This window comes from Gastrolobium bilobum, unplaced genomic scaffold, assembly GCF_033153095.1.
Source record: "Gastrolobium bilobum isolate Gb01-03AN ecotype WA unplaced genomic scaffold, APGP_CSIRO_Gbil_v1 utg309183, whole genome shotgun sequence".
NCBI lineage: Eukaryota > Viridiplantae > Streptophyta > Magnoliopsida > Fabales > Fabaceae > Gastrolobium > Gastrolobium bilobum.
Genome location: NW_026898616.1, coordinates 1 through 55,868, shown reverse-complemented (window position 1 = coordinate 55,868; position 55,868 = coordinate 1). Strand labels below are relative to the sequence as shown.

General features: G+C 35.1%; 2 protein-coding genes across 4 annotated transcripts; both read right to left on the bottom strand.

Moving 5' to 3' along the window:
• Window positions 1-34,893: 34,893 nt before the first annotated feature.
• On the bottom strand, window positions 34,894-49,075 carry LOC133317682 (uncharacterized). 3 transcript variants are annotated; one of them, XR_009752354.1, is made up of 11 exons: window positions 48,991-49,075; window positions 47,932-48,458; window positions 47,500-47,709; window positions 45,642-45,727; window positions 42,634-42,712; window positions 42,483-42,542; window positions 42,253-42,374; window positions 42,080-42,151; window positions 41,433-41,566; window positions 39,205-39,275; window positions 34,894-35,079 (listed from the first exon to the last, which is right to left on the bottom strand). XR_009752354.1 is itself a non-coding variant. In XM_061519549.1 (10 exons), exons 2-9 carry the CDS (start codon window positions 48,373-48,375, stop codon window positions 41,464-41,466), a joined length of 1,176 nt encoding a protein of 391 aa, XP_061375533.1. In that variant the 5' UTR covers window positions 48,376-48,458; window positions 48,991-49,075; the 3' UTR covers window positions 39,261-39,272; window positions 41,433-41,463. The 3 variants fall into 3 exon arrangements, 2 of the variants coding, with proteins under 2 accessions (XP_061375533.1, XP_061375532.1); XM_061519549.1 differs by lacking the exon at window positions 34,894-35,079 and having other exon boundaries at window positions 39,261-39,272; XM_061519548.1 differs by lacking the exons at window positions 34,894-35,079; window positions 39,205-39,275 and having other exon boundaries at window positions 41,239-41,566.
• Window positions 36,745-37,945, bottom strand: LOC133317681 (protein ALP1-like). Its single transcript, XM_061519547.1, has 3 exons — window positions 37,619-37,945; window positions 37,295-37,520; window positions 36,745-37,190 (listed from the first exon to the last, which is right to left on the bottom strand). The coding sequence occupies exons 1-3, from the start codon at window positions 37,943-37,945 to the stop codon at window positions 36,745-36,747; spliced, it is 999 nt and encodes a 332-aa protein (XP_061375531.1).
• Window positions 49,076-55,868: the final 6,793 nt, after the last annotated feature.

The following is a 55,868-nucleotide window of genomic DNA, read 5'->3' as shown; positions in this document are numbered from 1 at the left end:
GGAGTCACATTCTGTAGTTTTAGATGCCGGGGTAACCTCCACTAGCCAAGATCAAACGCCAATGTAACCCCTGCTGACAGGGCTTCGTCCTTCCTAGTAGTGACCTTCAAAAATAATTTCCCTGGGTAACTGAAGAATTTTTTAGCTTCAGGTCAAGCCTGAAAACTGAAGATGTCTTTGGGCTTCCTATTGGCAACCTAGTTTGATTTAATGCCTTTCCACCGACAGAATATGAGCCTGTTTACTCAGAACGAAATCCTGAAGAACCGTCTTCTTTTTTCTTCTACCGAGTTCTGATTACCAAGATTGGCATCAGATTTCCTTTTTCAGAGTTTCAAATACAAATCATGAGTCTCCTCGTCTTGCTCCTTCTCAGATTCATCCAAATGGATAGGCTTATATAGTTGCCTTCGAGAAGCTATGCTCATCCTTGTGACTATCTTGCATTGTTCCTCTTTTTCTTTAATTTTTTAACATATACACTCCCCGATCTGGTTTCGAAGCTCCCAAATTCAAAGGGTGGACCTGTATCCATGGTCGTGCCAGCAACCTTTCTCGGAAGCTATTTTCTGTTTGTGGTGACTTCTTCAAGGGCTCTTATTTTAAATTAGTAGGAGAGCATCCCTGGTCTGTTGGTGAGGACGGGGAAGGAAGATTCCACTTTATTGGTCCCAAGAGCATCATCTTCTTAGGTCAACTGACTTTAAATTGAGGCTATCTAAGGAAGATAAATTCACTGCCAAAGCTTTGTTAGACCATGTAAATTCCCAAGGCAATCTTAGCGCGACTTCTTTTGTAGTCAGGGCACAGACCGGCTCAAAGAAAACTAGTATGTGTAGTTGTTTTTTCTTAATATTGTGTGTTTTATCCAATATTTTCTCAATTTACTCTATATATTTTTTCCATCGCAGATCCAGAAATGGAGGAGGAGCCAGAGTATATGCTAGCTTTGCAAGGAAAATCATCCTTTCATCCCAACCATGCTGCCAAACGACAGAAAACTTTTGGAGCCTTTGCTGCCACCACATTTGTTGTCCCAGCTGTTAATCCTACTGTATCAGTGATGGATCTTATAGATGAACCCGACAACTTGTTGGAATCCAATTTTATAACACCTCGCAGTTTTAAAACACTTAATTATAGTTAAAATAAGGATTAAAGGGTATGATTAGTGAAAATCCTGAGTTCTGAAGGTCTCAAATGGGAAAAATAACCCTGGAAATGGATTCAGAACTAAAAATTGAGTGGTGAGGCAAGTTTCTGGAAATTTGATGAATAGTATTTTTACTGGGTAAAAAGACAACGGTACAATTGCATCGAAAAACGTGTCCAGTAAAATTTGAGTTTTAGGTTTGAAAATAATTTGGAAAAGGTATATAGGACTAAGAATTATGATTATTGGTGAAATTTGATTAGAATTAGGGGTTTTGGAGAAACGTGCCAACAGTGCACATATCAGCTTAAAACTGTGATTTCACGAAATGACTGAAAAACTCCGGATTCATCTGCTCAAGGGCAATTAAAGGAATTTGGTGAATGTTAAATTTTGGATTTTATAAATAATTTAGGAATTATTTGGAGATTGGTGGGTTAAGTGGGAGATTTGAAATAATTTGAATTGAGTGAGGTGTCAAGTGAGACCCATCCACTTAAGTGACTTAGGACATATAAGCCATCAACCACTATTCACTCTTTTTTCTCCCCTTTCTCTCTCTCAATCCCGAGTTCATCACCGTTGGAGGAGCAAATTTTGTTCCTTTGATTTCATAACCAAATCTTAACCAAAATCAACAAAGTTTGTCATGAAAGTTTAAGTAGACAACCATCCAAACACAACCCAACCATTAGTAGCTCTTGAAACCCCCTAAATTTGGAGAAAAACCTTACCCTTGTCAACGGTTTTTGGAGAAAAATTGGTGTTCTTGGAGTTGTTTACTTGAGCTATTGCTTTGGTATTGTGTGGAGAAGTCTTAGGCCTTGATTATTGGTAAGTTTCACCACTTATTGTTGGATGAATTTTGAGATTGAATTTTGAAAACCTAAAGCATGTGTTCTTAGATTGATGTAATTGGGGACCTCAAATTGAAATTGTGTATTAGATAAATGTGTCTTAGAGTGATGGTTTATGATGATTAAGCTCATAAAATTTATTGAGGAAAAGTTGGTAACTAAGAATTTTTGGTTGATGATCTTGAGATTTTGTGAAATTAGATTTTTGTGTGATTGTAAAATTGAGTTGTGGATTAGTTGTAGTACTTGATTGTATGAGGTATGGTGTGTTTGAGGTATGAAAATGAATTGAAAATCTCTTGGTGTCCTAGAATGTGCATTTCGGCCTTGTGAAGGAAAATGGGAAAGGATGATGCAAATTTTGAATAATTGGACTTGTGATGAATTGAATCAAGTTTAAATAGGTTGTATGTGTGTGTGATGCATTGAGTTTGTGAGAAAAATTTCTAGCCCTTGGATTGTGTAGGATCCAGCAATGATAAGGATTGTAGGAAAAATGTCTTTGAATTACACTTAAATGCAATTGTGGGCTTGAATTGGTGTTGCGATGGGGTAAGGAAACCGTTGGGATGATATGATAAAATTAACAACATGGTTGGGTACTTATGGCCTTAATGGCCGAAACCTATGTGTGGGTGAGATGAAGTATTTGCCTTGTGTTTTGACTTGGTTTACGAATGGATTGATGATCCTATGTGTGATCACTGTAGGTTGCCTCCCATGGATGTGATTTGGTAAGTTGTTAAGTCACAATTGCATGATTACTTGAATGACCAATTGAGTGGTCTTTATAGTACTAATAAATATGGAAATGACCTTTTGTGTAGGCATTTCTTGGTTGGAGCAAGTTACGAGGTAACATGTGTTTGAAGCTACCTAGCTTGGGATCCTCAAGAAGGTAATCTCTTGGTACTAGGGTTAATCCTCGTGTGTGCTCCACTATGCCCATTGGGGTAGTGGTTGGAAGTTGTTTATGCAATAGTGTAATTATAATATGTTCTTGCATTTGTGAATGTTGGGTACATAGAGTTGTATCGTATCATTGGCCAGTAGATAGTTGTCGTATGGCAATGGGGACTTCCACTGGAGAGGCCTCCGTAGGGAGTTCCGGTTGGCTTGGGGTTGTAGAGATGTTATCCGTTGAGGAGCACTCTACGAATGTCTCGGGAGTTATGGTTGGGGGCACCTTGAATGATGTTCCGGGAACACATTCTTGGATGAGAGCTCGTATGCTATATGCAGAGGTCAGTAGGCCGGATGGGTGCATGGTTTTGGCGCAGACCATTCCTTCTCCATCATATGTCTTTCTCTTCTATCTCCCTGTCTCTCTAAATCCGTATACCCTCTCTCTCTTTTTATCTCTTTAAATCCCTTGCTATATCTCTATCGCTCTCTCTTTCTCTGTTGTTATAGTTCATTATTATATTTTACATCTGAGTGAGCCATTGGGTGGAGTGATCCTCTAGAACCTTTGGATTACTGAGATATATTCGTATAACTCACCCAGCGTTATGGGGGTTATGTTTCAGGTGGTTGTAGCATTGCTGGAGCACTTGGCAAGAGGTCCACGGGTCGAGCATGTGGAGTGCATGGAGTTAGATTGCTATTTTGCATTTTGGGCTATATTAGGCATAGGCTAGACTTAGAGCATGAATATTGTTTATTGCATGAGTGACATGTACCATGCCTTTATTTGTTCATGCTATATTTTGGCTAAGTCTAGTGTTGTATAATTATTGTTGTATCTTAAGGCATTTTAATTGTAGTTATATTTGACAGTTGGAGAAATGTAATTTAATGATTTATGGACTTTGTGTAATTAATGAACCATGTATGTGATGGAAGGACAATAGGCCTATTTTAGGTTATGATTTTATATATCAAATTTTAAGAATGCATGAAATAGAATTATGTTATTATAATGATTTTTAAGTTTTAATGAAGTTAAGAAATATATTGTAAAGTAATGATAATGATGTAAATGGTTATGGATTGTAAGAGCACCAAGGTACTGTTGGTCCTTGTGTGCCACCCTTGTCAATTAGGTACCATTTGAGGTTTAAAACACACTTTGGTTAAAGTGGGATATATTAAATAAACAAAGGAGATGCCGTCAAAATTCATAATAAATAAGAAATTTTTAGGCCAACTTTGGGAGAGCATATCTCCCTCCATAGAGGTCCAATTGGGACATACCATACACCATTTTAAAGGATGGGATATCAGCTATGTTGTGTCAAAATTTTGGTGTCATTTAGAGTTTTATATCTCCCTATAGAATGAAAAGAACGGACTTCCCAAAGAGGTCCAGTGCAGGGGTTGTTCGGGTCTATGACTTCCATGAATTGTTTCTCCTTCAATTCTTACTAGAATTAGGCTCATTATACATCAAATTTAAGCTCAAGGTGTCTAGTATTCTGCATAAAAATTTGTGAGTAATTGGTTCAATAAATTATCCAGAATCGCAGAAATTGTGAGAGAGGTTTGATGCTCTATTTTGAGCTAGCTGGCATTTTGCTTGTCCAACTTCAAACGGTTATAACCGGAGTTAGACAACTCCAATTAAGACATATGATACCTTTTTGGAAATTTAATTGAGTCTAGTTTAATATACTAAAAGTTGAGAAATTAATGATGAGTAGGTTACGCACAGTGACCAGAACACAGAAGCATGCTCAATGATAGGAAAATCGTAAAAGTGAGATTTATGTTAAGTGGGTTTATGGAAACCCCTTAGTAACTTCACATAAATAATGTATGATAGTTAATCTTATCTTTTATTTATTCCGCATTTAGAATTCAGTTATGATCACAACTTATGTCATTACTTTTTATTATTATTTTTGAACGCTTACGTAATGAAAAGGAAAAAGTTTACTTGCATTTTCAAAAGAACTGCAGTGATTGTAACTGCACTTAATATCATAATCAATGTTAACAATACGAGTGCATAACAGGCTGTTACAGATTCCAACCCTAATGCTCAGGCTAAGGGCTTGGAGGCATTACGCGAGTCGTGGTGTTTGTAGTCAGAGGTACTATAATTCCTCCTCTTCCAGCCGGGCTAAGGAGAAGAGCATTACGGGAGACTAGAGTTGCCATTAAACTTCGAGGTGTGACTCATCCTAGTCATGCATTTTTTAGTACCAGATGATTTCTCATGCCGAGATGGACGAGCTCTGGAAAACTGAGTTGTATGCTTTCAAGGCGGCTTCTTTGTTGAAACTATATTCTCTTCTATTAGAAAAGCATACAGAGCTCTTAGCTGAACTTGATGTTCTTCGTTCTGATCGCGACAAGGTGAATAAGAAGAATCAAAGCCTAACCAGCACTACTGCCAATTTAAAATTGAGTTTAGAATAGTCCAAGGATGAACTGAAGTTTGTAGCTGACACCTTCAACCTTGAATCCAACAAGGATATTATCGTTAATCATTTTAAAGAGAGATCCGCTTTGATGGCAGAAAAGGAGTCGGCCGCAAATACATTGGTCTTGGAGAATGAAAAATTGAAGTCAGATCTTCAGAATTTACAGGCGGATTATGATCTCAGCTAGTCCGCCTTAGAGAAAGCGGTTGATAGTGCTTTTACCAATGCCATCAATCAGATGAAATATTTCAACCCTGATGTGACGTTGAAGACTGACCAGCTTGATTATTTTTTGCTACATCCGAGGTGGAGTCTACGTTCCTCCAAGAATTATTCGGATCTAGATACAACCGAGGATGTAGAAATTATCCTGGATGGTGAGGCTGTTGGTCAAACTTTTGTTGTTGAAATGACCGAGATGTTGCGGAATGATCAGCAAAAATCATTTTTCGTAGAAGAACCGGAATGCAGATTTTGTCTTGTATCTTCCATTTTTTTTCTTTTTTCTTTGGGGCTTAGAAAACCTTTCTGGTATTGTAATGAATAATGCCAAGTTTTAATCTTGGCCTTTTAAATCTTTAATTGCAAGTTGATTTGGACTTTTTTCGTAGCCCGAACATTAACCTGACCGAGGTCTTTTTGCAGATTCTGCTATGTTAACAACCTGGTTTCATTTTACCCGGTTTATTTATTTTAGGGTGGCATGTTGACCTAATCAGGGTCATTTCAATTCACCCATTTTTTTAATTTCTCAAGCCTGGTTTCTTTATAAAAGCTTGCATTGTGTTGTATTTTTAGCAACAATTGGATTCTTAAGGGCATCCCCTCGTTTTCCAATGCCTCAGCTAGAAGCCACTGCCTTGCATTTTGGTAATTTACCATATTGCCAGCAGGTTCCAATACCTCGGTTTCTTTTTAATTCATATGAAAATGATAATAACTCTTCTTTTATTGAGAATTGAAGATTTCTTGACATAGCTTTTCAAAACAAGCTTTGAAATTACAACAGAGAAAATCTAGCTTTAAACTGTAGTACTCCTTCAATTTGTCTGTACTCCAGGTTCTTTTTATGTTCTTCCCATCTGGAGTTTTAGGCTCTTTTTTCAAGTTTTTCTTTCGCCTGATATGGTCCTTCCCACCTCGGGGCTAACTTTCCTTCTACTGCATTGCGTCCTCCAATATCTACTTGTCGAAGAACCAAATCACCTACTTCAGACGACCAGGGTTTCACCTTCCTATTGAATCAATTTTTTATTAACTGCTTTGCCGCAATATTCTTGCAATAGGCTACAATTCAGACATCATCAATCAAGTCTAGTTCAACCGCCATTTTTTATTATTTTCTTCTTCTGTTTGTGATGAAGCCTTAACTCTCCTCCAAGAAGTTCACCTAGCTCCACTGGAATCATAGTTTTGCATCCATAAGCTAATTTAAAAGGTGTTTCTCCTGTCGAGGTCTGTGTTGTGGTTCTTTGTCCCCAGAGAACATAATATAACTATTCAACCCACTTTCCTTTTGTAGCTTGTTCTAACCTTTTTTTTGTAACCCATCAACAATCACTTTGTTTTACGTCTAATCCTGACCATTGGTCTGCGGGTGTTCAACCAAGGCAAAGCAATATCGGATATGAAGATTTTCCATCAATTCTTGAAAGCACCGATTTGCAAACTGGGTTCCATTGTCAGTGACAATCTCAGTCGGGCTACCAAACCTGCAAATCAAATTTCTTTCAAAGAAACGTTGTACTCTAGCCAAGGTGATAGTAGCCACTGGCTCAATTTCTATACACTTTGAGAAGTAATTGATGGCTACAATTAGCCATTGCAGCTGGCCTTCAGATGCTGCGAACGGACCAAAAAGATCCATTCCCTATTTGAAGAATGGCCAAGGAGCAGTAAGAAGACTAAGCTCTTCTGGAAGAGCCAAGAGATGTTTTCCATGCCTCTGGCACTGGTCACATTTCTTGACATGTTCTTTGGCATCATCATTCATGGTTGGCCAAAAATACCCAGCTCTAAGTGCCTTCCGAGCTAGTGCCTTGCTTCCAATATACGATCCATTGATTCCCTCATGGATCTCAAATTACACGTATTGTGCCCTATCCGAGTTTAAACACTTCAACAGAGGCGAATGCACACCTTTTTTGTAGAGTTGCCCTTCTGTCACTGTATATAGAGCTGCTTCTCATATTAACTTTCTAGCCTCCTCTTTTCTAGGTGGTAAAATTCCTTTTTCCATATATGTCACTATGGGGGATCGCCAGTCTTCCATTGCTGTGATTGTCATAATACAAGTCGGCTCTGGGATATTTTGCTCTATCACAGTCCTGTGATTTCCACTACCCTTTGTACTTGCTACTTTGGACAATATATCATCTCTGTTGTTCTCATTCTTGGGTATGTGACTTATATCCACAATTTCAAACTCAGCCATCAATCACTTGGCTGCTTCTAGGTATTTGGTCATCAATGGTCCTCTAGCTTGATAGCTACCTTCAATTTAGGAAGCAACCAATTAAGAGTCACAAAACACCTGAAGTTTCTGTGCTCCAAGCTCCTTTGCTTGTTGTAACCCGGCTATGAAAGCTTCATATTCTGCCTGATTATTTGATGTTTTAAAATTTAGCTGGAGTGAGTATTCCACTGATATACCATCAGGGTTTACAATGATTATCCCGGCTCCACTTCTTTTTACATTGGAGGAGCCATCAATACATACTTTCCAAACAACTTGATTTAGTGAATCTTCATCTTGGATAGAAGTTAGCTATGTGACGAAGTCGGCTAAAGCCTAAGAGTTGATAGCCTTTCGAATTTCAAAGATGATATCAAACTCTGATAGCTCAATTGCCCAATTCATCATTCATCCTGCTAGATCTGGTTTACGAAGGATCTTCCTAATCGGTAAATCTGTCTTAACCACCACCTTATTCCTCTGGAAATATGCTCTGAGTCTTCTAGCAGAGATCAACAAAGAAAATGCTACTTTTTTCAACTTATGATATCTAAGCTCCTCTCCCTGTAGAAAACGACTTGTGAAGTAGATCGGTTGTTGGCCTTTCTCATCTTCTTGTACTAACACAGCACTAACTGTTATCTCTCCAACTGAGAGATATATTATCAAAGTTTCTCCCGGCCTTGGTCTTGACAGAACTGGTGGGGAAGCCAATCATTTTTTTATTTCCCGGAACGCTGTTTTGCATTTCGAGCTCACCCATATTGTACCTCCTTCCTCAACAACCTGAATAAAGGCAATGTCATTTCTGCTGATCATGGAAAGAATCTGCAAAGGGAAGCCAACCTTCTAGTAAGCTATTGTATTTCCTTCTTGCTTTTTGGTGCTTGCATATCTAGTACACCTCTACATTTACATGGGTTTGCTTCAATACCTCTGTAGGTTAACATGAAACCCAGAAAATTTCTAGCAGGGACTCCGAAGGCACATTTTGCCGGGTTTAACCGGATATTATGCTTTCTCAACTTTTTAAAATATTGCTCCAAGTCTTTGATATGCACAGTAGGCTCTAATAATTTTACTATCATATCATCAATATATACCTCCACATTCTTTCTTAGCTGGTCTTAAAAAACGTGGTTCATCATCCTTTGGTAAGTGGCCCCCGAGTTCTTTAATCCAAATTGCATGACATTGTAGCTGTAGTTTGCCCCGCGATATATTGGGCCATATCAGATCATTGGTAGAGTAGGACCAGTTGCCTACCGGCTTGCCTTGCCTCCAAACTTGGCCAACATCCACGACGTGTTTCACGTGTCTCAGCTTCGGAAGTACATAGCAGATCTGTCGCACGTGGTGCAACTTGTTGATGAGGAGGTTCGGGAGAACCTAAAGACTCCCGTCGGGCCACTCAAGATTCTCGATCGTGGCGAGAAGCAGCTGCGGAGCAAACTCATTCTGATGGTCAAAGTGCAATGGACCGGAAGAACTCCTGAGGAGTGTACTTGGGAGCGTGAGGACGAGCTTCTCCGGAAGTACCCCGAGTTTCGAGACAGGTATGTTTTCTGATTTTGAGGACAAAATCCTAAAAAGGTGGAGTGAATGTAAGAACCTGCACCGTTAATTAAGGAAATTAAGTAATTAATTATGTTAAATTAGGAAATGATCTCATAATTGACCCTAATAATTATTAAGAGGCTTTAATAATTATGATAAGTGATTAAGAATGCTGAAAGTCGCTTTTCAGAAGAAAAGTGCAGATACTGGTTCTGTTTGTCGGTATAAATGCGTACCGAAAAAGTATCCCGGAAAATTATAATAAGTGCATGATAATTACTAGAATAATATGTAGGACTTGTAAACTAGTTTCAAGTCAAAATTATGAGAACTGGTGCCAGCAACTGATACTGGCTATGAAAAGCGCGTACCGGAAAAGTACTCTGAAAAATATAATAAAAATATAACAATTCTTGTAAAATTGTGTAGTTTAAGAATCCTGAGTTTGAGATTAAAATGCTAAGCGTAGCAATTAAAGTTAATATTGTGTGTTTAATGCTTAAGTGCCTATATATACTCTAATCATTGGGAACAAAACCCTAGAACCACTACTCCTACGTGACTTGAGCGGCTAAGTGCACCTTGGCACTGTTTCATTGTTGTTTTCTTCTTCCTTGAGTGTCTTGGAGTCATTTCTCCCTTGTTCTTCATGGTTTCTTCTTCATAAACACCTTGAGTGAGTGTGCTTGGGTTTCGTAAGGGTGAGGAGTAGCTCTTGAAGGGTGTCCAGCCACTGTTCTTGGCTGTTTGGGAGCTGACTTGGGAGTTCTGGGTTAAGAGGAGCTTTGTCTTGGCTTTTGGAGGTCCAAGTGGTGACCTTTTGTGTTAAAGGACCAACCTTTGTGTTGCTATTTTTGTGCACCTTGAGGGACAGTACCTTAGCATCTGATTTGTGAGCTCCAAGAGCTATTCTTCCTCTGTTTTGGGCTTTGGTAAGTGTCACCAACCTTTGTTCATGAGTTTAAGGAGTTAAAGTTGATGTCTTTGCATGTAAATGAGTTAAACATGTAACCAACCGATAGTTGAACCTAAATGGACCTTATGATGCATGTTGAAGCTTCTGGAAGTGTTAAAAATGGTACCTTTGAAGGATATCTTCGCAAAATGCAGAAACTGCATTCTGTCGCGAAATATCCGGATATTTGACCGTGAAACATCCGGATATTGATATCCGGATATGGGGATCTGGATATCCAGATATTGGATATGCGGATATTGACAGTGAGATATCCGGATATTGGATATCTGGATATGTCCCCGAGGAATATCCGGATATTCTGGAATTTTGTAGAACAGTAGCTGTGCTGTGTGTACAGTAGGCTATTGGGGGTTTGTGGACCCTGGATTGATGAAGTTGAACTTATGTAATTAATGAACTAAGTCAGAATCATGTGACTAAGGGCTTATGGCTTGTGTGAAGCCTTAAGACGTAAAACGTAATGAGAAGGCATGGTCTTAATATTATATGCTTGTGGTGCATGTTTATTGATTTATTATTGGTCCATATCAGATTGTGATCTGCTGTGTGTTGGACTTGAGTCGTGTGGACTCTTGGCATTGGATAGTGAGCTTGCAAGGTAAGCTTTCGTGTCCTCGGTTTAGCCATGTTGTGGTTCCACCATGTCCCATGGGGATATGGTTATATGCATGCTGTGTTACATGCTTTTGATGTTTTGGAAATGCTATTGTGATGTTATATGTTAGTGCCTTTATGATATGCATGTGGTGTTTCACCTATACGGTAAGCCTGAGTATGTAGTACATACAATATGGTGAGGCTGTGGGTGAGGTGCAAGCGGTGTTCCTTGTACTACATGTAGGTATAGACGTATTTCTGCATTTCTCTGGCCAGTAGAATAGTTTAAACACACATGGCATGAATATTTGTTGCACTGCATAGTTTTGGAACTGATATTGATATTACTGCTTTTAGAACTTATATTGCACATGTAAGCGAGCTTGGGGTGGAAGATCCTTGAGGACCCCTTGTCTTACTGAGATTTCTAGTTTAGAGATCTCACCCCACGTTCGGGGGAATGCTTATTTCAGGATCAGGTAATGTGGGGGTTGAGGCCCCAGGCGGCAGGAGGCCGGTGTTGAGTTAGATATTGAGGATATTATATGCTGACATGTTGGATGCTGGATATGCTTGTTGATTTTATGATTTTAGCTTCATGTTAGGATTTTGGATTATCTTGTTGAGACTCTGTCGTTTATGCTGTTGATTTGGTGAGTATGGGGATTGTCCATGCCACGTAGACTTGTTATGTCTTGTTTTATTTAGAGTTGTATTAATGTATCAGGATATTATCCAGATTACGTGATGTAATGTCGTGACTTAGATACTCATTTTATATTTTATATTGAGGTATTTCAGTTAGTTGTCTTGCAATTTACATACAGGCATTATTTTTATGAAATTGATTAAGTAATCAACTTGGCTAAGTATAATGACGTCATAATTGGAAAAGAAAATATATTCCGCAATTTTTTTATTAAGCTCAGCTTAATACGATAGTATGATAACATTACCGGGTATACACGGGGTGTTACACACAGTAGGCTCTAATGATTTTACTATCATATCATCAATATATACCTCCACATTCTTTCTTAGCTAGTCTTCAAAAACGTGGTTCATCATCATTTGGTAAGTGGCCCCCGAGTTCTTTAATCCAAATGGCATGACATTGTAGCTGTAGTTTGCCCAATCTGAGATAAAGATTGTTTTCTCTTGATCATCATGATACAATGAGATTTGGTTATATCCCGAATACGCATCAATAAAGGATAACAATCTGAATCCAGAAGAACTATCCACCAATTGATCAATGTTTGGCATAGAGCATGAGTCTTTCGGACATACCTTATTCAAGTCAGTATAATTAGTACATACCCTTCATTTTCCATTAGGCTTTTTCACCATTACTACATTGGATAACCAAGTAGTGTATTGTATTTCTCTGATGAACTTAGCTTCTAAAAGCTCCTTCATGTTATCCTCTAAAACCTGCCGACGTTCAGAGCCGAGTTTTCTTTACTTCTGGGCCACAGGCTTAGCCCCCGGGTATACTGATAACTTATGACAACAAAATGTGCGACTTAGTCCAGGAATTTCTGATGACTTCCATGCGAAGACGTTTTTATTATTCATAAGGCACTTGATTATTTCAACTTTCACTTCATCTTCCAGGCATTTTCCAATCTTGGTTGTCTGCTCCTTCTCTCCTATTGTTTTTTCCACAAGTTCACCGTCAGGTTCAGTTCTAGGCAATTGAGCGTCATCTCTCATGTCTAACTCCACCATATTAATAGCATTTTTCTGTCTTTGTTGTTCTATTAAAGATTGACCAGCTTGATCTCCCTCCCTTATCCGAGTTGGAGATAAAGGTCCATCCTCAATGGCCCTTAATGACTTAAAATAACATTCTCGAGACTCATTCTGATCTCCTCCAATGGTAACCACCGTGTTATGTTTACTGTAACACCCCGTGTTAACCCGGTTTGTTAACATGTCATCGTATTAAGCCACGCTTAATTAAAATTGCAGAATATTCTTTTTCTTTTCATTTATGACGTCATTATTCTTAGCCAAGTTTATTACTTAATCAATTTTATAAAATATCGCCTGTATGTAAATTGCAATAAGACATCTAACTGAAATACCTCAAAATATAGATGTAAATGAGTATCTAAGTCACAGCATTACAACACGTAATTCGGACAATATCCTGGTACATTATTACAACTCCAAATAAAACAAGACATAATCAAGTCTAAGTGGCATGGACAATCTCCATGCTCACCAAATCAACAACATAACCAACAAAGTCTCAACATATAAATCCATAAACTGAAGCTAAAAGCATAAGACAGTAAACAGGATCCACATCCAATCATAATAGCATAACAGCATAAACATGCAACATCTATCAGCTAAGCTCTGGCCTCCTGCCACTAGAGGTCTCAACCCCCGCATTACCTGAACCTGAAATAAGCATTCCCCAAACGTGGGGTGAGATCTCTAAACCATAAATCTCAGTAAGACAAGGGATCCTCAAGGATCTTCCACCCCAAGCTCACTTACATGTGCAATATAAGTTCTAAAAGCAGTAATATCAATATCAGTTCCAAAACTATGTAGTGCAACAGATATTCATGCCATGTGTGTCAATATTATTCTACTGGCCAGAGAAATGTAGGAATACGTCTATCACCTACATGTAGTACAAGGAACACCGCTTGCACCTCACCCACAGCCTCACCATATTGTATGAACCACATACTCAGGCTTACCGTATAGGTGGAACACCACATGCATATCATAAAGACACTAGCATATAACAGCTCAATAGCATTTTCAAAACATCAAAAGCATGTAACACAGCATGCATATAACCATACCCCCATGGGACATGGTGGAACCACAACATGGCTAACCCGAGGACACGAAAGCTTACCTTGCAAGCTCACTATCCAATGCTAAGAATCCACACAGCTCAAGTCCCACACACAGCAGATCACAATCTGATTAGGACCAGCAAACATATCAACAACAAAGCTCAAAAGCATGAACATAAAGACTACGTTTTTCCTCTTACGATTTACGTCTTAAGGCTCACACAAAGCCACAAGCCCTTAATCACTTGATTCTGACTTAGTTCAATTAAAACAGAAGTTCAACTTCATCACTCTAGGGTCCACGAACCCCCAATAACCTACTGTATGAACAGTGCAGCTACTGTTCTTCGAAATCCAAGAATATCTGGATATTCCTCGGGGACATATCCGGATATGCAATATCTGGATATCTCTCTGGAAATATCCGGATATCAGTATCCGGATATCCAGATCCCCATATCTGAATATCAATATCCGGATATCCATATCCGGATAACAATATCTGGATATTTCACGGGCAAATATCCGGATATTTCGTGACAAAATGCAGTTTCTGCATTTCGCGAAGATATCCCTTCAAGGTTCCATTTTAACACTCAAACACGTTAAAGCATGCATTTTTAGGCACATTAAGGTTCATACAACTGTTGGTTACTTGCTTAACTCATTAAACATGCCAAGATATCAACTTTAACCCATTAAACTCAAGATAAAGGTTAGGTAACTCACCCAAGCTCAAAACAGAGCAAGTAGTGCTCTTGGAGCTCACCCAACTGTCTCCACAGTTCAGACTCCACAAGGTATACGAAAAATGGGAAGCAAGCAAAGCTCTTTCTCACCAAAGGTGGCTCCTTGGACCTCCAAATATGAAGCACAAGGTTCACTCCCTCTCCTAACCCAAAGTCAGCACCCAACACTCCCTCAAACTGACCTTCTTACTCAGAAACAAAACCACAAACTCCTTCCAAAGGTGACTCTCTATCCCAAGAAGTGTTTAAGAGAAGCTTTCCAAGAAGAAAAAGCCTCAAAGCTCAAGAAATGGTGAAGAAAAGGGATGGAACAGTGGCACAGCTGACCAGCCACCAAAACTCACGTAGGAGAAGAAGTTATCTAGGGTTTTGTGCCAATCACAAGTGTATATATAGGCCACTTAAGCATTAAACATGCAGTATTAAGTTTAATTGCTACGCTTACCATTTTAATCCCAAACTCAGGATTCTTAACCAACTCAATTTTACAAGAATTATCATTTTTTTATAATATTTTTCGGAGCATCTTTCCGGTACGCGCTTTTCATAACCAGTATCAGTTTCTGGCACCAGTTCTCATTATTTTAACTTGAAACTCGTTTTACAAGTCAAATATATTATTCTAGGAATTATCATGCACTTATTATAATTTTTTGGGATACTTTTTCAGTACGCATTTATACCGACTAGCAGAACCGGTATCTGCACTTTTCTTCCGAAAAACGACTTTCAGCATTCTTAATCACTTATCATAATTATTAAAGCCTCTTAATAATTATTAGGATCAATTATGGAATCATTTCCTAATTTAACATAATTAATTAATTAATTTCCTTAATTAACGGTGCAGGTTCTTACATTTACCTACCATATTTAACTTCTAGTGCTTAGTGGATACCAACATATCCCAATTCTGGATGGTTGGCCTTCCTAAAATGACATTATAAGGCGAAAGGAAGTCGGCAACGATGAACCTTACCCTTTCAGATTTGAATGCCTTCTTCGATCCCATGGTTAGTCTGAGGTCAATGTACCCTTTAGGATATGTGTTTTGACCGTTGAATGCAATTGTGGTGGTTTTACAAGGCTTCAAGTCTTCTTCATCCAGATTAATCTTCTTGAATGCATCCTATAGAATTATATAGGCATAGCTACCGTTATCCACAAAAATATTCTTGACCCGGCAGTTAACCAATGTTCCAGTGATCACCAAACCATCAACATGTCCCTACATCACGTCCTCTAACTCATCTCTTGTCAAATACAGGAGTAGTGGTTCTGGCTTGCTAAAGTCTTCCTTAAATTTAGGTCGCTCTCTGACTGAAAACACCTCCTTTAAATATTTTTTTCGAGCACTTACTGTATCTCCCTTTCCTCCAAGAGCTCCGCTTATCACATTGCATTCAAATTCTGGTTCTATGAATTCATCATCATCTTAATCGGCTTTTTACCCTGACTTTCCTCATTCAGCTTCTTTTCTCTAGCCGGACTCCAAGTTTGACCCTTTATTTTTCTATTGTTCCTCCATCCTTGGGTTTTTATTAGATATTGGCGCAGTTTTCCATCTCTAATATACTTTTCGATTGCATCCCTTGAATCCCAGCATTCATCGGTGGTATGGCCTGGTCCATTATAGAAAACACAATATCTTGTCTGGTCTAGATTGCCCTAATTCATCAAAGGTCGAGGTCTTTCCACCTTTTTCATTTCAGTTGAAGCCACCTCCCTCCATATATGGGATCTCGGTAGGTTGAGTGGTGCGTATTTCTCATACCTTCCTCTTGGTGGAAGTCTTTCCTCAAGTTTTTTACCTCGAAAATCATTTTGCCTCTTGTTTCTGGCTTTCTCAATTTTACACAGACTCCTTCTCTGGTCAGCATTCTCTATTTCCATTTGCTCCAGCTCCAAGTACTTCTTTGACCGAGCTGTTAATTCCACCAAAGTTCTAACCGGGTCTTTATAAATAGATTTTTCCAGTCTTGAGGATACATGTAACCCTGCTACAATTAGGTGTACATGAACATTTCCTAACAATCCTGGTACTTGTAATGTCGTTTCTTTAAAACGATCCAGGTATTTTTGTAGGAATTCGTTGGGTTGTTGCCTTATTTTTTCCAAAGCAAATTCTGACTTTGGCTGCTTTTTACTGGTGGCGAAGTTAACAAAAATCTCCTACCAAACTCCTCAAAAGGCTTGATAGATCCCACTGGCAACGAAGCTGCTCTCGTCAGAGTTGTTGCAAAAAGTCATGGAATCAATGGTTCCTCTACACCTTTTATATACATGGTTGTATCAAAAACATCCAAATGGACTTAAGGGTTCCATCATACTTTGGTAATTTAGATCCTTTGGGAAAGGTGCATCAATAATTCCATCCATAAAAGGGCTATCGTTGTACTACCCCCTATGATATCTCCTTCTATATACTCCTGACACATATTCGGGTTCCTTGATTGTCTTACTTGACCATAAGACCAAGTATTTTTAGTTCCTCTCTGCACTTCAATGTTGTTACCTCTATCTCTACCCTGCAAATGACCGTTATTGTTTCTCTTTTCATGTAAAACAGGTTGTTCATTCTGGGCAACTCCATTCATTATACCATCAGGTCTTCTATCCCGGCTAAGAACCAGGTTATCAACTCCTCTTCGATTTCATTCAGCAACGTGCCTCATTTGACCGAGGTCATTTCTTTGATCAGCGTCATCCCGACGAGGGCTTGATATCCTCAAATCATTCATGACCTGAGTCATAACCTGTCTTAGATCCGGGTTCCTAGCTTGCCATAACCTAGCTTCCAAATCTCGGATCTGTCGTGCATCTTCTTCTCTTTGGAGTTGATTTCTTCTCTACATCTCTTCCATCCTTCTTAGGACTGCGCTCACAGCTAGATCTGTAGCCCGCTGGTCATGTTTAACTTCAACTGGGATCTGCCCTACGTTTAGGGTCTGTGCCCTAATTGGTTGCAGTCCCTCCATATACGGAGCATTCTAATTCACAGCAGGAGTTGATACTGAATTAGAATGCACATCACTAATGTGCACAACGTTATGATCTGTAACACCCCGTGTATACCCGGTTTGTTATCATTTCATCGTATTAAGCCACGCTTAATTAAAAATGTGAAAAATCTTTTTCTTTTCATTTATGACGTCATTAATATTACCAAGTTGATTACTTAGTCCTTTTTCATAAAACATTGTCTGTATGTAAATTGCAATTCAACATCTAACTGAAATACCTCAATAAATAAATAACTGAATGTGTCTCTAGTCACGGAACTACAACACGTAGACCGGACATATCCTGATAGTTTATACAACTCAATTAACTTAAACATCGTCAAATCAATGTGGCATGGACAATCCCCATACTCACCAAATAAACAGCATACTCATCAAGTCTCAATACAAACAGCATGGTAATGGATAAGGCATAATCACTAAACAGGGTCAACAAGCATATCAATCAACTAAGCTCCGACCTCCTGCCGCTAAAGATCTCAACCCCTGGGTTACCTAAACCAGAAATAAGCGCCCCAAACGTGGGGTGAGATCTCTAAACAGAAATCTCAGTAAGGCAAGGGGTCCTCAAGGATTTCTCCACCCCAAGCTCACTTACATGTGCAATATAAGTTCTAAAAGCAGTTTAGTAATATAAGTTCCAAAATCAGTGCAATGCAACAGATAACCATGTCATGTGTGTCAAGATATTCTACTGGCCAGAGAAATGCATGATTTATATACGTCTATTACCCACATTTAGTGCAAGACGCAACTTGCACCCACCCACAGAATCACCATATTGTATGACGACACATACTCAGGCTTACCGTCTAGATGAAACAACACATGCATACTATAAGGCCCTTTCACTTAACAACTCATAATCATTTCAATCATCAAAATATGAAAACACATCATGCATAAAACCATTCCCCCATGGGGTATGGTGGAACCAACAATGGCTAAATCGAGGACACGAAAGCTTACCTCTTAAGCAATCAATCCAAGCCAAGTCCACATGAGCTCAAAGTCCACACACAGCACAATCACAATCTGTTTGGACCATTAATCATATCAATATTCATACTCTACAAGCATATGACACAAGGACAACGCCTTCCTTTTACGTTTCATGTATTTAGGCTTCTCACAAAGCCATAAGCCCTTAATTACTTAGATTCTAGCTTAGATTAGTTCTTACATAAGTCCACATTAACCAATTATGGGTCCACAAACCCAAAATAGCATTCTGTGTGAATAGTACCGTTACTGTCTCGAACTTCCCAGAATATCCGGATATATGTCAGGGCCATATACAAATATACATATCCGGATATCATATCTGGATATCCATATTCGGATATCTACAGACCCCATATCCGGATATCATATCCGGATATTTCGCGACAGAATGTTGTTCTGCATATCGCGAGATATCCTTCCCAAAGGTTGCTCTTTTAACGATTACAGAAGCTAAAACATGCATTTCTAGGTGTGTTTAACCTTACCCAACCTTAAGTTATGAACTTTGGCTTATTACATGCATCAAGGCTTCATTTTTAACTAAGAAAACTCATGATCAAGGTTGGTGAAGCTTACCCAAGCTTAAAACAGAACAAAGAGGTGCTCTTGGAGCTCTCACAACAGCCACAAGACTCAAACTCCACAGAGACACGAAAATGCCAAGCAAGCAAGGTCCTTTCTTCACAAAGATTGCTTCTTGGAGTACCAACCACCAAGAAAATGGCTTCAACAACCCAAGCCAAGGAACTCAGCTCCCAAACTCCAACAAGCAGTGGCTGAACACTAAGAAAAATGGTGCCTCTCAACCTCACAAGAATTGTTCACAACATCTAAGGTGATTCAAAGAGGAGATTAGGAAGAGAATGGCCACTTGGCTCACCAAATGAAGGGAAGAAGACAATGGAACAGTGTAGGGAGTTGGTCAGCTACCAAGGGTCACATAAAAACTGATTATGGGTTAGGGTTTTGGGTCAAAATGAGTATATATAGCCGGTTTAAGTGTTAACACACTGTATTAGCACTAATAGCTACGCTTAGCATTTTGATCCCAAACTTAGGATTCTGAACTTACTCATTTTTCTAAGATTTGTCATATTTTATTTTATTTTTCGCAGCACCTTTCCGGAAGGCGCTTTTACTTAGCCAATATCAGCTCTGGCACCAGTTCTCATTATTTTGACTTGAAACTTGTTTTACCAGTCTTAAATATTATTCTAGGAATATTTCCATACTTATTATAATTTTTCGGGATACTTCATCGGTACGCATTTATACCGTGAGGCAGAGCCGATATCTGCACTTTTCGTTAGAAAAGTGACTTTCAACATTCTTAACCACTTACCATAATTATTTAAGCCTTATAATAATTATTAGGGTCAATTATGGAATTATCTCATTAATATTATAATTAATTAATTAAATTTTTAAATTGACGGTGCGGGTTCTTACATGATCCATGGCCTGTTGATTCTCAGGAATGCGCTGACCCGTTGGATCTTCATGTATTATAGGGATTTGTCTTGGCTCAGCATTTGATACCAATGGCTGTCGATATCCACTCTTGGAAGTACATGCCATGTTTTTTGTGAGATTTCAAATGCTCGTTCCCCACAAACGGCATTAATGTTTTGTCTATGTGACAGATATGCCTAGCCAAGGGCTAGTTGATCAATATAGGATCTTGTGCTCTCTCTAGATACCTATAAATTAGGTATCTTGGGGTAGCAAATCAATGTACATGATTATGAGGCCTTAGCCAAAAAAAGAGTGGTGTATGTGCACAGTGATTGCATAATAAAAATAGTAGAGAGAGATTAGTCCATACCTATGGTCTTTAACTCCTATTTATAGTGTTTACCTGAGGGTTTGAATCATTTGGACCTCCTTCCTCTGGGCCCAGTCTACTGTCTGTACATTATTCAACAGTTCATTCTCTGTTGGGCCTCTCAAGTGTATGGGCCTTATGCGAGTCCATAACAATTATAGTTTCATGGAGCTCATTAGGCTACTTAATGTTATGTAATTAGTTCTCATATATTTAACGTGTTATTTTTATTTTATTTTTGTATACATATATAGTATTGGCCCAACTAAAGATTAATATATGTATTTGCATGTGGAAAATATAAACCATATGATAGTACATTTAATTTGTTATCGTCAATTTGACCCACGTTAAATTATGATTGTCTTTTTTTTTTTTTTGATAACATATGATTGTCTTTTATCAAATGAAAATTTGTGATGGTTTATTATGTTGATTCACGTTCACGCAGGGCATAAATAAAAGTATTTATTACTTTCATGGATGATTACACTAGATTATGTTATGTTAATTTGTTTAATAACAAAGATGAAGCTATTAATGGATTTAAACAATTAAGACTCAATTAACTAGAAAAATAAAAACAGTAAGTGCCTGTTTGGATCCTCTATTTTTTAAGTTAGAAGCTACTTATAAGCATAAGTTAGGCTAAACAGGTTTTGGAAAAAGCTCTTATAATGAAAAGATCTTTTTTTTATAATGAAAAAAAAAAAGCTCAAAACTAAAAGCTTCTAGGAGGAGCTTTTTTTTAAGCTCTTATCTGTTTTTCTAGAATTGTGTGTTTTTTTTTAAAAATGAAGAGTGATAAAGATAAAGAGAGATAATCTTCTTGAAATATGTGCTTTTAAGTAAATTTTAAGCTAAATTTTTTATGTAATTTTCAAATAGTTTTTAACTTTTTTTTTAATTTTTTTTTTAAACTTTAACTTATAAGTAGTTTCTAACTTAAAAATAAGAGGATTCAATCAGCTCAAAGTATTCGTAATGTATGATAGTTCCTTTACTAAACAACAACAACAACTTATGCACCGCAATTCGATGGCATTGAAGAAAAGAAAAATTCGACAACAAAGGAAATGATTAATGCTATATTCATTACTTTCGATTTACCATAAATTATGAGCGGCAGCCATTTTGATGACTAATTATATCACAAATAAAGTACTCACAAGAAAACACAAAACATCTCTTATGGAAATGGAAAGGAAGAAAAGTCTACCTTGAATAGTGTGAGAGTGTTTGCTATGTTGCAATTCCTAATTATAAAAGGGTTGAAATCAGACCAATAAATGTCATGCTCTTTGAAAATATATGTCTGAATAACATGATAAGTCAAGCAATAATAATAAATCTGAAAATAAAATATTTCGAGATATTACGTACGCCCAACAGTAATCATGTACTGGAGGAATCTAAATATTATTAAAGACAAAGGACCTCAATGTCATTTGGAACTAATTTTCTAACATATTTATTAGAAGTTGAATCTTATATATTTAAAGGGCCTGCAACATATATTGAAGCACCATCTGTCAATATCTTGAAGGTTCCTTGTTTTGAAAATCATATATAATGTGATGTTAGATTACATTCATATTAAAATGGAAAAAATGTGTATCATTTTGAAGAACATAAAATTATGTCATTTTAAATGAGAGAAAGAAATAAATCATAAGAGAGAGAATGAGTAAAAAAAATGTCAAATATGTGAATCTCACCTCTTTATAAGAATGAAAAAAATGTAAAATGTGTCATTTAAAATGACACACCTTTTTCCTTATTAAAATATCATGTTTCCTTTCATCAAATATGTCAGATCAACACTTCATATATGATATAATATTAGAAGGTTTGTGTCAGTCTGTTTTATATATTTTCGTTATTAAATAACAAAATGTAAGAAGTATAAAATTAGCACCAACTTGTCAATTAGTAAAAGTTATGGTTACTTTAATGCAAAATGAAGAAATATTTACATAGCCGGACGCCATAAGGAAGACCCAATCTTCATATTGCTTTCCTCTGCTCCTGTAATATTCAAAGTTACGTGAATATGCTTTTGTCCTCTTTTTCTATATAATGCTTTTGCCCTTTGAATCCAACAAAATTGGGTGATCTGCAGAATTTCTCCCAAAAAAAAAAAATTGTCATAATTTAAAGTTTCCAAGGTACGTATATTATCCGATGTTTAAAAATCCGGCCCGACCGTCGACTTGATCGAAGTTACGGATCACGAATTCAACTGGGGAGTCACAGGATCACTTCGTTGACCGAATTTATACAATAAAAAATATAAATATATATCCTATATAAAAAATTCAAAAAATCAAATCACCAATCATTAAAGATTCAAAATATATTTAACATAATTCAACCAATTACATTTACAAGTTAATATTCACAAGCTAATCAAAGAATCAAACTATCAAAGTATAAAACACATATTCCAATAGAATTAAGGAAAAGTTATATCATCAAATTCAGGCCATTCTCATGCACCTACAACAGTATATGAAATGAGATCCCTTACGCAATAGAGAATAGCAGAGGAGAGGTGGCAGCACAACAAATTAACGGTGGAGAGAGAAGAACCAGCACTATGGAGGAGATCATTGGATCAAAGAGACCGGGTCTGGGTCTGGGAGAGAAGATCAGAAGAGAAGAAGAATGATTCATATTTCAGATCTAGTTCTAAATCTAGGCAGCAGAGAGTTTTTGTTTTCTTTAGTTTTTTGTTTTTTTTACACATCAAACAAAGTCATTTTGTGTATACTTTTTTTTTAAAAAAAATGCAATGACCCCTTTGACTAGGGATGTTTATCAACCGATTCAAACCGCGGTGACCGAACCGAAAAATCGATAACCGAATAAACGGAAAACTGAAAAATCTAAAACAAAGAAAATCGTAAATTTTAATTAGATTGGGTCGGTTTTTGATTTGGTGGATGAAAATTGATCCAATATATTAATTCATTTCTACCTACTTGGGTCTTTCCTCAATCATAGCCTAAAATTTCTAAACTCAAGACCTATTAACCCATCAACTAAACCCAAGAAAAAATCTAATTACATCCCATCAGCAAAGTTTTATCTGTTTAGAACTTATATCTCATCATTGCCCAAAAAAAACTATATTATCATTTACTGATGTTTCTGTATTTCAAAAAAAATTGTTTTTACAAAGCCAATATATACAAAAGATATGTTATTTGCACAATAATCATGAAACAAATTTTAGACTTTTTAAAAAATCGAAAACTGATCCGATCCAAACCAAAAAAATTGGATTGTACGGATCGGATTTGAAAAAAAAATTCAAACCGAATGGATGATTACATGATCAAACCGAAGGGATTTAATCGGATGATTGTTGCTTTCATAACCAATCTAATGCAGACCGCGAACACCCCTACTTTCGATCCCTCTATCCCGAGAGTCAAGGGGTCAACTAAGAGGTTTCGGGAGTTAGATGGATCAACTTGCAAATAGGATCTAAGTGTTAACCTGAATGTTCATATAGTGTACTAATATCATCTAGTCAATGTTTGTTCAAATATTCTACTAACTTGATATTCAAATAATACATACTATTAATATCTTATTAATGCTATCGTCTTATTCACTAAAGAAATAAAGGAAGAATAGGCTCAGTTTCAGAGTAGAATTCATCTTTTATTATAGACAGCAGTAAACCAACGGAGCCTTCTCGCTCCTCTGAACGCTGAAATCCAATATGGCGGTCATATAAAAAACCAAGCGGACATAACATCAAGTCACCTTCATTTTTTATTTTTTATTTTTTGGTAAAATCCTTCATCTTTTATTATAGTACACGCTATATACGTGGTCATTAAATTAAATTTAACTTCTTCTCACACGACCCACAATATATATATATATATATATATATATATATATATATATATATATATTAAGACTTATCATTTCTTAAGTTATTTGAGATAATTTTATCTCCAGCTACTAAATCATAACCGTACAAAGATGAATCAATAGTGATAAAGGAAGAGAGAGAAAAAGAGAATCCTAACCATTCAAAGGTGAATCAATTAATATAAGAAAATAAATAAACAAAACGACGTAGTCGTGGGATGGCCGGAGATAAACTTATCTCAAGTTGTTGGAGAAATGTTTTTCTCATATATATATATATATATATATATATATATATATATATAAATATATATTTCTACAGTTACAGCTGATAAGTTATCTGTATTTACTCTCAAAATGACGTCATTTTGGGATTGAAATATTGAAAAAAAAATAATTATAAAGACTATAATAACCCTGAAATAAATTATAATTACAAAAACACAATGATTTCCGCCCAAAAACGACGTCGTATTAGGCTTATAGTAGATAACTTATCTGCAGTAACTGCAGAAAAAAAGAACTTATATATATATATATATATATATATATATATATATATATATAGAGAGAGAGAGAGAGAGAGAGAGAGAGAGAGAGAGAGAGAGAGGTAGGATCCTTTGACACCAATGTGAAATTTGAAGTTTGACACCTCATCTGAGAGTCGTCATATTAAAAAAGATCAATGGTGTCACATGCTTACAAATCAAAGTTGTTGATCTTTTTTGATCTAATGGCTCTCAGATGAGGGCTCTAATTTTTTAGTAATGTGAGCCATTAGATACAAGTGTATCAAGATTGAGTGTAAGACTTCTAATTCTTACACTGGTGTAAGAATATCCTACTCTTATATATATATATATATATATATATATATATATATATATATATATATATGTATAGGGTAAATCAAAAGTTATGGTATATGATGTAACATAATTTTTCTACACACACAATTGAGAAAGAGAGGAGAGATAAGAAAGGAGAGAAAAATCAAGGGATGAGACCAACATAAAATTGTATAAGTAAGAAAGTTACATTACATCATGTAACATAACAAACATAAAACCCATATATATGAAAAATGTTACTCTCTTTTTACATAAGATAACTTCTCTCATGCTCTCTCAATTCGATTTTCGCACCCCACATTTTTCTTTTTCCTTGTAATGGTGGGACTCACCCATTTTCTCTCTACAACATAAGATAACTATCTTATGTGAAAGGAGACTAATAAAGTCACACACACACATATATAATATATATATAAAGAATATATTTTACATTCAACTTGTATCGTTTGATTATATTTATATTTATTGTGGATAATTATTAAAAAAAATTGATTGGAAAATCACTCTCAGTATATGAATCCGATAATTGAATAAAAAAAAATAGGTGTTAGATTTATTATTTTTATTATCTAAATTTGAAATAACTATTTATATAATAATTATATTATATTATAATTGTGACGGTTATATTATTGGATAATATACAACGTTTTGGTTAAATTAAACACTACACAATTCAGTCATATAAATTCGCATTTCATTGCATTTTTCAAAAACAAATAATTATACATCCATAGATAATCATACATTTGAATGACATACCCATTTATTTGTAACAACACTTCCTCGATTCTATATAAATTTTAGTTAAAATCTATTGCCAACTTAAAGTCAAAAGTCAAGACTAGTATTAGACACGATAAGGACATTTATTGAATAGTCCTTCTATCAAAGCCATAATATTTGAAATCTATTGCTATGCAGCTCACTTTGAAGTCAACTATACTAGCTAATATACTACAACAGAATACCCTTAGAGGGTGTTTGGTACGAGAGAAATTTTTTGGTTACTGGGTAACTAATTTTGCTGGGATGTGATTGGAAATAATTTATCCCGAAAAATTTATAAAAATGTGTTTGGTTGACAAAAATTTTACCTGGAATATTTTGATAAGTTTACTGAGTTGATGTTTGGTTGATTATATAATAGTAGTAGGAAAGAGGGTTATTTTACAAAAATAACCCATTTACTTTTTCGTTCAAATATAATATTATACAATTTTCACCTCAGATATCTTAGGAAGTGGGTGGTGTGTGAGGTACTCCATTGATATTTGAGAGTGGTTCAAATCAACGGTTTCTTCCTCACGCATGACCTCTCTGATCTGCCTCTGGATGACTGGTAATGCATATGGAGTCTTCCTGAAGACATTGTTCTGGGCTTCGTTGACGGAGACAGCGAGCTGCACACAAAGACTCCCAAGTTTACTCTTCTGTTCGAGTTTAGTTGAGTTTGTGTCCGGTGTTGGAGACAACCTTGTATATATGTCGGTAAGGATGAAAAACCTTGTTGTCCACTGTATTTTTTTATTTTTTTTATTTTTCCTTCCACCTTGCATGTTTGATCTTTGTGAGGAGATATGGCAACATCCTGGGTACATACTTTCAAGTGTAACTCATGACCCAAATAGATAACCTGTAGTTATGCATGTTTGGTTGTTGAAACTTTAAATAGTGGTAGGTACCAGAAATAATTTAAAAATTTGGTACTCTTTGTCCATGGTTTTTAAAAGAATGAACAATACATGGTAGGGGTGGGGGGAAAATGTCCTACGGCTTCCTAATTGTGTAGGACAAGATTGGGAATGTAGATGCAATTTATTTTTATTTTTTGCTGTATGTGGGCTTACATATTTTTCTGTTATTGTTGTTGCAGGGGAACATTAATTGTTTGGGTGTGATAGCCTCTTTCGTTGAAGGACAGATGGGTGGAGATGAGGTTGGTAAGTGGGGATATGAAAGTGTTTATTCTGGTCATTCGTCATCTTCATCGTCATCGAGGGTGACAAAGTGTGGGTGTGGTAAGAGGGCTATTTTGCGTAGGTCTTCGACTAATAAAAATCCAGGTAGGAAGTTCCTTGGGTGCCCGAACTTCTCAACAAATGAGAAGTGCAACTTCTTTGAGTGGGTTGATGAACCGACGTGCGTCAATTGCATGAAGAAGGACACCTTGTTGAAGCTTTTGGCTGTCTTGTTAATTACTCAAAGTTTAGTAATAAGGTATGTATTATATAAGAAGTAGTTATGTGTGTAAGTTATAATTATGTATTTCAATTGTAATCATGTGGTATGCTGCTTTTTGTGAACTTATGAAATGACAATATGGTATGTGGGATTGTCATTATTTTGAAGCTTTGTAACTGACATACCCTAGTTTACATTTTCAAGTATGAATGTGGAGAGGATAATTACCACATATTATCGGGCATGTATGTTATTCCCCTGCCTAGATTGTCCACAAGTTATGATTACGAAGAAGATTGAATGTGCAGTATATACACATCGTTTGATATGGAATTTTTTGGTTTAATCTTTCAACTTGCTTCACCTTGTGCCTTAAATTTTTGTCTGCCACCTTCTCATCAAGTGCAGGGTGTAGCTTCAGAGTGACCATGAACAAGATTCATGATGTGGGGCCATCGATCCTCCTTCACGTACCATGAAGAAGACAAATGGTGTGGGTAATTTGTGTCTGTGTGTGTTATCATACTGTTGTTGTGCCAATATTTTTTGTCATACTTTGTATTTTGAAACTTGTATTATTGGTGATCCCTTTGTCGATTGAGATCTAATTACAAGAAGCATACGCACACATAGAAAAGAGAAAGAGGGAGAACTCAAATACCTACATCCATGACTTATCATTGCAACCGGGAAAATAAGCATCTTATCCCCACTCCAATCCTTTTTTTCAAGATTATTCTTAGAACAAGTCTTCAAGATGGAAAGCTTGTAAACATTCCTTCCTTCATATCTTTTTTTTTTGGTTTTTTTTATTTATTGTTATGCTTATGAATTTAACTAGGCATGCTAACTGATAATGATTTTTCAAGTGGGAGATGTTTGTCTTTTTGAGATGACCAACATCTGAGACCTTACTTTGAAAGTACAAATCTTTCCACTTGCAGAAGAATCAAATTCCCCTTCAGTTCAAGGTAATACAAGTTGGTCTTTCTTTCAAAGTATTATTCTATTTGATCTGCATAGTAATGGCTGTAATTTTCTTACCTAAAAATTGTTCAAGGAGATGGAATTCATTGAAGTACTGCATGTTGGATGTTTAAATATTAATACAAGAAAAGGTAAATATTAGACATGAATGCTGTATGACCAGTTGGTAATTCATGTTTTCGTACTCCCTATGAAAATGCAAATGTAAATATTTCAACATTGTGCTGAGTGCATCCTTAAACTATGTGGTTCTGTGTCTTGCCATAGATGGGATAACAACTAAAAGATCTTCATTGCGGACAAGAGCGCTGAAAGAAGCTAGTGAATTTGCCTCAGAAAATCCCTTTTTCAAAGTTAAAATAAAGACGGATTATAACTTTGGACGGTGAGGTTAAACAAAAAATTAAATACATATATTTATGTATGAAAATTTTACGGTAGACCCTTTCATGTTTGATTTCACATGACATGGTCATGTGAAGGGTTATGAACATTTGATAGATAAACATTAAGGGGATAAGAAGCTTTGAGATAAAATATTGGAATATTGGTGGGAAAAAATGAAGGTTTGATTTATTTATCAAAGTTTAAGAATCCTTGACATGATCACATAATGTGAAATCACACATGAGAGATGACAGTCTCTTTATACAATGCAAGCAGCAAAAATGTAGTTATTTTTATGCTATCATTAACTGTTGGGCTTTGATCTCATAACTTGATGCAGATTGTACCACTTGTCTCCGTGAGAGACAGATCTAATAACATGATGCAGATTGTGATGTTACAGTTTGGAAAAATGTCAGCAGCAGCCAGGAGATGTACATTCCTCTCAGCAGTAGCCTTTCCACCATGCAACATAAGGATTGTGTATCTGTTTCAGTGTTGTAATCATTTACCCTGTTGGAGGACATGTGTAAATTTGACAGTACATTAAATGTTAGTATTTTGTTATTTCCATTTGTAATGCTTACAGCAGAAAAATTCTGTAACCTTTTGCCCTTAAGCCCATTCAGTATAATAGTGACATGTATTTTGCTCACTCATTTTTAGTACTCTTGCTTTCCACTCGTGTGTGTTATAGCAATCTGTGAATGGAATCAAATCCAACTTCTAATATTTTTCTGTAGCAAGTGGGTTTTAGGAAAAAGTAGATCCAATGGAATGAGTTTTGTATATGATTAGTGAAATTTCAATTTCTCAAGATATTAAACAACGCAAACTTTCATTCTTATTCGACTCATGATTTAGGCTATGCTTGTTTGATTAGGCAAAGAATAAAAAGGTATAAAATTGGACATTAATAAAGTCTAGATGAAAAAATAAAAAAGTAAAAAAGGGCAATGTATCTGGACTTTGCTGTATCCATTATCTTTGACCCCAAAATGAAAAAAATAAATAAATAATGGATGTTTGTTATTGAATAAATTTCTGCAGCCTTTGTTCTCTAAATTAAAAAATAAAAGTTCCATGAAAATTTCAGTAAAATGTGTACAAGAAAAAAAGAAATAAAAACTAACAAGAAAAAGTAGTTGTGATTAAATTCAAGTTGAGTCTGATATAAAGCAGAAATACATAACAACATTAAGGTTTTAAGTGAAGTGGTGTTTATAAGACAAAAATTGTAATGCCCCAAATAATAAGTGAAACAGGTTATGAGAAGTGAGGCAGTAATAAATGTTAACTCAATACGTTCAGAGAATTTATCCTATACCTCTTTAAACGACATTCTCTTTTTAAAGCAGCTTTACTATTACAACATCATTGTCTACTAATTATTGCTTCTATTCAGAGATGAAGGAAATACAGTCAAGTGCAACTCAATACGTTCAGAGAATTTCTAAAGGTCATGACAGGATAATGTTACTTACATATAACAGCATATCTTTGCTAACCCAACAACATTGGTGCAACAGAATTTGACATTACAAGCTCATGAAATGGTTCAAAAACGACTTTAGGTACCCTAGAGCCTATCCTACATGTCTAACTCAATTGAGTACTTCAGGACATATACATGTAGAAGTAATATGATTTAATGTTGTAATTGAGATATCATTTGTGACAATTCTACAAGGACGCAGGTCTTCATATGTCTATGTCCTTTGAACTCAACTGAGTGTTGATGAACTTCAACTTTGTAACACAAACTGCCTGCTTTGGCTGTAACAGGGCAGCCATCAACAAAAATGGATCACCATATCAGCTAACAGTCCATGTTCCCTGCAACAAAAATAACCATGCATTATCAACATGTATAAATCATTGTATTCTCAACATAACAGGTATCCTAAAACCCGAAATAATACATACATAATTGAATAAAAACAGACATGGTACCCATATGCTTTACCAGATATCCATACATCTGACATGGGAATGATTGTGTATCTCCAAAAAAACCCAATGCATGTTGCCTCTGTCCTAATCTTGGGTTGGCAGCAAATGCAACTGTGTTGTGACTGACTTCCAAAAAGGTTACATCATAATAAAATTTGCATCACACATGATTACATATATAAATCATTCACCATAAATGATTCAAAACAACCCCATATAATCAGGAGGTCTCCAAAAAGTTTACTGCACACTAGCTTAACATTTACTAAGTAAAGATGCCACCACAAACTGTCTTTCTTTCTCACCTCCTTCCAGGAAAATTTCCATGATGGTGGGATCCTTGTGTATTATCATTGCAAGGTTTACCCTCTGTTCAACTGTAAGCACCTCAAATTTTTTCAATTCGTGTACTACAGATGTTTTTTTGCTATTACCCTCAGTTTGATTTTCAAAGCACTTAATCAACCTTTCAATTTTGTCATTGGTGCTTTTATAATCCTTACCAAGATCCTTAATTGCAAAGGATACCTCACTAGCCAAAGCTTCATCATTCCTCCCTCTCTTCTTGCCTTTTTTTGCAACACAGATTGACAGAGGCAAAGTCTGAGTGGCTTCTTGCTCATTTGTGTCGGGTAGTGGTGGTGACCAATGAGGGTTTGTGCCATTCTCTTCAAATACATTATAAATCTCATCCATAGCAGTCCCACTTTCACCAACTCCATATCCTTCATTGTCCATTGCTTCAACAGCATCCTCTGGACCCTCAGCATGCTCTCCATTAGCCATGTCCTTCCCAAAAATTGGTCCTAAAGCATCATAGTGTGGGAAGGGTTTTTTGTAAAGACCTTTTGCATTTGGATGATGCTGCAAGGATAACATTGAGAGACAGGTTAAACAAGAAAAATATAATTAAAACATAAAAGACATAAACCGGTGATGAAGTTTACTGAGATATTATCTGTAACACCCTCCCTTGTATGCATCCAAGAGAGTTGTTTGCTAAGCGGAATTAGAGTTTTTGACGTCATTACTTTGATACTGAAAGATCATTTTGATGTTGCTAATTAAAACTTATAATTGAAATCGAGTCACTTACTAAAATCAGAGTGCACTTTCAAAATTTCTTAACTTGTTGAAAATATTATTTTCCTGGCAGACGTTGTTGTCTTGCAAAATTCGTATAAAATCCAGTTTTCAAAATTCCCTTGTAACGTTTATATAATCTGGAAATAGACACGTGGGGCTTCGCGTGCATATAAAATATAAGCGAATTGGAGGTCTGTAGCCCCACTAAATATCACTCGTAAAGTGACCGTTAAATCTGTTTCGAAAATCAGCATTCAAAAATCTCAGAAATTATTTTCGCAAAACGTTTTAGGAATTTTTTTTTCAAAATACTTGCTGATCACAAAAGTCTTAAATACAGTAATAAAATCATAATTCAGCAGTAAGCCAAACTACTCAATTTAATATAGTCATCCATCAAACAAACAGCAACAACAATAGTCCATACAGCAGCACATAACAGCACAGATCCATATAATCATGTCTTCCATTACTCTTCCGTCCTCCTGCCATTTTGTAAAAATAGCAGCCCCAAAGGGGTGAGAAAAATCTCAATAGTGTGGCAACAAAACCAGTAATGCAACAATATTAAACTAGGCACAAAATTATAAACAGTCGCTTCGAACATTAAATCCTTTTCATCATATATCCTTTTCATCATGTATCATATTGTATATATATATATATATCGCCTTCTTCACGCTCATGGCACCGTCGTGCGCGTGCATACACAGTGGAAATTCCATGCATGGCACCATCATTTGGGGAATTCCACTGTGGCCTATGCGGACTGACGCCAACTGTCCCAGTACCCCGATATCAAGGGATGCCTATATGATGCGTGCTCAATCACATGGTCCTATATATATAACTATTCTAAGACTCAAGACTAACATGAATTTGGTACATGCATGCCATGCTATGTTGTCACACACAAACAGAAAGACAAGTGCGGTATGATGTACGGTGCATGCATATATCATCATTTCATAACATATACTTCATGTACATTGGATGCCATACTGCCAAGCCATTCTTTCTTTTCATAACAAAATTTCCATAATCATAACATTTCCATAGGCAGAATAATTTCATCATTTATGGCAGAATAATCATAAGGCACATGTGAGCAACAATTCACAATTCATACACTAGTTAATAGTTACATCAGGTAATACCGCCTACACATACCTTGTGTCCACGCAATAATCAACGGCACCAAAACCAGCCCACACTTTAATAATTATGCGCACCTAATCAATGGTACAATAAGTTAGAGCTTTATTCCTATTACCTCTTATTTATAAGAAATTCCCATGCCTCTTTATTCTTGTGTTTCATTTGATTTACCATGCTTCTTGTGATCACCAATTTCTGCCTTCCCATTAATTCATTACATATTATCATAACAAAATCCTAAGTCCCCAACACATACCAATTCGTTTTTTTTTTCAAGTTCTTATAATAAACACATTTTCTGCCATAGAGTTAATTTACTAGTTGTCCTTAATTGACAAAATCCAAATTACTTACACATGCCTGAGAATTCGGTTTTAACATGCTTTCTCACTTAGATTCAATTTCTGACTTGGTTTAGCTTTACCAATCGCTAACAAAATTTTACCACTTCTTAAGCATACAATTTTGGCTTTGGCTAATAACTAAGAATTCCTAATTAGACATTCATCTAACCTTTCTACAAGTCCTACGGTGTGCTAGGGGAAACCCAAAAACATGATGCGACCGTTCATCAAAACATATGCTAGGCCTAATTAATTTTCTGACTTCCCTCTACTTAATCAATTTGTCAACAACAATTAAAAATCCAAGATTTAATTAGCATACAGGTTCGGTTCTGCTCACTAATTAGGTGTCACTCATTTATAATATAAATATCCATGTTGACAAGGTTTAGAGGGTGTCATTGAAGCACACAACATGCGGTCTCTATAGTTATTTATCATATGCAAGTTAGACAAAACATTAGTCTACAAACAGTCCTACCATTTCTGCTACGTTCCAGGCCCCAAAATCACTTCTCAAAACATGCATACACCAAAGGCCCAAAAGTTTCATGGCTGTTTATATGAACAACAATAAGGAGAGCATGACACTAAAATTTTTACATCTAATACCACTCATGCAGAAACAGAACAGTAAGGGAAATTGACTAGAGCCTCGGTCCTTACCTCCTAGAAGATACTTCCATGTACTCCGTTCAGCCAAGGGGATAATTATTACATTTGTGCTTACTTCCTAATGCTCCTATTCTCCAAGGTCGACATCCTCAGCTATATGCAATGGGGAGACTCCTTTAGACATTGAAAAAAGCAAAATAAGACAAAGGGGTAAAGAAAACATCCCACCCTCATGAATTGATTTATACAGCGCACAAGAGGAGCAGAAGAACAATGCTCCTTGCTGGTGGGTACTCAGCCAAAGGGGAAGGAATGACCATGGGACTTAAGTGATAATTTTTTTCCTCTCAAGAAACTCACGGCCTTGGTTGAGCTGTAGAAGGGGATGAAACGGCATGCAGACTAGGCAGTGGGGCTTCTACCGACGGTGCGGAGAGAAAACAGATTCAGCTTGGTGTTTGGAGCATGTTTTGGATTCTGCTTCTATGAACTTACGGTTCTTGGTTTGACTTGTTAATGTGACTTGCAAAGAGAGAAGAGAGAATCAAAGGTTGATAAGCATTCTGAATTGATAGCCAATGCCACAGCCTATGTCTCTCATTAGCGCACAAGTCGGATGGTTAGGATAAGGGAGTGGTTTTCAACCAATAGGAATTCATGCATTTTGAGTGGGCCAATAGGGAGCATACACTTAGATTTCCTTAAGATAATAAAATGAATGGGTTATAGTTTTGGGCCACTTCAAGCCTTCTCCTAATGTCTTTTGGTAGAACCCTAAAGGTTAATTGGATCTAATTTTCCTTCTTAATAATCCATGATTCAAATATTTTCATGACTCCCTATTTCTTCTAAGTGCCAATTAAATTTTATATTAAAATTAACTTATCCTATCCTCTTAACTAGTACTTCACTTTCCTAAAATACTTACTCGCTCGGAGGTCATTTGCTCCTTGAAACGTAACTCGGAAATTGACCGTAAACTGTTAAAAATTCAGCATTTAGAAAAATTCCTTTTCGCAAAACGCTTTCAGATTTGCTTAAAGTAGCCGCTGTTTGTAGAAGGCTTAAAGCAGAAAGAAATAGTAGTTTTACAGTCATCCAAAAATCATCAAGTACTAAATAATACAGTCATCCAAAGCTTGAAGCAGTCAACAGAGAATAGTTCCAATTAGCAGCAAAATACAGCAAAACTCAAACATCCAAGTCCTTAAATGCTCTTACGTCCTCCTGCAATTTAAAAATTGCAACCCCAAAGGGGTGAGAATAATCCCAGTAGTGTGGCAACAAAACCAATAATGCAACAATATTAAACTAGGCACAAAATTATAAATAGTCGCTTCGAACATTAAATCCTTTTCATCATGTATCATATTGCATATATATCTATCGCCTTCTTCACGCTCATGGCACCATCGTGCGCGTGTATACACAGTGGAAATTCCATGCATGGCACCATCATTTGGGGAATTCCACTGTGGCCTATGCGGACTGACGCCAACTGTCCCAGTACCCCGATATCAAGGGATGCATATATGATGCATGCTCATACACATGATCCTGGATATAACTATTCTACATTTCAAAGCCTACATGAATCTATTGTATACATGCCATGAAATGCGGTCACACACCAAATAGAAAAATGCATCATGATGTAAAAATGCATGCACATATCATTATCATCATTTCATATTCTTACCATTGTCATATCATCATCATAAAATAACATTGAACATATGTGAGCAACACATCACAATCTCATACACTAGCTAATAGTCACATTAGGTAATACCACCTAACACATACCTCACACGTCACAATAATTTACCGGGAAGCAGCAGAAAGTCCACCACCTTACGAAAAGTGCGCACTTAAATACAAGGTTTGCGAAGTCAGAATTTTTCGCTACAATTTCTTACGTATAGCATGTATTTTTAGCTTATTTCTCCTTAAATTCCTTCTCGGTTTGTAGGACATTTTTCCTAATCATATACAGACTCCTTAATAACCTCTTAGACGCTTAAGAGTGAGTAATTCCGTGACTTTTAATCCCACACAGCAGCGGTTTTATAAAGGAGAATTCCTCAAGGTTCCAATCATATAATTTCCACTTCACTATTCTAGGATGCGCAAGGTATAGCCTATGAATGTGTTGTCTATTAAATTTTAAAAATGACCTAAAACATAACAAAGTTCTCTAAAACAGAGTCTGCCTTGACCATACAAAGGCTAATTCCGCTTAGCAAACAACTCTCTTGGATGCATACAAGGGAGGGTGTTACATTATCCTTTACCTTAACCCAGTCCATGAAAATTTCCTTCTCCACATCAATCATTTTGTCCCTATGATTCCACCCAAAACCACTTCCTCCATTTGGGCCCATCATTTCAGCAATGGCATTGTAGTGCCTTTTAAGCAGCTTGATCCTAGAAGTAATATGGGGAGTGCCCTTCAGTGTGCATCCAGGAATTTTCTCAGCCATCATCTTCTCTAAGTGATTAGGGAAGCCAGCCTTGAAACCATTGTCACCCTTCCACATTAAACCAGAGTTAACAAGGCATTCCACAAGGACCCTGTCTTCTTCGGTTGTCCAAGTATGGTTAATCTGTTTCGATGATTGACTATCCTTTTCAGCCATCTGCAACAAGTAATGGAAATAATATTTTGGACAATAAAAATAAACATTAAATGTCATGGAAATATATTAGGTGACAAAAAAGATTACATAATACAACCACATAATTGTTCTGAAATCAAACTTAGTACAACCAAATAGCCTGGCTTTAACAAAAAAATTTACTACAACCATATAATTGTTCTGAAATCAAAATAAGTCAAAACATGCAACAGGTTAGACATGCGTAAATGACAGCAAGACGAATCAGTCAACTTCAATTCCTCCACGTGTCAAACATCTGCTGTGCCAATTCATCCCTCCACCTTGTCCATGCATTTGATGACTCAACATGCATTATCATTTCATGTCCTTCAAAGTTGTCTTCAGCCACTGCATTGTCCACTGTATTATCCTCCAATGGGTCAATAGGCATTTCCTTCCTTATATGATTATGAAGCAAACAACATGCAGTGATAATCCTGGTTTGGGTTTTGACCGGGTAAAAGGACTTAGACCTTACGATGGCCCAACGCCCCTTCAACAACCCAAAACATCTTTCAATCACATTCCTAGCACCTGAGTGTTTCATGTTAAAAAATTCTTGCGGTGTCGTTGGTTGTGCGCCATGTCTCCACTCATTAAGATGGTATCTTGTCCCTCTATAAGGTGTAAGGAAACCTTCCCCATTCATATAACCAGCATCGGCCAAATAATAGTAACCTACGACAAAATGACCACTTCGTGAGCTAACTCGTGACTATAGAATTTACTACGTAAAGATATGTACAGGGAAGTTAGGCACATTTTCAAATTCCCAAATTTACCTTTAGGTACCCTTAATCCATTTGGACGAGAGATAGCATTTCTGAGAACCTTTGAATCTGCTGCTGAACCCTCCCATCCTGGCAAAACATAAATAAATTGACAATCCTGCGAACAAACACCCAAGACGTTCGTCGCAATGTCACCCTTCCTAGTGCGGTATCTTGGCTTATCAGCTTGTAAGGGATTCACCTTGATGTATGTCCCATCCAGAGCTCCGAGACAATTCTAAAAAACAATGACAGCCAATTACAAGACAAGACAATATATTTGACAAATGATATTGTAAATTACGCATCAAGACATTTGTCTTTTGAAACCCATACCTTGAACCACTTCCATTTGTCATCAGTTGAGTTTTCAAGAACGGGTTCAGGGCGTTTAAGTAGTACACTATGACACCTTAACACAGCCTGCAACACCTTGCTGAATTGTCTACTAATTGTTTCACCTGACCTCATAAACTGTCTTTTAATTATCCGATTTTTAATGTCATGAGCCAATATGTGAAGGAAGATTGCAACTTGCTCTTCTACCCCCATGTGTCTTGTTGGTTGAAGCATCCCAACAGTTTTCAATAAGTCACACAAATTATGAAAGCATCTCCTATCCATCCTTGTATTCTCAATACAAGCGGTGTCAGTAATATACATTATTCTATGCATATTAACTTCCCTGGTCGGAGCCCTACTGCAACAATCCCACTTAACTTTCCTCCTTGATCTTTTCCTTCTTTCCATATCAGCTAATAAAATACCATAAATTCTCACTAATAACATAGTGAGATGATTCAAAGATTGCAAATGACAAAGGATAACAATAACGACACTCAACTCCATTGCTTTGGTCATTGCCTCAATCTAACACAACAAGGTTAAAGTAATTAACATTAATCCAACAATGATGAACGAAGTAAAAGTATAAGAACACAATGAATAATACAAGAATTAGAGGGCATAAGGTTATAAACCAAACTAATGGTCATGATTGTAGGGTACTGTTAAACTCTACGATGCTTAATGTATGATACAAAAACTCCACCTAGATATCATCAATTTGAGAAACTCAACTTCAGGGTTGAAAAAAGCATGGGCAGATTGGAGGCAACAAACAATCAGCCTCCACACTCCATGCAATTAATAAAAAAGGCTTTGTTGTTCCACTCCATGCTGATTTTAATATAACACTTCCATTTAATATATATCCTTGACCACAACTATGATCACATGGGTTTGCCAATATAAATATTTCACCTTCGGTCAAATAACTTTTAAAGCTGTATAAATGGTCTTCCACAGGTATACCATTTCACGAAAAGTTCATAAAAAACCTCCTCGCTTGCTTTACGTAGCAGTAGCATTTGTAGTGATCCAGTTCCATTAATTAACTCACTATTATTCATCTCAAATATTTCATTACTTCGTTGGCTTTTATTGTTGTTTATGAGCTAATTGTCTGTTTATGTTCATTAGTTTTATGTCATTTGTTCATTAGTTTCTTGGCTTCGAGGGAACTGCATAAACCCCATTTCTAAAAGGTCAATGATGCAGACTCCCCAAAAAAATGTTTTGTTGTTTTAGCCTTTTTGGCCATAGGTATCCTTCTTTTATTTGGGTGTCTGGAGAGGGATACAAGAATAAAAGGAATAGTGACATATTATCCATGAGTTTTTGAGTTCAAAAAAATATTTATTCTCCAATTTCAAACAGTTTGGCAAATCTGAAGAGAGATTGGTTGGACTGGGTATACAGATTAGAACAGTAGCAACCCATTGACAACAACAGAGGAGTATCACAAAACTTACATTTCTAAAAAACTATATATTACCAACCACAACCCAAATATCTCCAAAAAAAATTTATCATCACACGATAAAATCATTATAGTCAAATTGGAAGTGTCATTATTTTACCTCAGTTATCTCACTTGCGAGTCCTTTGTGGAGAAAGCAAACAAATACCTCAGCACCTTCAACCGCTTCTACTTCGGAACATGAAAGAAGGGATCAGTGAGCAAACCAATGAAACAAGTCAGTCATAAATAGCAAAATGCAAAATGCAGCTCAGTTAGGGTTTCGAATATATCACAACCACTAAACCCACCTTCAACAAAATGCAAAATGCACATTCAAAAGCAAATAAAATCAAAAGGCCAACACAAATACCCACATCCTCACTCACATGCAAGGAAGAAGCTCAGCTAGGACAACAGAAAATGGAGGGAGAAATTGCACAACCACAAACTGCCTTTCTCCTTTTTCCACGAAACGTGCACTCCACCATATATATTGTCAATCCACCATCTAATCTTTCCGTACAAAAGTGGGGTTATTTTGGTAATCATTTTCGCGCTCAAGGATTCACTTCCCCGGGTAACAGTGAATCCTATATTTTCGATGGACAACTTCTCTCATCACTTTCCCATTAAATCACACAAAAAACAAAAAAATGGGACAATGAGATATCCGGCAAACTTGCGCTTTATCTGCAACCAAACATGGGTAAATCATGTTGCCGATCTCCCTATCCCAGGCAAACAAAAATAATCTGCGTACCAAACGCACCCTTCAAACCTAGTTTTCCACCCAAGCTTGGTTGTTTGACACACTATCTCCTTTTAGGCACGCACAACTATACTAATCTATATTTCTTAAGTTTATTGTTTTCTCCTTTTCTAAAAACCTTAATTTGAGATACAAAGCTATAAATCCATTTAAGGTTTGAATTTTAAGCTGTCCCAAGCATGTGCTTATCACATGTTCTCATTAATTAATTTTCTGTCACTAGCACGTTGGTGGTATACAATATTGTTCTTGCATCCCTATCTTTCTCACTTCTAAAGCATGTTAAGAACCACTACTTAAGTTCTATGCCAGAAGGTGATTTTCACTTACGTTAAGGTGACAAATTTCAACTTCTAACACTTTAGCTCAGTTGTTTTCTGCAAGTTACTCTATGGTTGATAGAAATTTCTTCTTATCGCTTCCTTTTATCAAATATAGTAAAAAATAATATTTTTATACTATCCTTGCCTTTATATTTATTAACACTCATATCCAACTTTTTTCTATTTTTGGTGTAGAACCATATTCTCCTCGAGCACATAAAAGTTCTCCTCAAGACCCCACAATCCAACCATAAGCTTTTTCACTTGTTTTCTCATTTACCCTCCTTTTTCTTTTCCTCCCTTACTCTTAACCTTTACTTCTTTTTCTTTCTTTCGAAAATAAGTATTTAGGGTTTGGATTTTGCTTTTAAAACATAAAATAATTATGAGTTTATTATTTCTCATGTTATAGGAGATAATTTTTATCTCCTACATACATATAAAAATTTATAAAGTCCATATTTTCTTTCTCTCTTTTTTCTCACATAGATCTCACACACTTTTATATATGTACAAGAAATAAATTTATCTCCTATAAGAAACAACAAATCCAATAATTATTATCTAAAGTCATAATGGACTATTTATAATTTCTTAAAAGAGTTTAAACTTTAGATTTACCAAAGAACTGATTATTTGAACAAATAATTAATTATTTGGACAAACAGAGAACATTAGGCTCTTCGATTCTGATAAATATATCACTTATTCTTTTTAATAATCAATTATTTATTCTAATGATCGATTAGACCTCACTGATAATCATTATTCTTAACAAAATCAGTTTCAGTTCTGGTTACTAACATAATGATTGATTGTTTTATTGTGAATGCCAACTTGTTTAAGATTTTGATCAGGCATTTCCAGTATGTTCGTATCATCAGTAGACTGTTTTTCCAAATTTTCTTCACCTTTTAATCCTTGAACAATATTTAAGTCTCCTAAATGCTCATGCCCACATTACTTATTTATTTTATTTTTTTAATTTAACATTGTAAAACTTGCAGAATAAAAGATACTTTCTTTTTTCATTATCCTGTGTCTTATCCGGACCATCATTTTTATAAATAAAAGTATTCTCAGCCAAGTTGCCATCATATATTTCAGCTCTGCTATACTTCAAACATTTCTACACATATTCCGCAAGCTTTTAGTACATGCCATTAAACTGTCCAGTATATAGCCAGGAGAAATGCTTATAACTTTGCCTATTGTTCAGTCTACTACTTCATAATAATACATTTGATGACTTACTCTTCATTGACCTCAATTCGTTAAAATTGGCTTAGATCTTGTGAACATTAAAACCTGAATCCTCTGATGTCAAATTCTCATTCCAATTCTCAAATTCTCCTCCACCAAACACTACTTGCTTGATCCCAACAAAACTATCACAAAACAAAACCAAAGAAAATAGATGGGATTAAAATAAACATCTAAGAAAAATAAAAAAATAAAAATACTAAAACTTTTTATCTAATATGCCAAACATGAGTACTAAAGCAAGGATAAGCTAGAGGAGCTGAACAAAAAATAACTCATCACACACACATACATGCATGCGTGTGCATATCAAATCATTTAGAGCAAGAGTGCTGAGAAGCAAGGACACTAACATGGGACTCATGAGATGACACAAACACACTCCAACACAACAAATTTTTAACTGTCCGATTAGGATTTGAAGAGTCATGTTGCATGCAACACAAATGTCCGATATTTTAATCTTTCCTTGAAATATTCGTGAGCACCAATCAAAATGATAATCTACAACTTCTATTTTCTAATATTGCTCATGCAAATTATCAAAAGAACTGTTCATCCTAAATGGCTTTGGTTGGTTAGTCCCCGTTTGTTTTTGAAGTAATTAATCAATAGAATAAAGCAAGTGGAGATCATACTCAGAGCTTATCTGTGTCAATGCATTTACCAAAACATCCAGAATCAACGGTTCATAAGATCCAATATCCACCCTGTTACATCACAAGAAGAACATATTAGTATTCGCACGTCAAATTACATCAACATGTATAACAAAGCATTAACAGAAAAGAATATGCAATTGGTGGTGCACCATATTCGAGCCAAGTTGTCTTGAACCTCAAGATCCCCAATGTTGTAAAATGTAGTTGGTGTCACATTTGCTCCCTGAATATAATCGTAACTTGGTCGTTTATCTATTGGAGACTGTGACAGCTGTAGTAATGATGCTAGCTCTATAAGCAACGTAGTCGTTTGAAAAATCCACCATAAAAGAGAGAGAGAAAGAAAACTTGGTATCCGTGGCAGAAGAGAAAAACTCACTTGCATATTCATGGCATTGCATCCACCAAGACGTCCAATAATGTGCCATGATCGTAAAGTCTGCAAAGACCCAAATTCAACAAAATTTCATAACATAGACATATGTGCATCATGGGGAATGTAAAACAAGTCATAGGACAAAGTTCCTTACATTACAAATTAAGGAGATGTCTTTTGCCAATGGAGCATTGTAAAATTCAAGCCATATATATGAGTTTGAAAAGTCAAATCTGGAAAGACCAGCATTAGCAGTAAGAAAAAAATAATAATTTTTATTGATAAGCAAGAAAAACAGAATATGTAATTATTGCACATGTGGAATACAACTTAAAGCAGAAAGCAATGAGTTATTATCAAATAAAACATGGTGATAGGAACCAAGTATGAATCGAACCAAGAATAGAGTGAGAAACATGTAATTTGTGTATATTTCACTGATATCAGTATCAATATGGGAAATTACAAGCTGATGGAAAAGAAAATACAAGAAAATGCAGGAAAATGAAATAAACCAATTCCAAAGATTTCGAGAGGTTCTAGTCTCTTCCAAGGACTAATCCAAGACTTCTCAACAATCCTGATTCCCCTCTCTCCCTTCCACTCTTAACTCCCTTTCCCCCACTCATGTTGTTACTACAACCTTACCCGCCAATCCACCATGATGCCATACGGTTCAAACATCATATGGTCATACACAACTATTTCAAGCATATAGAGAGGTGTTTCCTGCCAACCGGTCCAAAGGTAAACCTTATAGTAGCTTCAACTATAAGACTGCCAGAGTTAGATCTAAAGGCCATGGCCTCAATATATTGGTGACTATATACCACAAACTTTGTTATTCCTCATCATGTCCTTCCTATTCTAATTATCAACCCTCATCCTCTGTTATTCCTCCTTATAGTCCTCATCCTATGAAAACTAGATCTAAGCTCGCTATTATTTTATTGACTCACTTGGAACCTTCCACTCCTGAATAGTCTTGGTTGATCCCAAATGTTTGGCAGTAATACAATTATAATTTGGCAGTAATGCTTTAAAGGCTATTATGTGTAAATGAGTTTTTAAAGTAAAGGAAAACCTAGATTGTTCAATTAAAGTAGTACAAGGCCAAACAGAATATCTAACTTGAATTCTACCTTTGCTCTCAAGAAGCTAGGGACACTAGATTACCTCCTTGGCATTAAAATCAAGTGTTTTCCCACAGGGTCTATCTTGCTCACACAATTGAAATATATTAGAGGTCTCATCACTAGAGATCAACTAGAATGTTAATAAGGTATGTCAATTCATGCATAACCCCAAGAGGAGCATTGGAGGTGGTTAAGAGGATTCTACAGTACTTAAAGGGTACTATCACTCATGGTCCCTTGCTCAAGCCCACAGATGTTGGTAGACCTCTTGCTCCCACAGTATTTTGTGGCGTTGATGAAGCAAGTGACCCAACTGACAGGAGATCTACATCAGAAGCTTTCATTTTCCTTGGCCCTAATATTTTCCCTCAAGCTCCAAGAAACAAACTCTTGTGACCATATCCAACATTGAAGCCAAGTATCGTAATCTAGCAATTACAGCTACAGAGATCCTTTGGGTTCAAACCCTCCTCAAGGAACTTCGTATTCTAGTTCAAGTCCCGGTCATTTTCTGTGACAATATGAGTATTGTGGCTTTACCTCACAACCCAGTCTTACACACTTTAACCACGCATAATGGAACTTGACATCTTTATGGAGAAATGGTGCTAGACAAAAGCCTTCATGTTTGTCATGTTCCAGCTCTTGACTAGCTTACAATACATTTAACAAGGGCCTGTCTGCTCCTCGTTTTTGTGAGCTTCGAGACAAACTCATGGTCATGCAATTGATCCGAAGACCAAGACCTAGAGTTTGCAAGGGTGAACCAGAGATAATGATTTTGTATTGTGTATTGTTCTGTTTACTGTACTGTATTAGCATTTGTATCTTTGTATGTGTTCAATTGTATTGTATCTGTTGATACAGTTGTAAGGATCTATTAGTTAGCTGTGATTCAGTTAGTTTTTTGCTGTTAGTTAAGGACTATTATAAGTCTCTTATAAGTCAGTCCAGGTGTCAATCAGTTTAACAGATCCTCAGCTTCCTTTGGAAGCTTCCTCTAACACTATAAATAGATCTCTCAAGATTTAGAGAGATCAGATGCTAATATACAGAAACCTTCAGAAATTTTGAAGCTTTTCCTTTCTCTCTTTTTCTCAAATTTTCTCATAATTTCAATTAAAATGTAACCAGATCGCATTATACAGAAACCTTCAGAAACTCTGAAGCTTTTCCTTTCTCTCTTTTTCTCGAATTTTCTCATAATTTCAATTAAAATGTAACCAGATAGCATTATACAGAAACCTTCAGAAACTCTGAAGCTTTTCCTTTCTCTCTTTTTCTCGGATTTTCTCATATTTTCAATTAAAATGTAACCGGATAGCATTCTAGTTTCACTTCAAACTGTTCCCTGAACAAAGGCATAATCTAAACTTGTTTCAAGGCTTATTCCTATTCTACCTTACAAGTCTTGAAAAGGTAAGCTTGACTACTCAGAAAATCTCATGTCCATCTTAAATACATTGAATTCCACATTCAATAATTCAATTGTTTACATTACATTTTTCAAGGTTCACTTGTCAAGTCAGAGGATGCTCTAATACTGCTTGTTATAAGAATAATTTTACCACTAACACTAAATTCATATCAAGCATATCATACCACTTTGATCAATAGAAAGAATGCTTTGATGTTCTACATGCTAGTGGAAAAGAGAATATGAAAAAGAGAGAAATCCTAATCACTATACCAACTTACTAACAACAATAACTTCAATTTCTCCACTGTACATTTCTACAAATTCACAAAGATAAATCATTGCAACTTTGCAATAATTATTCATTACAAAAAAACCATGCAACCTCTCCCTCCCTCTTGGAAAAGCACATCTTATTGCTTGTCATTTCCAGTTCATTGTTGGGTACATAGTTTAAAAATTTAACAAGAGAGGTTACAAAACCAGTAAATTCTGGCACACCAGATTGAGGAGAAATGGATAATTCATAATAAGAAGCATGCAACTACACAAGAACAAACAACAGAAAACTGCATGATACAATCACCATATATGCATGGTTGAACTTACTTGTTAAATGACACGCTCATTGCTATTCCTGATCCAGTTTTTGTGTGAATTATATCGTTCCTTTTATTTCTTATTCTCTCTTCAATCTGCAATTCAATCAAGCTCCTTTAATTTAAATACAAATATTATCCCTTGGAATCAAAATTCAAAAGTAGCTTGAAACTGCTTTTCTTTAATTTTCAACAACTTGAAATGCAATGAACATCACCCTTAAAATAATGGAAACAACGTAAAATCTCCTCCTACAAACATAGAATCTAAACATAGAAAGAAATTGTCCGTTTACATGGCGTTCCAAAGTCGATTGTTTCGGATAGAGACCGTGTGTTTATGAGCATGTATTGGAAAGAGTTATTCTGGATGTCAGGAACTAAGCTACGTTTTAGTAGTTCTTACCATCCACAAACGGACGGACAATCCGAGGTGGTGAATAGAACGGTTGAGACGTATCTGCGGTGTTTTATTAATGGTCATCCTCGTGGCTGGGCTAAGTGGGTTCCTTGGGCAGAATTCTGGTTCAACACCTCTTATAATAGATCAATTGGCATGACACCATTTAAGGCTGTGTACGGGCAGGATCCCCCATCCTTGTTTCGTTTTGAAAAAGGAGGAACTCAAGTAGATGCATTGGACCAATGGCTGGCTGCTAGGGATGCAGTGGTGACTGATTTAAGACAAAATCTGAATAGGGCTCAGCAACATATGAAATTCCAAGCCGATCAGAAAAGAAGAGATGTTCAGTTTGCCATTGGTGACAGTGTGTTCTTAAAGATTCAACCTTATAAGATGCGCTCGTTAGCTAAAAGGATGAACCAAAAATTAAGTCTACATTTTTATGGGCCTTTTAAGGTAATAGCACGTGTGGGAGCAGTGGCTTATCGTTTAGAGCTGCCTTCATATTCAAAGGTACACCCTGTATTTCATATTTCTCAACTTAAACTTGTTGTTCAGTTGGTGTTGCCTATATTGCCGTTACCAAGTTGTTTGAATGATACATTGGAGCTGGATGTTCAACCTATGGCAATTCGGGATTCTAGAAGGTTGCTGAATGGGAAAACAGAAGTGTTGGTGCAATGGGAGACTCTCCCTGACTGTGACTGCACATGGAAGGACTTGGAGATACTCAAGCAACAATTTCCTTCTTTTCACCTTGAGGACAAGGTGATTTTTCCAGGGGGGAGTATTGATGGACCCCTAAGGCCTTTTAACAAATATTATACATACACGCAGGAGAACAAAGGCCCAAAGAAAAAGAGATACTCAACAGGCCCAAGTTGGTGACAGGTGCCCAAGAGAAGGAGGAAGCAATAAGGCAGAGCAAGGAAGCAACAAACAGCTGCAATTGCAATCAGTTATAAACAAGGCCACGTGGAGCGCTGTGAATGGAGAGGGTCACGTGGGAGAGGGAGCTGTGGTGAATGGGAATAATATAGACGGTTAGAGGAAAGAAGGAGGTCATTCTGGATGTTGAGAGTAGTGGTAGCACCTGGACTTGGTGGTTCAGAGTGGTGAGTAAGGGTAGAAGGTTATGTAATCGGATGAGTATGAGTGAGATATGCTTGGAGTCTGTATTTGCTATTTGTTAATTGGTCATTTCTGAGTAGTGTTAAGGGTTTCTTTTATCTTGTAAGGGTTGTGCCCAGTCAGTAGTAAAGAAGGCGTTGCTCTCATTTACTGTTCTTACTGTAAGGGAATTATCCCAATCTCTAATTAATGCAGTAGTTGATAAACATGACTTTCATTGATTCAGTGATCTTAAAATACTAGTGATATTCTTGATACTGTTATTAAATATAACTGGTGCCATTAACTACTCAATGCAGAAGTTATGAAACCATCAATACATCGTGTTACTTACTCTGGACTGTGCCTTTTGGGGATCATCTACAACACTCCCAAGAATTTCAGCAAATTCTGGATCTCTATCGTAGTCCTTCTCTTCCCTACCTGTATATACTCCTGGACCTGAATATCCACCACCATCATCTTCATCTTCTTGTACTTCTATATCAATGTCCTTTGCTTCCCTTCTTGCATGCTTTTCTTTCTTTCTTCTTCTCTCTTCAATCTGCAAATCAATCAAGCTCATTTGATTTCAACACAAATAATATCCCTTGGCATCAAATTTCAAAAGTAGCTTGAAGCTGCTTTTCTTTAATTTTCAAATAATTTTAAATGTAACGAACACCGCCCTTAAAATAATGAAACAAAATCAAACCCCGTCATACAAAGATAGAATCTAATACTCAATGCAGAAGTTATGAAACCATCAATAAATCGCGCTGCTTACTTTGGACCGTGCATTTTGGGGATCATCTAGAACACTCCCAAGAATTTCAGCAAATTCTGGACCTATATCATAATCATTCTCTTGCCTACCTGCATACGGTCCTCGACCTGAAAATCCACCATCATCATCTTTATCTTCTTGTACTTTTTCTATACCAAAGTCCTTTGCTTCCCTTCTTGGAAACATTCCTTGAGCCGGAAACCCACCATCTTCATCATCCTCAAGCTCCATATCTTTTTTAATGATATCCCAATCAAAGTCCTTGCCATTCAAATCTTCGCGGCGACTTCTAGCACTACATAAGGATGTCCATGTTCTGGTATATCTCGAGACCAGATGCAGAACTGTTGAAGATGGAAAGAAGATATTGTTATGGGATAAAGGTTTGGAGGAAGTAATGGTAGTGCAAGAAGGAAGGGGTCCAAAAGGGTGTAAGATAATCATGGGTTGTGTAAGAAATTCGTTAGGGATGATTGTATTGTTGTCTATCAGTTTAAAGGTAAGGCTAGCTTTGAACCTCTATTAACCTGCATCACAATGTTACAAGAAATGAATATACAACACAAACAAGCAAGAACTCCCAATTTGCGTAGTTCAGCATAATCATCAATAAACTATCAATTTAAACAACAAAACAGTTCAAAGGAGATGGTTAAAGCTTGGCCCATTGGAAATAAACCAACCAAAATCATCAAAATTTCAACTTTGTATTAGATGAACAAGCAACATAAAAGTAACAACCAACAAAATTGTGAAATTTTAGATAAAAGAAGCAACAGAGACAATGTTGCAGAATCTCTCGTAAAATCATGTTACTATAATCCTAAATACAACCTCATCTAGAAGAACGCAAGCCCCAAAAATTAACAAATAACACAATATGCCATGTTGATGAAACAGAAAGAGAAAGAGAGAAAAAGGGTCGTGAAAAATACAAGCTTTTTGAAGAAAGGGTCATTGTGAGCAAAAGAGTGAAAGATAAGGGAAGGGAAAAGGAGAATGAAAGCACCATTGGTCTCAACAAAGAGCACGAAGGCATGGCAAAAGTTTGGTACTCACCGAGGAAGAGGATGGTAGTTGTGTACACTGAGTTGGTGATGAACTGAAGGAGGAAGAGAAGTAGGCGTCTATGCGTGGCTCAGGCATTGAAATTTTGAAAAGAGATAGCATACTATTAAGTGGCATGGAAATTAATCCCCATTGATTATAATTTTATTAAATTTATTAAAAATTAATAATTAATTAACGGGTATAATTTAATAATTTTCAATAAATTATTATTATTAGATTGATAAAAAATCAATAGTATTAAATTGATTGTAAGAGTAGTAAACTCTTATGGTGGTAAATATATCATTTTCCTACTAATAATTAATAAATTAAAAGAAATTAATATATTAATTATAAGGATGGTTATATTGATAAAAAAATTTTACAAACTGTGGTATATCTTACCTGTAAGACTCCACTAAAAAGTATTAGGAGTGTTCATCAACCGATTCAAACCGCGGTGACCGAACCAAAAAATCGAAAACTGAATAAACCGAAAATCGAAAAAAAAACTGCAAATTTTAATTGGATTGGATCATTTTTTGGATTGGTAGATGAAAACAGATCCAATCCAAATTGATCCAATATATTAATTTTCATCTACCTACTTGGGTCTTTCCCTAATCATAACCCAAAAAATTTTAAACTCAAGACCCATTAACCCATCAACTAAACTCAAGAAAAAACCTAGTCACATCTCATCATGTAGAGCTTCATATCTCATTATCCAAAAAAAAAATTATATTACCGTTTAGTAATGCTTTTTGTCTTTAAAAAAAATTACAAAGCTAATATATACAAAAGATGTTATTTGCACAATAATCATAAAACAAATTTTAAGATTTTCAAAAAGCTGAAAACCGATCCAATCCAAACCGAAAAAATTGGATTGGATCGGATCGGATTTGAAACAAAATCTAAACCGAATGGATGATTACATGATCAAACCGAAGGGATTGAATCAGATGATTTTTGCTTCCAAAACCGATCCAATCCAGACCGCGAACACCCCTAAAAAGTATCTTGCCCATAAGACATAGTGTGGTTTGTAAATAAAAATTGTAAATATAACATTTTCCATTAATTATTATTGTTATTATTATTAAATATCAAATTATTTTATTTTTGCATAGAAAAAGTACAAGAAGATAAAAAATTAATAAGTGCAAACCATAATAAAATTTATTTATCCTTATTCAACTATCACTTAAAGTACAAACTCTACTTATTCGTAATAACAAGTTTGTAGAGTTTATGCCTTTTTTTTATCATCGAAGAGTTTATACTTTAAGTGGTGTTGGCTGAATCAGAAATTATTCGTAGCTTACAAGTGGTGGTGGGTGAATCAAAAATTAGTTTATAGAGTTTGTACTTTAAGTGGTAGTGGCTGAATCACAAAAAAAGTTTATTCATAATTTCACTATAATTAATTAATATTTTTGTTGTTCTTAATGCTATAATTATTGTTAATACATTGGGTGTACACAAGATGTTACACAAACCATAGTGCTTCAAGTTTTATAACCACAATTTGAGAGTGCGAACCTATTAATATACCATTCTTGTATTGAAATTGAATTATCTATATATATATAAAGGAAACCCATTTATTGGAAAGTCAGCTGATGTGTCACTATCTGCTTAATTCTGAAATTTGTGTTCACACTACATGGCATCTGAAAACTTTCATTCTTTGGTAAATTGGAAAAAAATATTTCTTTTAAAAATTCAAATTCTTTTTAAAATAAAAAAAAAAATTCATTTGTGGTGGCAGACAAGTCATTGAATGTCCCAATGTTGTCCACCTTGGAATTACTCAGCCCTTTTAATTGCTTTCTACCTTGGAATTGAATTGCTCAGCTGATTTAAAATTCTAATTTTGAAATGATTTCAAATTTTGAATTTAAAATATGGATGGTGGGAAGAGATTTGGAAAGTTTTGGGTGGCACTCAGCTAATTTAATCTCTGACTGCTTTTCTTTTGTTGCTTGCGTTTATAAAAAGGAACATTGTGCATTGTTATTTCGTTCTTTTGTCCAGTCTACAATTTTTGCTAATTGTTTCTTTGAGAAGAATAGCTTCTTTTCTTCTTTTTGTCTTCCGAAACGAAATGTTTTAAATTTTTTCGTCTCTGTTGTGATTTTAAATTTGTGTCTGTTGTTATGATTTTTCGTTTTCGTTGTTTGAATTTTGGCTTTCACTTTTTTTGTAGGGTGGAAGGATCCATGCTACTGTCAAATGATCTTTGCAGGTCCGAAAAAAATCTGTGACGGAGAGGTGTATTTTATGGTCCAGACTCTACAATGTAATGGATGCACTGTTATGAATGACTGATATAATGTATTAAGCTCTAAAATGCTTCTACATCTCTCTTCTTTTAATTCATTTATGTTATTGACTGTAATGTGAACTGTACATATTACATAAGAGTTGTTTGATGAGGATCTATTCTCGGTGAATATAACATTCTGACTGCTTCTTCTTCTTTGGGTGCTGTTATACAGACATATGATGCATCTTCAAATGTAACTGAGAATATAAACTAACAGCAGTGCTCTCGCTCATCTTTTGTCTATTTTATCAGGATGTTGGCTTTTGGCTGGAGACTATAAATCTTGGTAATTACCGGAAATTTTTTAAATAAAATGGTGTTAATGGAGAATACCTAGAAGGAATGTCTATGTTCACGACTGAATAGATCCTTCGATTCATTAGACGTTGCCACATGAAGTGGGGAGACTTTATCACATTGTGCAAGGAATCAAGACGAATTAAAGGTTTCTCTCTCTCCCTTAAGCAGTAAACAGATAATGACATGCCAATAAACTCTCATTTGATTTTTTATTTTATTTTTACTAATCTGTTGTCTGCTCTTCATCCACTGAGATATGGCTTGATCATCGTTGTTGTAACAATCTGTTTCATGCCATTTGAACAATCTAAGGAAACATGAATATACTAGATGAAAGATTAAACTGGAGGTTTAGTATTGGTGAGATATATCTTGAAAATGATATCATGCGTCTGTTTTCGGTACAGTTGTCACTTCAATACAAGCAACCATTAACAGGTTCTCATCATGAGGCATAATTTTCTGACTTTGTTATGCAATATTGCAAAGACAATTTATGAATTATGAATTTGTAAAACAGCGGTATAAGTTTATGTCAATATTTATGAATTATACAATACAACACCTGCATTGCATTGCAAAACTTTGTACCAAATTTTTTTTTTAATAGCAAACAATAAAAAAATGCATATCAAAATATTCTATCACTATTTTGGATATAAGTTTATGTCAAATCTTGACTCTGAAAAATGTTTTCTTTTAACTAGCGGTAAAAAATTTCCATATTTTTTGAATAATAAATTATTACATTTAACAAAAATTTAGAATATCATTATATTTCTTCATAATAAATGGAACTTTCTTCAAATTATAACTGATCATTTCTAATAATTCCATTTATAATTAAATTTCACAGTATGTTATACTTAAGCTAATTTATTTATTTGTTATTATCGATATTTGTTTTATCTTTGTGATTTTTTATTTAGATTTAACTATATTTGAAAACCTATTACGGTTTGGGCCTTTAATTTTAAATGTAATTTCAAAATCAGAACTGAACATTAAAAAAATTAAAACAATAGGGTTTTGTGCCTTGTGTATATTAGTAGTCTACATACACTTAAAAAAAAATCAAAAGTCTTTTTTTTTTCTATGATGTTATATTTGTCTATTTTTTTCATGGGTAATTATTAGCCCTATTAATGTTGCATAAAAAATTATTGTAAAATAACAAAATTATTTATATTGTAAAATAAATTCGAAATTTGGAAATAAATTAAATGAAAAATTATGTGAATAATTTTTGGTGACAGACAACTCATTCAATGTCCGACTGCATTCTACATTAGAATATCTAAAATTAATAATAACTAAACTCTTCTAAATTTTGAATTTATGTTTAAATTTTAATTTTGAATTTTAATTTTTAACTTTGTAATGGGGGAAAAACGTTTGGAAATTTTTTTGTGGCAGACAACTCATTTAAAGTCCCACTACTTTTCTTTTGTTGTATATTATGAGTAAAAAATCTCTCTACTTTTCTTTTGTTGTATATCCCATTATTATTTTCATGGGTAATTGTTAGCCCTATTAATGTTGCATAAAAAAACAAAAACATTAAAATTTTTTTTGTAAAATAACAAAACTATTTTTATTGTAAAATAAATTCGAAATTTGGAAATAAATTAAATGAAAAATTATGTGAACAATTTTTGGTGGCAGACAACTCATTCAATGTCCCACTCAATTCTACTTTGGAATTTCCAAATTAATAATAACTCAACTCTTCTAAATTTTGAATTTATGTTTAAATTTGAATTTTTAACTTTGTAATAGTGGAAAAAACTTTTGGAAATTTTTTTGTGACAGACAACTCATTTAATGTCCCACTATTTTTCTTTTGTTGTATATTATGAGTAAAAAAGATCTCTACTTTTCTTTTATTGTATATCCCACTATTTTTTCATGAGTAATTGTTAGCCCTATTAATGTTGTTTAAAAAAAACAAAAAAAATTAAAAAAACTGTAAAATAACAAAATTTTAAATTTTAAATAATTTTTATCGACTATAAATGTAATTTTATAATATTAAGTATTTTATTGTTTAATCTATAATTTCCTATTAAATTCAAATTTATTATATATATCTTTTCCCACTGCATAAATATTAAATGCTGAACTCTTTTTTCACATATCAATCTCACATAATTTTTCATTTAATTTATTTCCAAATTTCAAATTTATTTTACAATATAAATAATTTTGTTATTTACAATATTTTTTTTAATGTTTTTGTTTTTTTATGCACCATTAATAGGGCTAACAATTATCCATGTAAAAATAGTGGGATATACAACAAAAAAAAAGTAGAGGTCTTTTTTACTCATAATATACAACAAAAGAAAAATAGTGGGACATTAAATGAGTTGTCTGCCACAAAATTTTTTCCAAAAGTTTTCCCACCGTTACAAAGTTAAAATTTCAAATTCAAAATTTGAATTTAAACATAAATTCGAAATTTAGAAGAGTTGAATTATTATTAATTTGAAAATTCTAACGTAGAATTCAGTGAGACATTGAATGAGTTGTCTGCCACAAAAAAGTGTTCACATAATTTTTCATTTAATTTATTTCTAAATTTCGAATTTATTTTACAATATTTTTTTTTGTTATTTTACAATTTTTTTAATTTTTTTTTGTTTTTTTAAGCAACATTAATAGGGCTAACAATTACCCATGAAAAAATAGTGGGATATACAATAAAAGAAAAATAGAGATCTTTTTTACTCATAATATACAACAAAAGAAAAATAGTGGGACATTAAATGAGTTGTCTGCCACAAAAAAATTTCCAAAAGTTTTTTCCACTATTACAAAGTTAAAAATTCAAATCCAAAATTCAAATTTAAACATAAATTCAAAATTTAGAAGAGTTGAGTTATTATTAATTTGGAAATTCCAAAGTAGAATTGAGTGGGACATTGAATGAGTTGTCTACCACCAAAAATTGTTCACATAATTTTTCATTTAATTTATTTCCAAATTTCGAATTTATTTTACAATAAAAATAGTTTTGTTATTTTACAAAAAAAAATTAATGTTTTGTTTTTTTATGCAACATTAATAGGGCTAACAATTACCCATGAAAAAAATAATGGGATATACAACAAAAGAAAAGTAGAGATATTTTTTACTCATAATATACAACAAAAGAAAAGTAGTGGGACTTTAAATGAGTTGTCTGCCACAAAAAAATTTCCAAACGTTTTTCCTCCATTACAAAGTTAAAAATTCAAATTCAAAATTCAAATTTAAACATAAATTCGAAATTTAGAAGAGTTTAGTTATTATTAATTTTAGAAATTCTAATGTAGAATGCAGTCGAACATTGAATGAGTTGTCTGTCACCAAAAATTATTCACATAATTTTTTATTTAATTTATTTCCAAATTTCGAATTTATTTTACAATATAAATAATTTTGTTATTTTACAATAATTTTTTATGCAACATTAATAGGGCTAATAATTACCCATGAAAAAAATAGACAAATATAACATCATAGAAAAAAAAAGACTTTTGATTTTTTTTTAAGTGTATGTAGACTACTAATATACACAAGGCACAAAACCCTATTGTTTTAATTTTTTTAATGTTCAGTTCTGATTTTGAAATTACATTTAAAATTAAAGGCCCAAACCGTAATAGGTTTTCAAATATAGTTAAATCTAAATAAAAAATCACAAAGATAAAACAAATATCGATAATAACAAATAAATAAATTAGCTTAAGTATAACATACTGTGAAATTTAATTATAAATGGAATTATTAGAAATGATCAGTTATAATTTGAAGAAAGTTCCATTTATTATGAAGAAATATAATGATATTCTAAATTTTTGTTAAATGTAATAATTTATTATTCAAAAAATATGGAAATTTTTTACCGCTAGTTAAAAGAAAACATTTTTCAGAGTCAAGATTTGACATAAACTTATATCCAAAATAGTGATAGAATATTTTGATATGCATTTTTTTATTGTTTGCTATTAAAAAAAAAATTTGGTACAAAGTTTTGCAATGCAATGCAGGTGTTGTATTGTATAATTCATAAATATTGACATAAACTTATACCGCTGTTTTACAAATTCATAATTCATAAATTGTCTTTGCAATATTGCATAACAAAGTCAGAAAATTATGCCTCATGATGAGAACCTGTTAATGGTTGCTTGTATTGAAGTGACAACTGTACCGAAAACAGACGCATGATATCATTTTCAAGATATATCTCACCAATACTAAACCTCCA

Bases quoted from the DNA above. Each gene is read 5' to 3' on its own strand.
- LOC133317682 (XM_061519549.1), bottom strand. From the start codon at position 48,375: ATGATTATCTTACACCCTTTTGGACCCCTTCCTTCTTGCACTACCATT. The intron at 47,710-47,931 runs GTAAGCAGCGCG...ATTGATTTGCAG, and splicing joins CCCAAAATGCACGGTCCAAA to ATTGAAGAGAGAAGAAGAAA. The intron at 42,713-45,641 runs GTAAGTTCAACC...TGGTCTTTCCAG, and splicing joins ATGAGCGTGTCATTTAACAA to ATTTGACTTTTCAAACTCAT.
- LOC133317681 (XM_061519547.1), bottom strand. From the start codon at position 37,945: ATGTATATTACTGACACCGCTTGTATTGAGAATACAAGGATGGATAGG. The intron at 37,521-37,618 runs GTATGGGTTTCA...ATTGTTTTTTAG, and splicing joins ACAAATGGAAGTGGTTCAAG to AATTGTCTCGGAGCTCTGGA. The intron at 37,191-37,294 runs GTAAATTTGGGA...ATTTTGTCGTAG, and splicing joins TGGATTAAGGGTACCTAAAG to GTTACTATTATTTGGCCGAT.